Source organism: Photinus pyralis, unplaced genomic scaffold, assembly GCF_008802855.1.
Source record: "Photinus pyralis isolate 1611_PpyrPB1 unplaced genomic scaffold, Ppyr1.3 Ppyr1.4_LG10, whole genome shotgun sequence".
NCBI classification, from domain to species: Eukaryota; Metazoa; Arthropoda; class Insecta; order Coleoptera; family Lampyridae; genus Photinus; species Photinus pyralis.
The window spans coordinates 2,178,708-2,243,901 of NW_022170250.1; the positions used below are offsets into that span (position 1 = coordinate 2,178,708).

General features: G+C 40.2%; 14 protein-coding genes and 1 long non-coding RNA gene across 21 annotated transcripts; 8 read left to right on the forward strand and 7 right to left on the reverse strand.

Annotated features, from left to right (window-relative positions):
* The first annotated feature begins 2,899 nt into the window (after positions 1-2,899).
* Positions 2,900-3,912, forward strand: LOC116161779 (trypsin-7-like). The gene is made up of 4 exons (XM_031475244.1): positions 2,900-2,969; positions 3,026-3,247; positions 3,299-3,701; positions 3,746-3,912. The coding sequence occupies exons 2-4, from the start codon at positions 3,033-3,035 to the stop codon at positions 3,890-3,892; spliced, it is 765 nt and encodes a 254-aa protein (XP_031331104.1). The 5' UTR covers positions 2,900-2,969; positions 3,026-3,032; the 3' UTR covers positions 3,893-3,912.
* An 883-nt stretch (positions 3,913-4,795) lies between these two features.
* Positions 4,796-6,093, reverse strand: LOC116161428 (juvenile hormone acid O-methyltransferase-like). The gene is made up of 4 exons (XM_031474764.1): positions 6,047-6,093; positions 5,349-5,618; positions 5,023-5,300; positions 4,796-4,977 (listed from the first exon to the last, which is right to left on the reverse strand). The coding sequence occupies exons 1-4, from the start codon at positions 6,091-6,093 to the stop codon at positions 4,802-4,804; spliced, it is 771 nt and encodes a 256-aa protein (XP_031330624.1). The 3' UTR covers positions 4,796-4,801.
* A 2,307-nt stretch (positions 6,094-8,400) lies between these two features.
* On the forward strand, positions 8,401-9,982 carry LOC116161715 (juvenile hormone acid O-methyltransferase-like). 2 transcript variants are annotated; one of them, XM_031475169.1, is made up of 3 exons: positions 8,401-8,790; positions 8,839-9,116; positions 9,747-9,982. In XM_031475169.1, the coding sequence occupies exons 1-3, from the start codon at positions 8,570-8,572 to the stop codon at positions 9,773-9,775; spliced, it is 528 nt and encodes a 175-aa protein (XP_031331029.1). In that variant the 5' UTR covers positions 8,401-8,569; the 3' UTR covers positions 9,776-9,982. The 2 variants fall into 2 exon arrangements, with proteins under 2 accessions (XP_031331029.1, XP_031331028.1); XM_031475168.1 differs by lacking the exon at positions 9,747-9,982 and adding an exon at positions 9,162-9,609.
* Positions 9,983-10,492: 510 nt separating this feature from the next.
* On the reverse strand, positions 10,493-12,047 carry LOC116162183 (juvenile hormone acid O-methyltransferase-like). The gene is made up of 3 exons (XM_031475730.1): positions 11,546-12,047; positions 11,219-11,496; positions 10,493-11,170 (listed from the first exon to the last, which is right to left on the reverse strand). The coding sequence occupies exons 1-3, from the start codon at positions 11,911-11,913 to the stop codon at positions 10,989-10,991; spliced, it is 828 nt and encodes a 275-aa protein (XP_031331590.1). The 5' UTR covers positions 11,914-12,047; the 3' UTR covers positions 10,493-10,988.
* Positions 12,048-12,607: 560 nt separating this feature from the next.
* On the reverse strand, positions 12,608-17,455 carry LOC116162182 (vanin-like protein 2). Its single transcript, XM_031475729.1, has 6 exons — positions 17,006-17,455; positions 16,823-16,954; positions 15,985-16,771; positions 15,684-15,939; positions 13,726-15,634; positions 12,608-13,679 (listed from the first exon to the last, which is right to left on the reverse strand). The coding sequence occupies exons 1-5, from the start codon at positions 17,114-17,116 to the stop codon at positions 15,346-15,348; spliced, it is 1,575 nt and encodes a 524-aa protein (XP_031331589.1). The 5' UTR covers positions 17,117-17,455; the 3' UTR covers positions 12,608-13,679; positions 13,726-15,345.
* A 3,678-nt stretch (positions 17,456-21,133) lies between these two features.
* On the forward strand, positions 21,134-23,476 carry LOC116162304. Of its 3 annotated transcripts, none has more exons than XR_004143531.1 (4): positions 21,134-21,267; positions 21,326-22,903; positions 22,958-23,149; positions 23,445-23,476. It is a non-coding gene; the product is annotated as an uncharacterized LOC116162304 (long non-coding RNA). The 3 variants fall into 3 exon arrangements; XR_004143530.1 differs by lacking the exon at positions 23,445-23,476 and having other exon boundaries at positions 21,326-22,578; positions 22,638-22,903; positions 22,958-23,098; XR_004143532.1 differs by lacking the exon at positions 23,445-23,476 and having other exon boundaries at positions 21,140-21,267; positions 21,356-22,903; positions 22,958-23,098.
* On the reverse strand, positions 21,884-25,083 carry LOC116162303 (juvenile hormone acid O-methyltransferase-like). Of its 2 annotated transcripts, XM_031475899.1 has the most exons (4): positions 24,815-25,083; positions 24,205-24,755; positions 23,879-24,156; positions 23,630-23,833 (listed from the first exon to the last, which is right to left on the reverse strand). In XM_031475899.1, exons 2-4 carry the CDS (start codon positions 24,567-24,569, stop codon positions 23,658-23,660), a joined length of 819 nt encoding a protein of 272 aa, XP_031331759.1. In that variant the 5' UTR covers positions 24,570-24,755; positions 24,815-25,083; the 3' UTR covers positions 23,630-23,657. The 2 variants fall into 2 exon arrangements, with proteins under 2 accessions (XP_031331761.1, XP_031331759.1); XM_031475901.1 differs by lacking the exon at positions 23,630-23,833 and adding an exon at positions 21,884-21,977 and having other exon boundaries at positions 24,205-25,083.
* A 156-nt stretch (positions 25,084-25,239) lies between these two features.
* On the forward strand, positions 25,240-27,687 carry LOC116161045 (juvenile hormone acid O-methyltransferase-like). The gene is made up of 3 exons (XM_031474236.1): positions 25,240-26,634; positions 26,684-26,961; positions 27,010-27,687. The coding sequence occupies exons 1-3, from the start codon at positions 26,267-26,269 to the stop codon at positions 27,189-27,191; spliced, it is 828 nt and encodes a 275-aa protein (XP_031330096.1). The 5' UTR covers positions 25,240-26,266; the 3' UTR covers positions 27,192-27,687.
* Positions 27,688-28,022: 335 nt separating this feature from the next.
* LOC116161044 (juvenile hormone acid O-methyltransferase-like) lies at positions 28,023-30,035 on the forward strand. Its single transcript, XM_031474235.1, has 3 exons — positions 28,023-29,442; positions 29,492-29,769; positions 29,820-30,035. Exons 1-3 carry the CDS (start codon positions 29,075-29,077, stop codon positions 29,999-30,001), a joined length of 828 nt encoding a protein of 275 aa, XP_031330095.1. The 5' UTR covers positions 28,023-29,074; the 3' UTR covers positions 30,002-30,035.
* Positions 30,036-31,037: 1,002 nt separating this feature from the next.
* LOC116161043 (juvenile hormone acid O-methyltransferase-like) lies at positions 31,038-32,343 on the forward strand. Its single transcript, XM_031474234.1, has 3 exons — positions 31,038-31,713; positions 31,762-32,039; positions 32,089-32,343. Exons 1-3 carry the CDS (start codon positions 31,346-31,348, stop codon positions 32,268-32,270), a joined length of 828 nt encoding a protein of 275 aa, XP_031330094.1. The 5' UTR covers positions 31,038-31,345; the 3' UTR covers positions 32,271-32,343.
* A 2,069-nt stretch (positions 32,344-34,412) lies between these two features.
* Positions 34,413-38,594, reverse strand: LOC116161042 (arginine/serine-rich coiled-coil protein 2). The gene is made up of 5 exons (XM_031474233.1): positions 38,429-38,594; positions 38,318-38,371; positions 35,028-35,568; positions 34,737-34,976; positions 34,413-34,690 (listed from the first exon to the last, which is right to left on the reverse strand). Exons 1-5 carry the CDS (start codon positions 38,492-38,494, stop codon positions 34,497-34,499), a joined length of 1,095 nt encoding a protein of 364 aa, XP_031330093.1. The 5' UTR covers positions 38,495-38,594; the 3' UTR covers positions 34,413-34,496.
* Positions 38,595-42,663: 4,069 nt separating this feature from the next.
* LOC116162226 lies at positions 42,664-44,289 on the forward strand. Of its 3 annotated transcripts, XR_004143518.1 has the most exons (5): positions 42,679-43,072; positions 43,128-43,285; positions 43,335-43,458; positions 43,568-43,847; positions 44,016-44,157. XR_004143518.1 is itself a non-coding variant. In XM_031475778.1 (4 exons), exons 2-4 carry the CDS (start codon positions 43,134-43,136, stop codon positions 44,145-44,147), a joined length of 408 nt encoding a protein of 135 aa, XP_031331638.1. In that variant the 5' UTR covers positions 42,664-43,024; positions 43,128-43,133; the 3' UTR covers positions 44,148-44,289. The 3 variants fall into 3 exon arrangements, 2 of the variants coding, with proteins under 2 accessions (XP_031331638.1, XP_031331637.1); XM_031475778.1 differs by lacking the exon at positions 43,568-43,847 and having other exon boundaries at positions 42,664-43,024; positions 44,016-44,289; XM_031475777.1 differs by lacking the exon at positions 43,568-43,847 and having other exon boundaries at positions 42,670-43,072; positions 44,016-44,289.
* A 2,892-nt stretch (positions 44,290-47,181) lies between these two features.
* On the reverse strand, positions 47,182-52,560 carry LOC116162082 (N-lysine methyltransferase KMT5A). Its single transcript, XM_031475612.1, has 7 exons — positions 52,378-52,560; positions 52,194-52,327; positions 52,061-52,148; positions 51,915-52,011; positions 51,699-51,864; positions 47,931-48,121; positions 47,182-47,881 (listed from the first exon to the last, which is right to left on the reverse strand). Exons 1-7 carry the CDS (start codon positions 52,385-52,387, stop codon positions 47,671-47,673), a joined length of 897 nt encoding a protein of 298 aa, XP_031331472.1. The 5' UTR covers positions 52,388-52,560; the 3' UTR covers positions 47,182-47,670.
* A 1,263-nt stretch (positions 52,561-53,823) lies between these two features.
* On the forward strand, positions 53,824-54,364 carry LOC116162317. Its single transcript, XM_031475916.1, has 2 exons — positions 53,824-54,074; positions 54,125-54,364. Exons 1-2 carry the CDS (start codon positions 53,901-53,903, stop codon positions 54,266-54,268), a joined length of 318 nt encoding a protein of 105 aa, XP_031331776.1. The 5' UTR covers positions 53,824-53,900; the 3' UTR covers positions 54,269-54,364.
* LOC116162316 (zinc finger HIT domain-containing protein 2) lies at positions 54,262-55,601 on the reverse strand. Its single transcript, XM_031475915.1, has 5 exons — positions 55,490-55,601; positions 55,088-55,438; positions 54,902-55,037; positions 54,645-54,854; positions 54,262-54,571 (listed from the first exon to the last, which is right to left on the reverse strand). The coding sequence occupies exons 1-5, from the start codon at positions 55,519-55,521 to the stop codon at positions 54,284-54,286; spliced, it is 1,017 nt and encodes a 338-aa protein (XP_031331775.1). The 5' UTR covers positions 55,522-55,601; the 3' UTR covers positions 54,262-54,283.
* Between the last annotated feature and the right edge of the window lie 9,593 nt (positions 55,602-65,194).

The following is a 65,194-nucleotide window of genomic DNA, read 5'->3' on the forward strand; positions in this document are numbered from 1 at the left end:
AAGGGAGAATAAGGAGAGAAAACGCGAAGAAACTTTTCGAAACGTTTTTTAGGAGGAGCAAACAAAGATAACATCCATAGAGGATGCAAAGAGCGTAACAGAAAGAAAGGAAACAAGAGAAAGAAGATCTTAGCAGAAGAAAAGAAGCTGAAAGTAATAAAGAAAAGACGAGAAAGAGACCCAGCGCACAGAGATATAAAGTAGAGAATTCGCAAGAAGAAGAATAAAGAAACAACAGTAGACCAAAAGTGAAGGGAAAGAACAAAGGTAGAACGAAAATGAGAAATTGAAGAACTAGAAAAAGAGATGAGAAAATGTAGGTGGCGAATGCCATAGGAAAACAGAAGAAGACGGAGGGCGACAAAAAAGAAAGTGATACAAAAGACAACAATAATAAAGATAAATAGGCAACGAAAATGGGAACAGGGGACAATGTGGGAAAAGAGATGGGATTACAACTCGAGAAAGATGTTCAGGAGTAATAGGAAGATGGGGGTGGGGGGTTTACTGGGATTAAGAAGATGAGATCAAGAGAGGAAAAAAACAGGGTAAGATGGGATAAGGAAGCAGTAAGAAAATGTAAAGGACAGAAAGGGATGAACTGGGGGAGGAGAAAATCACGAGGAAGAGAAAGGGGGAAGCAACGAGAAGGGAAATAGGAGAAGAAGAAAAAACCAGCAGTTGTAGAGGATAGAGGAAGCGATGTAAAAGAAAAGGGGTTTGAGCGAAGAACAGCCATATAAAATATAGCGTAAGGTGAGAAGAAAGAGAAAAATACGACTGCAGCAGTAGAGGTCGGTGATGTCGTGGGGAGACAGAGAAAGAGGGAGGATGGCGAAGGCACGAAAAGAGGAAACCGAGTAAACACTGAGAAAAAAACTGTAGAAGGTGGCGGAAAGAAACAAAAGAGCTTCAAAGAAGAACAAAAAAAGAAGAGAAGAGAAATATGGAGCTAATATCAGGGGAAGAGGAGGACATAGGAGGAGAGCGAGTAAAAACTGAAAGAGATGGAGAATGCGAGGAGAAGACGTTGGAAAAGTAAAAGAATGATAAAAAAAGAAGAAAATAAGCAACTGAAAGTATATGTGTCATCCGAAACAGAAGGACACTCGAAAGAGATAGAGGAAGAAAACATAGGAAAACGCGAGGAAAAAGGAGCTACATGGTAAAGATGAAGAAACGCAAAAAAATGAGGTAACGCTGGATAAAAGAGTAAGGTGGATAGAGGGAGGTGGAGAGGAGGAAGAAAGGCAAACAAAGTTAAAACTCGCACAGGTAGTGAGGTAGAAGGTGAAGAGGAGTTAAAGAGAGGAGGAGAATTGATGGAAGAAAATATATAAAAGGAAGTGGGAAAGAAGGATGTCTCCCAAGTGAATCAGAGGCGATAGAAGAAAAGCGAAAGAGGCTAACGTTTGGAATCTTCTTAGGTACCGTTGCCAGAAGAACAAAATGGAAGTACATCCTGTGGCACCTGTAAAATTCGGAATCAATTCTAAAATTGTTAATTAATTAAATAAAAAGCTGTGTAAGAGGAGGAAGCGCAAACGAGCCAGAAGGTAACGGCGTGTGTAACAGATTAAGAGGGGATTAAGACCGGGGAAATAACTGGAAGGGGGTAGGGCGAGTCTGAAGAGTAGGACAAAAAAGTAGGAAATTGAGAAGAAAGAGAAAGGTGTAAGTGGGAAGCCATGGAGACCCACAGGATCTGAACGGGATAAGACAAGGTAGTGAAAAAGATAAGATAATAAAAAAGCAAGAAAAGAAGAAAAGGTAATTCGGGAAACGTGCGGAAACAACTTATTACTGTCCGAGACAGGATATAACTGAAAGAGGAATAAAAAGAGGAGAACGTGAGAACAAGAAAAACAATAGCAGACCGGAAGTGAAGAAAAAGAACAAAGGTACAACGAAAATGAAGGGATGACAAACTGAAGAAAATAAATGATAAAATGTAGGCCATGAGGAAATAGAAGAAGACGGAGGGCGAAAAAGAGAGGAGATAAGGAAATAAAAAAGAATTGAGGACAGGGGACAATATCGGAAAGGAGATGGGCTTACGACACGAAAAAGATGACCAGGAGGGATAGAAAAAGGAAACGGGGGGGGGGGGGGGGTGAAATTCCGTTACATAAAGGCGTTGAGAGGAGCAGAAGATGGTTAAGGATTTTAAATGTCGTAGAAGGAAAGGAACAAGAAAGAGAGAAGGATCACGAGACGCGGAATGATATGGAAAGAAAAAAATGGGGGGGGGGGGGAGGGGAAAGTGCGAAGACAAGTGCGATGAGGTGAAGGAGAGGGAAGATTCATCTCATAATTATTTCCCTTTCACTTTCAGTATTTTCGTGGTGCAGTGGAAAGAAAAATAGTAGGGTTATTGAGAGAACGAGAAGAGGAAATGTGAAAGAGTGATAGTGAAAGGGGTAATGTGGGAGGTAGGGTAGAAAAAACCGATGTGAATGTAAAAAAGAGGGGAGTGTGAGGATGCGGAGGAGCAGGAGAAGGAATGAAAAATAGAATAGGAAAAGAAGAGGGCGTGAAAATGAGGTAGCAGAGGGGAGGGGTACTTTACGGAAAGGAATGAGTCGGGGGAAGATGCAACAGGAGGAGGAGAAGAAAAAGAAAAAGTGAGGAAAAAGGATGGGGAGAAGAAAATTGTAAAGATGTGGTGTTTGGGTAAACGAAGAGAGGGGAAAGAAGTTGAGAAGGGAGAAACTGGCCGATGACCGAAGAATCGCATAATTCATTTCACACCGAAGTTAAGGATTAAATCACTTCCTGTTCGATTCCATGGTAGCCAACGCAAAAAATCATGTTGGATGACACATCACACTATCCCTCCAGAGTGTCTTTGTTCCAGTAAATGATACTGATTGATCAGAAACAACTTCGTTCATTTCTGTCACCTTGGCCAATATCGTTAACGGAGCGATAACCGACAATAATTGCCAAGTGCAAGATTGCGGTAATAGGTAATAAAAACCCAATGGACCACGACGTTCCGCTATTAACAAAAATGTTCAATCAGTGTGACTATGGGACTGTTAATATTTGCGTTATTCACATTTGCAACCTGTGACTATGGTCCCATCTCCGATGAGGATGAAGTAAAAAGGGTAATTGGCGGTGTGGCTACCACGATTCAGAAATTCCCATACCAGGTGTCGTTGGAGGTGAATGGAAAGCATCTCTGTGGCGCGTCCTTGGTGAAACCGCACGTTGTTGTAACCGCTGCCCATTGCACATTGGCGTACGTGCCATTGGGGTTGATTTTTATCCGTGCATATTGTGTTACTTGCAGGTATCAAGCTCAGCAACTGACGGTGAGGGCCGGAACGACACTTAAAGGAAAAGGTGGCAAAGTCGTGAACGTCTTCTGCATCATCGAGCATCCGGATTTCTCGCCGAAGACCTACGATTACGACGTCGCCGTTGGTATCTTGGAGAGCAGATTGGAGCTATCGCCCACGATTCGAACGATTGACTTACTACCAAAGGACAGCGTGATCGACGAGCACGTGCTCGCCTACGCCACAGGATGGGGTCAGATGAAGCCGAGGAGCGGAAGCTGGTCCAATCGCCTGAGAATGGTTCGGGTGCCCAAGGTGAGCAGGGAAAAGTGCCAGAGGCTCTTGCGTCGCAAGACCGTCACGCCGCGAATGGTCTGCTTTGGGTACGACGAGGGTGGAATGGACGCTTGCAGGGTAAGGAAGTTTCCAAGATAGCGTCGGTAATTATCGTCTTGCAGGGAGATTCCGGGGGACCGATAACGATCGACGACGAGCTGGTCGGCATCATTTCGTGGGGTGACGGTTGTGCGAAACCAAATAAACCGGGGGTTTACACTGATATCACCAATCCAGAAATATACGATTTTATAGAGGAATTCTTATAAGAAAAATCTGTTTAAGACTCTCTCTCTCTCTCTCATCTACCCCCGTACCAATTTTACCCCACCCCCACAACCATAAGAAAAAAAGGGGGGGGGATAGAATACCCCACAGTCAACACACACTTCCAAGTGAGGATAAAGGGATGACCAATAAGGAATTTACCATATTTGTTGACACATTTTTGCAAATTTAGCGCTAAACCTCAGATGCACACTTTATGGACACGGGAACAGAAAACGAAAAATCCTATTACACGACAAAGGGAAAATAAAACATGTAGATTCTATATGGCAATATACCTGTGTTAACAAATATGGAAAATACCCTATAGGTCACCCCATCGTCCACCTTGGGTAATAGTATACCTAGATAAGACAGATCGACCAACTAAGTGCAAAATCCACGATCATATTTTCATCCAGCGTTATATCTAAAAATGATTCGTACTTTGCCACCGGTGTGCTACAATTTCTATAAGGCAAACATGAAAGTCATAACCCTGATAGAGCTTGATTTTGAAATAGGTTTGTATCAGGAGCACAGATCCAAGGATTTTCACACCTGTACGCGTATATATGATCTGGATAAAGAGAGAGAAATAGAAAACTATTTACCAGGATAACATAATGCATGAGAAGCTATCTGTGAATAAATTAATTTTATACAAGAAGATTTTCGTATCGGAAGAACACACCGCGTGAGAGTTTTTAACATTTGTATATTGCTGCGATCCTGATCTCATCATTTTTAAAACGAAGACTTCTGCGACCCAGATCCAAAAATTTGCATCAGGAGAACATAACACGTGAGAGTGTATCCCTCAATAAATCTGAGCTCATTGTTCCCATTTCTGCGATCCTAATTTTGAAAACAGAAGCGATGTGTTAAATTGTTTATTAATAAATTTCAATTCAATTCGGCCTTGTCACATGACCAAAGACGGCATCGAAATAACAATAGAATAACTCCTTGTTGTCTTCGGCTGAACAACTCAAATTGAGCTCTCTGATTGTCTTCAACACTGATAGGCCGAATTCGTGATGAAGATCTGTAGGAATTTCCATTGGAAGATGTGAGATGAACATCCCTAGAAAGTACCGTCGATTGAGAGAGGACAATCGCCTTCAATTACCTGGACAGTACGAGAGTGGCACTTTCGTTTCCCTTGGCTCAATTGTGAGGCGCGTGACGCGAAATCCTGCTCCAGTCAGAAGATCTGCAAGATGGCCCATCGGGTTTTGCGAGAACTGATAGGGCGACATGAAGTTTTCGTAATGGGCGATGTGAGGGCGCCACTTTTCCGTTTGAGCCATGTCAGCCACGACCTTGAAGAAATTGTTGGAGGTGACGCAGGAAAAGCTGAAGTCACCTCCGGGTCTCAGCATTTCGCGAATATGTTTTAGTGCAGTCCTGAAATGGAAGATTGGTGGACAGGCTATCAGAAAATTCGAGACTCACGTATGTTCACGCACAAAGTGCAGACACGAGAAGGAAAAGATGTGGTCAAAGTAGTTGAGGTGAGCATCTACGAACTTCCTGTCGTGGACAATATCAACTTGTTCAAAGCGTAATTTTCTCCCTCCATAGTTACCACTGGCATACTCCACTACGGTCCTGTCCCTATCGATCCCGATTACTTCCCTTGTTGCTACCGGTAACACTGGTTGAAGAACATCGTGTGTTACGTTGCCTGTTCCACATCCCACATCCAGCACTTGGCAATCCTTTCTTCATTGAACGAAGGGTAGCAATTTTTCAACAGCGCTCTTCGCCTCATTTTCTGCAAGGAGGTTGTGTTTTATAAAGCATGCAGCTCTGTGCATTTTTAATGTATGAGGCAATATCTTCTCCTAATATCTGACTTCACGAAAATTATCGAGTGACCCGCGATAAAGAGTGTACAGTTCAAACGGGCGCGTGTTTGAAAAATTGTACAACTACCACAGAAACGCAAAAAAAGATGTAATAAACACTTTGCTATTTATCATGTTCTCCTGATACATTTAGAATTTTTCATCTTGATAAAATGGAACCGGCGCGTAATTGCGCGCCAAAGAGATCGCGAGATCGGTACACACTTTCCCGAATACGTTTGTCGTTTTATCGCGGAAGATAAAACCTCTTTTGGCGTACTTTCATTTTATCGCTGGACTTACTGATGTTCATGTTTCGTGTGAAGCGGTATATGTGTAAGTTTCCCCATGTCGATCTACACTTCGAAAACACACTTCCTGTAACAGTGACCACCAAACTATCTGCTCAACAATCCTTGTTTCTCTGTGATCCTGCGAGAAATTATCAGGAGCACATGATACTAAGTATAAGATAAGAAAACGTTGTTGGTGGGAAACATCTGCTAGTAAATTCTAATAGAATAATCTGATAAGAGGAATTATCAGGAGTACATATTACAGATGTGCTTTCCCTTTTCCGCAATTCTTTAAAAGAGATATGCATGAACGTTTTTCACCTGTTTACGTTGCTTCTGATTGCTTAAGCTATTGTATTAGATCGAGAGAACGTTACCCGGTTCTGTAATCCCGATAAATAGTTTTAAAAGGGCCATTTGTATTAGGGGAACAGCTTGTGTTAAATTAGATATGAGATACGTGTCTTTGTTATCATGATGCGAAAGTTGTTTGTATCAGGAGCACATAATACAAAATAATTTGTTCTAATTGTTAAATGAAAGGTAGAACAAAATAATTTCTGTCGTTTTCTTGAGTTTCTTTGATCCTTTAACAACAAATTTTAAAGGAGACACGTGTCTGGTAATACATTTAAACGTTTTTGCTATGCTACGATCCTGATAAGAGAGGTTTAAATCAGGGGGGAGATTTTCATATAATATTTTTCGAAGAGATGTAAGCGTCTTGTGATCTCTTTACAATTTTTAAATGAGTTATTGGTATCAGAGGAACATACTGTGTCTGAGGGTGATTTTGAACCTCATTTACGCTAACGCGATCTTGATGCAATCACTAAACAATTCTGCGGTCCCATTATAGTATTTTACGAGAAAATTTCTATTAGGACATGATACGAAAGAAGGCATCGCTCATTAAACTAGAACGCTGTTTGCATTTCTGCGATCCTGTATTTGAAAATTGAATTTGTATAAGGAAAACATAGTGCACGGGAAGACCTCCTAATACACTGTGTGCGTAGATCCAACACAACTCCTCCTTCGGACTTCAGTGACGCTCACACAATATTTTAAGCAAATGATTTATTGAAAAATACATTCATTTGCATTATGTTCGCTTGATACAGATAAGAGAGATTCTAAAAAAGATTATTAATGGATACCTTCCGGCTTACAAAGTTTCACAGAGTTGACTATAAGTTTGTATACATGATCAGGACTGCAGCCTCCCAAAAAAAGTCTAGCGGCATCCTTTCTTGGTACAGTTACCTTTGAAAATTGGTACATGAAAATGCAAAAAAAAATGTCGTAATAAACACTTTCCCCACTTAATTATGTTCTTCTGATACAAGTTCCTTTTTTCAAAAGCAAGATCGCAGAAAAGCAAAGCGGTTTAGGATTTGTTGAGAAACGCCTTCTTTCGTATTGTGTTCTACGGATACGAACGTCGTTTAACAAATTATTGTATCAGGAGCATAGAAATGCAATATTATTATTAGCAAATGTCTTTGAACGTATAAAGTGGCTTCAATCAAATACGAGATCCTCTGAAAAATGCTTGCTCAATATTACAGTAGCGTATTATGCGCGCCTAATACAAACAACTGTTGTATCATAATAACAAAGACACCTAATTCTCCTAATACACATTTCCCTTTTAAAACCATTTTTCGGGATTACAGAAATGGGTAAAGTTCTCTCGATCTAAGCAATCAGGAACAACGTAAACAGGTAAAAAATGTTCATGCACGAATAGGTATTTACTTCTGTAATATGTACTCCTGATAATTCCTCTTACAAGATTATTCTATTAGGATTGCGGAAAATTGCTAACAGATGCTTCACACGAATGACGTTTTCTTGTCTTATACCTACTTAGTATTATGTTCTCCCGATAAAAATTTCTCGCATGGTCACAGAGAAGCAAGGATTGTTGAACGGATAGTTTTCAACGTGTGTTTATATCAGGACCACAGCAACTTTAACGAGTGGTCACTTAGTCGTTTCAAGAAGTGTATTTTCAAATTTGTATTTAGTTCGACATAGCGGAACTTACACATATACCGCTTCATACGGAACTATGAACGTAGGCCCAGCGATAAAACGAAAGTAGGTCAAAAAAGGTTTTACCTACACCTGGTATGGGAATTTCTGAATTGTGGTAGCCACGCCGCCAATTATCCTTTTTACTTCATCCTCTTCGGAGGTCCCCTCCTCTCTCCTTTAATCAGGAGAACATAATGTATGAGGAGGTGTTTATAATCCTTTTTTGCGTGGGTGTATCCTGATCTAATCACTGTTTACGTTGAACTTTGACTTAATGCGATTAGCCACTCTTTTTATCGCGGGTCACTCGATAATTTGTAGGGAGTTAAGATGTGAGAAGTCTCTGTTTGATATTATTCAATAATGAACAGAGCTGAATGCTTTATAAATCACAACCACCCCGCAGAAAGGGAGGCCAAGAACGCTGTGGAAAAATTGCTGCCATTCGTTCAATGGAAACAGGATTGCAATAAGTGCTGGATGTGGGATGTGGAACAGGCAACGTAACGCACGATGTTCTTCAACCAGAGTTACCAGTATCAACGAGGGAAGTTATCGGGATCGACAAGGAGAGTATCCCGGTGGAGGGGGAAAATTACGTTTTGAAAACGTTGACATTGTCCACGGCAAAAATTTCGTAGATGCTCACCTCAAATACTTTGACCACATCTTTTCCTTCTCGTGTCTGCACTTTGTGCGTGAACAAGGGTGAGTCTCGAATTTTCCGATAGCCTCTCCACCAGTATTCCATTTCAGGACAGCACTTCAACATATTCGTGAGATGCTGAGACCCGGAGGTGACTTCAGCTTTTTCTGCGTCAACTCCAACAGTTTCTTCAAGGTCGTGGCTCATTTGGCTCAATCGGAATCGTGGCGCCTTCACATCGCCCACTACGAAAACTTCATGTCGCCCTATCAGTTCTCTCAAAACCCGATGGACGAACTTGAAGATCTTCTCATTAAAACCGGATTTCAGATCAGAAGTCTGACAATTGAGCCAAGGGGAGTGGAAATGCCACTCTCGTACTGCCCAGGTAATTGGAAGTGATTGTGCCTGATCAACGACACTAGCATTCCAGGGCACTTCATCGCGCACCTTCGAATGGAAATTCCGGCAGATCTTCATCACGAATTCGGGCTCTCAGTATTGGAGACAATCAGAGAGCTCAATTTGAGCCGTTTAGCCGAAGACAACGTGGAGTACTACGACGATTATTTCGATGGTATTTTTGGTCATGTGATAAGGCCAAATTAAATACTCATTTCTGATCTGTAACAATTTATTAGTAAACACATGGCTTCTGTTTATAAAATTAGGATCGCAAAAATGGAGATAAGGGGTTCAGATACGTTCTCCCATGTTATGTTCCCCTGATACACATTTCCCTTAAAGAAACCCAGAATGCAAAACGTTTGGCAGATACTTTCCTACAAATAAATGACTGCATTATACTTTTCCGTGTACAACATTTTTTTAATCTAACACTCCCTCCGTCTTAAAAATGACCAGGAGCACAGCAACACAAATAGGTTAATAATTTTTAACGTCACGCGTTGTATTTTCCTGATACGAATATTTCTTGTAAAAGTCCACGTATAAAATTTATCTATTGCCAGACACCTCTCGCGTATTATGTTATCCTGATACATGGTTCTCTTTTTAGGGTTTCTACAGTCAGAGAGACCCGCATAGAGGTTGTGAAACTCCTTGCATCCGGATCACAAGAACGCAAAAAGATATACTGATACAAACCTCTATTAAAAAGTTATCCGATTAGGATCGCAGAAATACAAGAAGATTGCATCATTTCAAGGATTGCATTTTTGCAAAATTAAATAATCTAACAGTTATTGAAGGACGTGTTTTTTTGCATTATGATCTCCTGATACAAATATCTGTCAAAAATTATTATTGTAGAAACCAATTTCGAAAAAAATTCAAAGGGCTGTAACTTTTGAACTAGTAGCCCAATCTTGGAACTGTTTGAAATTATGGATTCTACAGGGCACATTCTATAAGAAAATTTTTTTCCGGGTCGATCTGAGACAATTTTTTTTCGGAGATCAAAAAAAGGCAGTGTATAACCTTCCTTTTTACCAAAAATCGACTACACCAAAATTTCTCGGGAAAACACTTTTACTTATTAATTTGGGTGCGTAGAATCCAAAACAATTCGTACTTTTTCGATCAGACTTCTCAATCCAAAGTTATAGACTAGAAACCAATTTCGAACAAAAATTCAAAGGGCTGTAACTTTTGAACTAGTAGCCCAATCTTGGAACTGTTTGAAAGTATGGATTCTACAAGCCACATTCTATAAGAAAATTGATTTTCGAGAAAGGAGTACTTTAAAATGTTTTTGTGGTGCCCCTCAGAGCTACCCCCCCCCCCCCCCGCCACTTTCATTACTACACTAATACTTTAATGGCCCGTAACCTATGCAATTCCACCTGGCCCGTAAGTACCCAGTCCGCCTCTGATCGTTGAAATGTGGCGCAGGTTAGAAAGTCGAGCTTCAGCGCCATCTCTTGACAGCATGGGTTCTGCAAATAAGGGAATGAGGAGACAAAGAGAATGAGAGTGAGAACTAATAATAACCCCCTCCTCCACCCGAGAAGGTAGATTGAATGTTCGTCTTCCTGCAACTGTCATAAGATCATCGTGTGCCGGGGGGTTTTGGGGAAGGATGTAGAACGGGGGGAGGGGGGGGTGAATATCCCCTAGAGAAGAAAGATAGGGATACATACGAATATGAGCGCGTGATTCTGTTTAGAGTATTTTTCGCTAATAACCCCCATCCCAATCGCAGGGGTTGAAAAAAGAATTGAACGCTTGGAGCAATGATATAAGAGAAATCGTTTGGCACTCAGAATGATGTTTATTTGTGTACTTAAGCCCAAAACCCTTAAAGTAAGGGCGGTTTCACTGCTAGACACTCCAATGCAGTAAGTTTATAGTTGAAGAATTCCGTTCCATTCTCATCAACTTCGTTCATTTTCAAGCTTCGAATTGCATCTGCCGACTCCAAAACGAATTCACGCTGGATCTCGCCGGGAAGTTCGAATGGGATTCGACAAACGATAAATTCTGGAAAAAGGCGCGAGGTTATGTTACACGTTGGGCAGCTTTTCTTACCTGAAGCATCGGCGAATGGCATCTTCCAGCGTTGCGGATTCATGGTGAGATCCATCACCTGAAAGCCCACTTTCAGCAGTAGCGATCGGATTTCTTCGTCAGGGTGTGGGGTCGACTCGTAGGGGTATAAATAGTTTTCGTATTGGGAAATATGCGGGGTCCACTTTTCCATTTTGGCCATGTGCGCCATTATCGAGAAGAAGTCGTTGTGCACCGAGCATATGAAGGCGAAACTTCCACCCGGCTTCAACATGGTGTAGATGTTCCTTAGAGCAAGCCTGAAATTGGGGAATGAAGAAGCACACTAACCATCAATTTATCACTTACTCTAATTCCCTCACGAATTGAAGGCAGTAAAACGAGAAGATGTGGTGAAAGTCTTCCCGGTGATTCGCAACGAAGCCGCCATCGGAGACGATGTCCACTGCCTCGAACTTTATCCTGGGTTCGTTGGTGGCGTACTTTGCGTTTGCGTAATCGACCACCGCAAGCTGTTTGTCAATCCCGACGATAAGCGCCGCTTTGGGAAGGGCTGGCACGATCACATTGTGGGTTACGTTTCCCGGTCCGCACCCGATGTCCAAAACGGCGCAGTCCTCCCTCCACTCGACAATCTCTGCACATTTTTTTAAAACACGCTCGCCGTCCTTTTCATTTAATTTACTGAGTTCCACATAAAGTTCTGCCTTGCTCATGGTTAGTCTAGTAATCTTACAAATATCAAGCTAAGTACTTTTTGATTGCAATGAACGCCGATAACGGTATTTATACTCGGTTCCACATCAGCATAGATTTATCGCTGTGCCTTCTGGGGCACTGAATTTATTTATTGTCTCAAATGAATAGTTTATTAATTTTTGCGAAATTTAATTCTTCGCAAATTGATTAATTTGTCCACCCACTCGAAATATGATTACGTCAATGTCCATTTGGCTATTACTCCAGTAGAATAATTCGTTGAATGCAATCATTTAGTTCTCAGACGAAAGGTTATATAAGACACTCCTAATTATTTAGTTAGAGTAATTATTAAATTAGATTTCGTTTGACTTATTTTCTTAAAGGCAAAGGTCATCCTGAGCGAGCTGTTTTGGTCACGTAAACCCCATTAAGATAGTATTATCGCCAGTAATTTTTTCATGCCATTAACCGGTCAGTATGCAACCGGAAGTCAATGATAGATCGCCGAATATTGATAATAAACACGGAATAACCAGCCCTCTAAGGAGACTATCCTTTACTATACTTCCTAACCCTTATTACCTACAAAGCGCACTACCCAAACGAAAATTCGGAAAAAGTCAAGCCCGTTACAAAGGCTTGGGGGTCGTACCTCTCTGGTACTAGAAAGGAAAACTAAATCATTTCAGAAACGATAAAGAGCTACAATATTAGCCTCAAAGGTGGTTTATGACGTGTCAAACGTTGATATGTGTTGCACGTTAGAAAGTCCAGGTTCAGCGCCATCGCTTGACCGCATAGGTTTATGGAAAGACGAGTGGAGGTGGAGGAGAAGAGAATGAGAGTGATAACTTGTATAGGGTAGGATGTAGAAGCGGGTGGATCGAGGATACTTCCCAGGGAAGACAGATTGAATGTTCATCTGCCTGAAACTGTCATAAGATCATCGTTCGGTGGGGGGTTTTGGGAAATGATGTAGAACCGTGGGGTCTGGAGGGGGGGGGGTATTCCAAACCCCCTGGAGGGAGAGGATTACGACAGTGATATAGGAGTAAAGAAAAAAACACATAATTTTATGTCTACGTCAACTATAAGAAGAATAACATACCAATAAATAGAGAGAATTGAAGAATATTGGGAGGAGTTTCAAGAAAGACCCAATTGAAGAAGAGTGAGTTGAAGTATTAGATTTTAATGTTAAAATGAGTTTCTGAAAAAGGGGCCGGCCTTTTACATTACAAGGGAGCAAATAAAATATGTAAATTCTACATAGTTGTGTAAACAAATATGGCAAATATCATGTAGGTCACCCTATTGTTCACATTGGGTGGGAGTGTAGTAAATTAAATCTAGATAAAAAAACAAAATAAAAAAATTACGATTATTTTCTCCAGTTGAAACAAGTCCCACTTTCTTCGAAGGTAATTCCAATCAGGATTAATAATCATGAGCTAGTCGTGGACAGGGCTTTACGAAATTTGAACGTATTTTAAAAATCAAGAGTTCGTATATTTAGTATGTATGTAGGTAGATAATGCTTTATTTAAAACATAATCTTGGGTGCTTTTACAAGGCGAGCTGCCACGATTAAAATCTCGCTTATAAATGGCGAATATCATTAGGCGATCCTGAGGTTCTTTCAGCGTATACGTTAATCCGTTTATTATTTATCCCGTATGTCCACCCAAACGCTCCGGAACTCAACGGTTCTATATTACTTAATAAAGAGTTTGGATACTGATCTGATCTAATCGGCCATGAAACGTCGTAATTAGGAAATCTAAAATTGGATTGCCTTAATCGGTTATCGTAACGTTTAGCCATACCGCTTTTTGGTCAGCAATACCGAATTCGGGTTGCTCAACGTGTCAAACGTTAATTTTATTTGTATTCATGGCTGGACTGTGATCTTAAAAATACTAAATTAGGTATTTATCGCAATGAACGCTGATAACGGTTTTTTTTTTATTGCGATTTACCTATATTTATCAATCACATAGTTATCGCTATCTTTCTACTGAGTGAAATTGATACGAACTTACGCGAGCGTTGTTGCCCAATTTATTGTCTCGAATGAATTGTTAATTAATTTACGATATTTAATTCGCGCATTCGAATGGAGGTGAATCACTGATAATTGCCCATTTTATTTCCACGCGTAATCACTTAGGCGCTTCTGGGGGAATTGATTCGTTTGTTCAGCCATCCAAAATATACACCTTTCCGCACAAAATTTGTGATTAGTAACTGTTGCGCACGATGACTTGCCGCGGCACGTTTCTCGAGGCTCGAAAACGAATGCCTTAATTCTGTCTTCTCTGGACCTGTCCCTACTTTTTTCAACTTGACAAGACCGCTTACAAAATTGTGTTAACGAGGACATATTTAAATGTGAACGTATTGGAATCGTATAGCGCAACTAACAACGCGCGCTTGTGCCATAAATTAAATCCACGAGTGATTTTAAAATTGCAACTCGGCGATGCTCGTGAAAAGTGCGTCATCCTGATTGAGCTAGTGCAAGTCACAACGCAACCGGAAATCAGCGAGTCATAAACGCAGCAACGTGTAAAAACTTGATAAGTGGTTTCATCTTCCTGCAACTGTCATTAGATGATCGTGCATTGAAGGGTTTTGGGGATAAATGTGGAACCGGGGGGTCTGCGAGTATGGAAGGGAAGAAATATTAAATGTTCATCTTACTGCAACTGTCACCAAGGGCAGATACGACAACCTTGACGTTTACGTATGGAGGAAGGATAATTCACGCCAAAAAATCAGCTATCCCGTCACGAGACCGGAAAAAAGGGAAATCGTTATTTCTTCTAGAGCACACTAAAGGCAAATGTTTTATTTATATTTAGTTTCAGCCGAGTCCTTCGGAGAGAATTTTTCTTTTACTGCTAATCAAATATTAATAAAAGTTTAGGGATCCGGACATAATTTTTAAACAGAGACATTATAGTGTATGTGGTTTCTTTGTATTAACTTAGGAAAAGCAAGATTTCGTTTCATGTAGATTGAACTAAGGAGAGTTTCTAAGTTGAAGGGTTTGATTTAAAGGTTAAACGAGTTTATGAAAAAGGGGGCATCCTTTCGCATGACAAATAAATTGTGTAAATTCTAAATAGCAATATCCTTGTGTTAACAAATACGGAAAATACCATGTAGGTCACCCCATCGTTTAGATTGGTTGGTACTGTAGACTCTAGATAAGACAAACAAAATCCTAAAACCACGATTATTTTATCGAATTAGGGCAGGTGTTCGAAAAGTAACTTTTCCGATAATCAGGAAAGAGACCACTTTCAGGATTAATAATAACGAGCTAGCCATCGCCAGGGCAGAAATGGTACGTTTAGGCATACATAGCTCAGAATTGCAACTACCCGTTACAAGGTTCAAATAACCAGCTCTATTTAGTATATAGGTAGATAATGCTTTATTTATAACGTAATTTTTGGTGCCTTAAAAGGCGAGCTGTCACGATTAAAATCTCGCCCATAAATGGCGAATGTCATTAGGCGATCCTGCGGTTCTTTCAACGTATATGTGCGACTAATCCGTTTATCCTTTATCTCGTGCGTCCACCCGAACGCTTCCGAACTCAACGGCTCTATGTTGCTCAATAGCGAGTTCGGATACTGATATTTGTTTTCGTCGGCATCAAATTCGGCATTAATGACAATTTTTTTAAAGCTAATCGGCCATGAAACGTTATCGTAACTAGGAAATCTGAAAATGAACTGCGTTAATCAGTTACCGGCACGTTTAGGCGTTGTACCGTTTTCCACAAGAACTTAGGGAGGAGTTTGTACAAGCGATTACTCCACAAATCTCTACGCCTCCATTGTACATTCCGGAAAACGATCGTACGCCGGTAAATGCAACCATGTGGTATTGGTAGCGATCGCCTGTAACGTTCGATTTTGATTCTAATCCGATTTGGAAGTGGCAACAGAATTCAACACCCCCATCTTGACCACACACCACCTCCTGTATTTCTCTCTGACCAGGGGTTACAAGTTTGGAAGAATAAGCTAAAAGTGAATGATAAAAAAAGTATTTCTTGCACTGGTCCTCACCTGTCAAATTATCGGATAACAAGTAAAAGCCGTCCAGTTGCTTCGCTTTTTGGTCAATAATACCTGAATCGATAAACCTATGAGCGACAGAGGGAATTTTGGCAACGAAGCCCTTCGATTCATCCTTTCCAACGATGGTGACGATTAACGGACCGTCAGCGCCTTGGTAGACTCCTGTCCCACCGCTTCCAACCCGAGCATTGTTAGCACCCGATGCTAACAGTGTCGCATTGGTAGCATAGGCCCATTGGTTTTGAGCTTGCAATGCCGTCAAGAAGGGCAACTCTGAGAACCACATCGTCGGGTAAATCACCGATTTCACTCCATGTTTATTCGCAAGATCCAAAGCCGGCTGCTTAAACAAAAGGTCGAAACAGATAAACATCGCGAAGGTTTCGTTGAAATCCGTACGAAAAATTGAAATATCGGCCGTTACTGGCCTAGTCATGAAAAATTCGCCGAACAGATTGTACTTTCGATACTTCGAAACGATTGAACCGTTCCGGTTTAGCACCACGTTGGTGTTGTAAAAGTACCACCCGTCCTCATGGCACTTTGTAGTGGCGTTTTTAGAGCATGGTGCCCTTTCGTAGAGATTTACGACAATGTAAGTGTGGTATTTCACCGCAGCGCACGCTAAAGGTGTCAGATAAGTGCGGTTGTTCGTGGTACAAAGCGATTGACCATTCAGATCGATTTCGATCGAGTAAGGTAAAACGTCATCGTGCTTTATAATGGGAGCGTTGGAAGCCAAAGTTAATTCGGGATACACTATAATGTCGAGTTCCTGCAAATCACGTGGTCATTTATCTCGTATGAAATCATGCAACAATCATACCGAATCACGACTGACTTGCTCCAAAATTGATAGATAGCCAGCAACGTTTCGGGATAGCCTTTCTTCTGCGAGTAAACTTTTATCTTGTTCGGGGAAGAATTCCACCACGGCAGCAGTGTACTCCGATGAAACCTAGGACTCGAATATTAGTCCCTACACTACAAAGTGCTCTGATTGGCTTACCATGGCAAGGCTGTAGTTGAAGAAAATTAATAATAGAATCTTCATCCTGCTCTTTAGGAGTAACATATCAACAAGACCCGTAACTATTGTTTGAATTTCACGATTAAGCATCAAGGCATTAAGTACTCGGTTGCTAATCAATCTGACCTACCTTAATCTTATCTCGAGATTGGTCGTTTTAGCAAGTAATTCCTCTTATTTCGTAAAATAAGTACACACAATGATTTTTTTACAAATTTCATGGCCTTTGCGTGTAGTCGTTAAAAAAACTTCAAGTTCAAGCCTTAAGAATACTCAAGACTGTTGCCCTCAACTATTTCATGTTCAATTCGATTTCTAGGAAGTCTCAAATTGCCGAACGAGGGTCCATATACCTATTGCTGGGGTACGATTACGATAACAAGTAACTGTGCACAATATGCATCTTTGTAAATCCCAGTTTCCTGTTGATTTTTTTATAATTTGCCCCAGAAAGACCCAGCGATAGCTCTGTACTGATAGATGCAGAACGGAATATACCTAAATATCATCAGCGTATAATAAAAAAATACTTACTTAAGGAAAATGCCACATTACTTGCGAGGAAATACTGAAGAGTCAAGTAAATTTCGGGCAGAAGGTGCTCATAAATTTCTAGCAAGGGCTAGATGGGCAACAACAATTACTATTAATGTAAAAAGGCGTCAATAAAGTATCTAGGTAGCCAATCCTAAATAGTCAGTTTTTAGATATTCAATTTGTGCGAGTTGCGAAATCTACTTTTTTCATGATGTAAGGCACTCAATAAGTCAAGTACCTCGGATCTAAATCCGCACGTTGCCTGATAAATTGTGACTCAATGCTATTTAGGATTGGCTACCTAGATACTTTATTGACGCCTTTTTACATTAATAGTAATTGGCATTTTTTCCTTTGTTTCTGTTATCCTCTTCATTTTTCTATCCCCCCCCCTCGCCCTTTTCTGCTTTTCCTTGTTGTTTTTATATTTCCATATCTCATGGTCAATATTTTCCTCTTTCTATCCACATGGGCTGTATTTCTTTTTAGTGCATTTTTGAAAAAAATACGCTATTATATTCGTTATGGCTGGTCGGCCGGCTGTCCGCGTGAGATCTCGGGAACTACAATAGCTAGAGACTTCAAATTTTCACTAAAAGCTTTCTGCTATAGTGTAGATGTGCAGGCACTAGTCTATTTTGAGTTAGATTACTTGTGAGATCGATAATTGAAGAAAATAATTTCGATATGGGTTTCGGAGGTGCTATAATTTTACCGTTAGATAGCGCTACCAGTATAAAAACTTATTATTTACTTTGTGATTTGTTTTACAAAATTAAAGACGTACCCTCAATTGAAATTAAATAAAATTAATTATTTAACGCAGCCAAAATTACTCGTGAGATCGATAATTTTAAACTTCGCTAATTAAATACCTACTGACCTGCATTACCAAAAATGCGCTTTAATCATGCATATGCTGATTCACAACTTGTTTATTCTTCTCTCTACTTCTCCCTTCCCTTACATATTTCGGCATCCCTTACGTTAATACCTCCTTTTGTACCTTCTGTTTTCTCGTGAATTCTTCTTTTGGTGCAGTTGTATACCTTGGTCTGTTGTTGTAAGTTCTTCTTCCATTCTTTCCTTTTGTTTCTCTCTTCCTTTCAACCTCCTTTGTTTCTTGATGCTACCATTCTTTGTTTATTTATCTTCGTTGACAAACACTCTTTCTCCCCTTTCCTGGAATCTTACATCCCTGACCCCCCGACTCATCTACATTTTTATTTCCACCTCTAATATGTAATTTGGTGTTCTTTGTTCCCAGCAGCTACCCATTTCATTCGCACTTATTATGTTTTTCGCTTCTTCTCTGTCTATTATTGTCTAAAAGTCTTCTGTTTCAATTTTTATGATTTCTTCACATCCTTTCTTTTTCTTCATTTTTTCCCTTACATTTTCTGTTTTCTCAAATCTGCCTCTTTCTTTCTATTTCCACCATTTTTCTGTATCTGTTTCTCTCTTTTACACTCTCGCTTCTCCTTCATTTACCTGTTTTCATGTTATTGCCTTTTTAATATTCTCCTTTTTTTCCACTCCTCTGTGCTCTCTCCTACTTCTTCTTTTTGCTCCGCTAGTTCCTTTCTAACGGGCGATCAAAAACGAGTTGCTGTCGAGCCGCCTTTGCAAGTTCAAGTTAAGTACGATTTCCCATGAAAACAAAAATTCCAAAGGTGACTCGACAGCAACTCATTTTTGATCGCATAGTATAGGTCTCCATATTTGTATCTTTTTATCGTCCTTTTTAGACGGCTGGTCATTCGATTCTATCTTTGTTCGTACCTTGCCCTTGGAGCGAAAAATCGGAACGGTTGCCTCAGATAATACGTCAGAAAAACGGTCCCCAGGGATCTTGCGGCTTCTGGTGAATAATTTAAAAACAGAATTACGGCAACGGCAACAATTTTTTAAGTGGAACGGAAGCATAGATTAATTAGCAGTATCTACCGCGATACAAAATGCAGGAAAGCATAACACAACCCCCCTTATAATTAGCGGGAGGAAGAAAGCAAACTCTGGCCTTTGAATTCAACGGAATGGTGATTTAAAGTGTAGACATATTTTCGTTATTGTTCGCTATAAAGCGGTATACGTATAAATGTTAACCAAAATATGAATTTAAAAAAAACCTTTTCCTTTCTGCCTTGTTCATGGCTTCGCTGGGATTGTGAACTTAATGAGGAAAGTAACTACTTACTTTTCCCACAATTTACGTGATTACTCCCTAAGTTCTTGTGGAAAACGGTGCACCATCCTATGGTTAAACGTGACGGTGACTTACGCAATTCATTACAAGATTTCCTAATTACGATAACCTTTCATGGCCGATTACCTTTAAGGAAATTGTAATTAATGCCGAGTTTGATGTTGACGATAACATCAGTATCCAAACTCTCTATTGAGAAAACAGAGCCGTTGAGTACGGAAGCGTTTGAAGATTATGTTATAAATAAAGCATTATCTACCTGCATACGAAATACGGCTAGTTATTTGAACCTTCTAACTGCTAGTTACAATTATGAGCTACAGATGTCTGAACGTCCTATAAAATGTACATTTTTAAATTTCGCTGACGGCTAGCTCATGATTATTAATCCTGAAAGTGGGCTCTTTCCTGTTTACTGGAAATGTTACTTTTCTACGTCAACTGAATGTAATAATCGTAGTTTTAGTATTTTGTTAGTCTTATCTAGATTTAATTTGCTACAGTACCACCCGATCTGGGCGATGGGGTGACCTAGATTGTATTTTCCGTATTTGTTGACATAGGAATATTGCTGTATAGAATTTACACATTTTATTTGTTCTTTTGTCATGTGATGAGATGACGCCTTTTTCACAAACTCATTTTAACCTTAAAGTCCAATCCTTCGACTCAGTTAGAAGTCTCTCCTAAGGACTCGGTGGAAACTGAATATAAATCAAACGTTTGGCTTAATTTAATCGGCTCTTTTGGAGGTTAATTACTTCCATCTGCATGTTTACACTTTGCAATGTACTTTATTAATGGCATCGAGGCAATTCGGAGGGGTACGCCGAATCCGGTATCTAGGTTTACTATTACCCAACGTGGTCCTATAGGGCATTTTCCGTATTTGTTAACACAGGTATCTACACGTTTTATTTGCCCTTTGTGGTGTAAAAAGAGTTTTCGTTTTCTGTTCCCGTACGCATAAAATGTGCATCAGAGATTTAGCGGTAAATTGGCAATCATGTGTCGACAAATATGGTAATTGTCGTATTGGTCATCCTATGATCCGTGTTGGAGAGTCGTGTAGTAAATTAAACTTAGATAGGCGGACTTATTGTAATATTCTACCACTACAATTACGCGTTTATTATATTCTCCTAATGCAAATTTCTCTTTGATAAAGTTTATTGGCACTTGGCATTTAGTGATGTGTGAGATGTTCTGAAAATGAAACGAAAATCATACGTTCGTTAGTTGATATCTCAAATATTTGTAAGTCTATAATCTTATCTAAAAAGCGTTAATCATAGTCTCTTGACATGACCAAATATATTGTAGAAATCGTAATTGCACATCTCCTCCCCGTTGTCGTCTAAGTAGCTCAAGTTTATCTCTCTAATTACGTCTAAGGCACTTCGTCCGAATTCCTCTTGGAGATCGGACGGTATACTCGTCTGAACGTGCGATATGATGTGTCCTAGATGAAACGATAAGATCTGATCGAGATCTGTGGGTGAGTTACCTGCGAAGTAGGCGAGCGGAAATCTCATCTCTCTAGCTTCCATTTTAAGGTACGACACCTCAAATCCAACTTTTTGCAGAATTTCTCTGAGAACTTCTTCGGGATCCGTTACGTATTGATAGGGCGACATGTACTTGTCGTAGTCGCCGATGTACGGGCGCCATTTTTCCTTCTCGGCCAAGCGGGATATTATGACGAAGAGTCGGTTACGTACAACCGAAGTAAAACTGAAGTCTCCTCCAGGTTTCAGCATCTTCCACACTTTTCCCAGTGCAACTCTATGAAGGTGATTATGAGATGACCTGAGTCGTGTGGACTTACTCTTGTTCCTTTATGAAGTGAAGGCATGAGAAGGAAAATGCGTGGTCGAAGTACCCCTCGTGGGTTTCAGTGAAGTTTGTGTCACTAACCATGTTCACCTGTCGGAAGATCAGCTTGGGAATTCCTCCGTACGTCTTGTTAGCATGCTCGATTGCTGATTGCAGTTTGTCAATCCCCACCACCAGTTCAGCAGATTTCGGTAGAATTGGAAGAAGAACGTCGTGGGTGACATTGCCGGGTCCGCACCCGACGTCCAGAGCTCTACAGTTATTCTTCCACTGAACTAGTTCCGCAAATCTTCCTATGATGTATCTTGCTTCCCTCTGCGCGGGCGAGCTATGGTTTATGTAACGCACGACGTTATTCATGCTCGAGCTAATCTGGAACGAGAAAAGGTCTAAAACTTACGCTGAAATTTGTTCTAAATTTTAAGGACGGGTCGTCATAGGTTTATCTTGACAGATTAATCGACTTGTCTACTGCAGATAAATTTTGGCAAGTTCATTATCTCAAGGTAATCAATTAATACTATTTTACACATACGTGGATTTTAATACAATATATTTTGTGGGAAAATTTACAAGGGCAAAATAATAAATTTGAAGCGTTTTTTATTTGTGCGATTCTGGTTTGGCGAGAGAATCTTATATCAGGAGGGTATAATAAGCGGAAGGATTTTATTGACAAATTTACAAGCGTACAATTATTAAAAAAGGTAGGTACTCGCATTAGGAGAGCATAAATGGTTTTTTTTTGCATTCCTGCGGTCCTGATACAATACGACTTCGAGGGAATTTCTAACATTTCATTTCGAAAAAGGGGAGGTTAGAGCATAATGCTTAAGCAGGTACATATTTAATCTTTGATCTTGAGATCATCATTTCAGCTAGTATCAAGAGAACATGATTCGAGAGGACTGGCACCTTGACACGATAATTATTCATCGGCTAAAACGTAAAACGAGGAAACGTGCGGGGATGAGTACTAATAAACTGCACCTCGTTTTTTGTTTCTGCGATCCTGATACAATCACTTTTTAGGTGAAATTCGTGTCAGTGAGACACAATCGAGAAATCATGCATAGCATAGCAGGAAACCATAATTCGTGAGATGCATTTTAAACATTTTCGCGTTCCTAGGATCTTATTTGCATCAGGAGAATGTATAATGTAAGTGTGCACTCTCCGATGCTTGTAATAATGAGGAAAATGTATCTATATAACGCATTATATGACCCTGATGCATAATTTTTGAGGAGAAATTTATATCGGGAACGCGAGGAAACGTGTATCTCACTCTCTTCCTGGTCTGTATCCAAGTGGGAAGGTAACGGATTTTTCACATTCTTCCTTTTTTGCAGTTCTTAATTCAAGACGGTGTCTGTATCAGGCAAACATACCTGTGTTGCTGCGATCCTGATACAAATGAAGATTACGAAAACTTAGTTCTGCTGTATCAAGAGAAAATAATACTATGGAACCTGTCCCAATAAATATAAACCCAATTCCTAAAATTCTGCTTTAAGAAGAGAGGCATGTGTCAGGAGAACATAGTAAGCCAAACTGCATGTATTAACAAATTTATCATCTGCTTGTCTTGTACAATAATCGTATCGTGAAGACATAATAGTTGAAAAAGTGTCCACCAATACATTTCTGACTTTGTTGTGTTGCTGCGATCCTGATACGATCATGCTTTAAAAGGAAGCTTGTAATAAATTAGGGAAACTATACGTAGAAAAGTGTTTGTACATAAAACATAATGCGTCAGAACCTTTTTCTGTATGTTTAGTTTAACTATTCTGTGTTGCTGCGGTCCTGATATAAACATTTTTTAACCATTTTTAGAAGGAATGATCTTTTAAGAGGAGTTGTGCGCATTACAGAAAGTACAGATCTCTCTCAAACCTTAAACGTTATCTCATTTTTACGATTCTTTAGATATTCGCACAGGATCAGGAGAACATAACACGAGAGAACCCCTCTGAACGTCTCCATTTCTGTTTGAATAGAAAAGCGATGTATTTATTAATAAATTTGTCACAGTCCAAAAGTGAGTATTTAATTTGGCCGTATCACATGACCAAAAATGCCATCGAAATAAGCATTGAAGTACTCCACGTTGTCTTGGGCTAAACGACTCAAATTAAGCTCTCTGATTGTCTCCAATACTGCGAGTCCGAATTCGCGATGGAGATCTGCCGGAATTTCGATTGGAATGTGCGAGATGAAGTGCGCTGGAAAACTATCGTCGTTTAACAGGGACAATCACCTTCAATTACCTGGACAGTACGAGAGTGGCAGTTCCGCTTCCCTTGGCTCAATTGCCAGACTCGTGACCCGAAATCCGGCTCTAATCAGAAAATCTACCAGTTCGCCCATCGGGTTTTGCGAGAACTGATAGGGCGAGATGAAGTTTTCGTAGTGGGCGATGTGAGGGCGCCACGTTTCCGATTGGGCCATATGAGCCACGACCTTGAAGAAATTGTTGGAGGTGACGCAGGAAAAGCTGAAGTCACCTCCGGGTCTCAGCATTTCACGAATATGTTTTAGTGCTGTCCTGAAATGGAATACAGGTAGAGAGGCCATCGGAAAATTCGAGACTCACCCTTGTTCACGCACAAAGTGCAGACACGAGAAGGAAAAGATGTGGTCAAAGTAGTTGAGGTGAGCATCTACGAACTTCCTGTCGTGGACAATATCAACTTGTTCAAAGCGTAACTTTCTCCCTCCATAGTTAAGATTGGCATACTCCACCACGGTTCTGTCCCTATCGATCCCGATAACTTCCCTTGTTGCTACTGGTAACTCTGGTTGAAGAACATCGTGCGTTACGTTGCCTGTTCCACATCCCACATCCAGCACTTTGCAATCCTTTTTCCATTGAACGAAGGGCAGCAATTTTCTCACAGCGCTTTTCGCCTCCCTTTCTGCGGGGTGGTTGTGATTTATAAAGCATTCAGCTCTATTCATTATCAAACAATGAACTCACATTTTACTTCCGGCAAATTATTGAGTGACCCGCGATAAAAAGAATGGCTAATCGCATTTAGTCAAAGTTCAACGTAAACCCAATGTAAACAGTGATTATATCAGGATACACCGACACAAAAATGGTTAGAAATGTATTATAAACACTTCCTGGTCCATTTTCTTCTCCTGATAAAAAGAGGAGCATAATTGGCGGCGTGGCTACCACGATTCAGAAATTCCCATACCAGGTCTCGTTGGGGGTGAACGGAAACCATGTATGTGGCGCGTCCTCGGCGAATGCAATCCCTGTCTTGTGATCACGTGCCAATGTTAGATATAATCCTTATCTAAAACTTCATTTAGAATTTTGCCCGTTAGAAAAACCGAAATGGAACTTTTTTTCTGAACGCAACAACCTCGACGAGCGCGTGGCCTGTAGAATCCATAATTTCAAACAGTTCCAAGATTGGGCTACTAGTTCAAAAGTTACAGCCCTTTGAATTTTTTTTCGAAATTGGTTTCTAGTCTATAACTTTTGAATGAGAAGTCTGATCGAAAAAGTACGAATTGATTTGGATTCTACGCACCCAAATTAATAAGAAAAAGTGTTTTCCCGAGAAATTTTGGTACAGTCGATTTTTGGTAAAAAAGGAAGGTTATACACTGCCTTTTTTTGAGCCCCGAAAAAAAATTGTCTCACATCGACCCGGAAAAAAATTTGCTTATAGAATGTGACCTGTAGAATTGTAGCCTTTTGTCGTTACTTAGGTAATTTAGTTACCTTCCTAGTGCCAGAGAGGTGCATTGGTACGACTCTTAGAAGCCTCCCATGACCCATATAACGGGAGCCCTTATTGGACTTGACCTTTTTCGAATTTTTGTCAGAGTTGTGCGTTTTGCAGGTCATACGTATACAGGGTAGTTATCCCAAAAGTTTATTTCCATAGTTTTAAAAGTCTATGGTTTCCGAATGAATTTGGCGATCCATAATTTCATGTCACCGACTTCCGATTGCACAGTGGCTTTGAAAAAGTTACTGGCGATAATACTTAATTCTTAAAGGCGTTGAGCAAAACAGCTCAGTCAGGATGACGCAGTTTTTTTATTGACCGTGGATTTGATTTATGGCCCTAGCGCGCGCCTCATTGGTTAGGCTTGACGAATCCGATGCGTTAACCTATTGGGTGGTCTTGTCGACTGATGAAAAGGGTAGGGACAAATCTAGAGAAGGGAGAATGAAGGTATTCGTTTTTGGGTCACGAGAGCCACAATTTCGTGGTTCAAAATACAGTAAGTAGCAAATTTTGAGTGGGTGAAAAAGTTCGCGGAGAAGGACCTCAGGGATTGCGGCAAGTCATCGTGCGCAACAGTTACTAATCAGAAATTTTGTGCGAAAATGTGCATATTTTGGGTGGGTGAACAAATGAATCAAATCGCCCAGATTGGCCTAAGGGATTACGCGTGGAAATTAAATGGGCAAATATCAGTGATTCACGTCCATTCGAATGCGCGAATTAAATATTGTAAATTAATAAACAATTCATTAGAGACAATAAATTGGGCACGAGCGCGCGAGTAAGTTCGTAACAATTTCAGTTGAAAGATAGCGATTAGTCTGTAGCTGATATATGTAAATCGCAATGAAAAAACCGTTATCACCGTTCATTGCGATAATTAACCTAATTTAGTATTCAGCCATGAGCAAGGCAGAACTTTATGTGGAACTCAGTAAAATAAATGAAAGAGACGCCGAGCGTGTTTTAAAAAAATGTGCAGAGATTGTCGAGTGGAGGGAGGACTGCGCGGTTTTGGACATCGGGTGCGGACCGGGAAACGTAACCCACGATGTGATCGTGCCAGCCCTTCCCAAAGCGGCGCTTATCGTGGGGATTGACAAACAGGGCGCAGTGGTCGATTACGCAAACGCAAAGTACGCCACCAACGAACCCAGGATAAAGTTCGAGGCAGTGGACGTCGTCTCCGATGGCGGCTTCGTTGCGAATCATCGGGAAGACTTTCACCACATCTTCTCGTTTTACTGCCTTCAATTCGTGAGGGAATTAGAGTAAGTGATAAATTGATGGTTAGTGTGCTTCTTCATTCCCCAATTTCAGGCTTGCTCTAAGGAACATCTACACCATGTTGAAGCCGGGTGGAAGTTTCGCCTTCACGTGCGCGGTGCGCACCGACTTCTTCTCGATAATATCGCACATGGCCAAAATGGAAAAGTGGACCCCGCACATTTCCCAATACGAAAACTATTTATACCCCTACGAGTCGACCCCACACCCTGACGAAGAAATCCGATCGCTACTGCTGAAAGTGGGCTTTCAGGTGATGGATCTCACCATGAATCCGCAACGCTGGAAGATGCCATTCGCCGATGCTTCAGGTACGAAAAGCTGCCCAACGTGTAACATAACCTCGCGCCTTTTTCCAGAATTTATCGTTTGTCGAATCCCATTCGAACTTCCCGGCGAGATCCAGCGTGAATTCGTTTTGGAGTCGGCAGATGCAATTCGAAGCTTGAAAATGAACGACGTTGATGGGAATGGAACGGAATTCTTCAACTATAAACTTACTGCATTGGAGTGTCTAGCAGTGAAACCGCCCTTACTTTAAGGGTTTTGGGCTTAAGTACACAAATAAACATCATTCTGAGTGCCAAACGATTTCTCTTATATCATTGCTCCAAGCGTTCAATTCTTTTTTCAACCCCTGCGATTGGGATGGGGGTTATTAGCGAAAAATACTCTAAACAGAATCACGCGCTCATATTCGTATGTATCCCTATCTTTCTTCTCTAGGGGATATTCACCCCCCCCTCCCCCCGTTCTACATCCTTCCCCAAAACCCCCCGGCACACGATGATCTTATGACAGTTGCAGGAAGACGAACATTCAATCTACCTTCTCGGGTGGAGGAGGGGGTTATTATTAGTTCTCACTCTCATTCTCTTTGTCTCCTCATTCCCTTATTTGCAGAACCCATGCTGTCAAGAGATGGCGCTGAAGCTCGACTTTCTAACCTGCGCCACATTTCAACGATCAGAGGCGGACTGGGTACTTACGGGCCAGGTGGAATTGCATAGGTTACGGGCCATTAAAGTATTAGTGTAGTAATGAAAGTGGCGGGGGGGGGGGGGGGTAGCTCTGAGGGGCACCACAAAAACATTTTAAAGTACTCCTTTCTCGAAAATCAATTTTCTTATAGAATGTGGCTTGTAGAATCCATAATTTCAAACAGTTCCAAGATTGGGCTACTAGTTCAAAAGTTACAGCCCTTTGAATTTTTTTTTCGAAATTGGTTTCTAGTCTATAACTTTTGATTGAGAAGTCTGATCGAAAAAGTACGAATTGATTTGGATTCTATGCACCCAAATTAATAAGAAAAAGTGTTTTCCCGAGAAATTTTGGTGTAGTCGATTTTTGGTAAAAAACTAAGGTTATACACTGCCTTTTTTTGAGCCCCGAAAAAAAATTGTCTCACATCGACCCGGAAAAAAATTTGCTTATAGAATGTGACCTGTAGAATTGTAGCCTTTTGTCGTTACTTAGGTAATTTAGTTACCTTCCTAGTGCCAGAGAGGTGCATTGGTACGACTCTTAGAAGCCTCCCGTGGCCCATGGAACGGGAGCCCTTATTGGAGTTGACCTTTTTCGAATTTTTGTTAGAGTTGCGCGTTTTGTAGGTCATAAGTATACAGGGTAGTTATCCCAAAAGTTTATTTCCATAGTTTTAAAAGTCTATGGTTTCCGAATGAATTTGGCGATCCATAATTTCATGTCACCGACCTCCGAGTGCACAGTGGCTTTGAAAAAATTACTGGCGACAATACTTAATTCTTAAAGGCGTTGAGCAAAACAGCTCAGTCAAGATGACGTAGTTTTTTTTTATTGACCGTGGATTTGATTTATGGCCCTAGCGCGCGCCTCATTGGTTAGGCTTGACGAATCCGATTCGTTTTGGATATGGCCGCGTTAACCTATTGGGTGGTCTTGTCGACAGATGAAAAGGGTAGGGACAAATCTAGAGACGGGAGAATGAAGGTATTCGTTTTTGGGTCACGAGAGCGACAATTTCGTGGTTCAAAATACAGTAAGTAGCAAATTTTGAGTGGGTGAAAAAGTTCGCGGAGAAGGACCTCAGGGATTGCGGCAAGTCATCGTGCGCAACAGTTTCTAATCAGAAATTATGTGCGAAAATGTGCATATTTTGGGTGGGTGAACAAATGAATCAAATCGCCCAGATGGGCCTAAGGGATTACGCGTGGAAATTAAATGGGCAAATATCAGTGATTCACATTCATTCGAATGCGCGAATTAAATATTGTAAATTAATAAACAATTCATTAGAGACAATAAATTGGGCACGAGCGCGCGCGTAAGTTCGTAACAATTTCAGTTGAAAGATAGCGATTAGTCTGTAGCTGATATATGTAAATCGCAATGAAAAAACCGTTATCACCGTTCATTGCGATAATTAACCTAATTTAGTATTCAGCCATGAGCAAGGCAGAACTTTATGTGGAACTCAGTAAAATAAATGAAAAGGACGCCGAGCGTGTTTTAAAAAAATGTGCAGAGATTGTCGAGTGGAGGGAGGACTGCGCCGTTTTGGACATCGGGTGCGGACCGGGAAACGTAACCCACAATGTGATCGTGCCAGCCCTTCCCAAAGCGGCGCTTATCGTGGGGATTGACAAACAGCTTGCGGTGGTCGATTACGCAAACGCAAAGTACGCCACCAACGAACCCAGGATAAAGTTCGAGGCAGTGGACGTCGTCTCCGATGGCGGCTTCGTTGCGAATCATCGGGAAGACTTTCACCACATCTTCTCGTTTTACTGCCTTCAATTCGTGAGGGAACTGGAGTAAGTGATAAATTGATGGTTAGTGTGCTTTTTCATCCCTCAATTTCAGGCTTGCTCTAAGGAACATCTACACCATGTTGAAGCCGGGTGGAAGTTTCGCCTTCATATGCTCGGTGCACAACGACTTCTTCTCGATAATGTCGCACATGGCCAAAATGGAAAAGTGGACCCCGCACATTTCGCAATACGAAAACTATTTGTACCCCTACGAGTCGTCCCCGCACCCTGACGAAGAAATCCGGTCGCTACTTCTGAAAGTGGGTTTTCAGGTGATGGATCTCACCATGGATCCGCAACACTGTAAGATGCCATTCGCCGATGCTTCAGGTAAGAAAAGCTACCCAACGAGTAACATATAACCTCGCGCCTTTTTCCAGAATTTGTCGTCTGTCGAGTCCCATTCGAACTTCCCGGCGAGATCCAGCGTGAATTCGTTTTGGAGTCGGCAGATGCAATTCGAAGCTTGAAATTGAACGAAGTTGATGAGAATGGAACGGAATTCTTCAACTATAAACTTACTGCATTGGAGTGTCTAGCAGTCAAACCGCCCTTACTTTGAGGGTTAAGTTCTTACACAAATAAATATCGTTCTGAGTTCCAAATGATTTCGCTTATATAAAGTTATAATGACATCATTGCTCCAAGAGTTCAATTCTTTCCTGGGGGAGGGGGTTATTATTAGTTCTCACTCTCATTCTCTTTGCCTCCTCTTCTACTTCCTGTATGTCTTCCTTTTCTTTCACTTTCTCTCCCTATACCCTTATTTGCAAACCCATGCTGTCAAGAGATGGCGCTGAAGCTCGACTTTCTAACCTGCGCCACATATCAACGATTGACACGCCACTAACCACCTTTCATGCTTATTTTGTAGCCTTTTGTGGTTACTTAGGTAATTTAGTTGCCTTTTCTAATGCCAGAGAGGTGCATTGGTACGACTCTTAGAAGCTTCCCATGGCCCATGTAACGGGAGCGCATCATTGGGCTTGATCTTTTTCGAATTTTTGTTAGAGTTGCGCGTTTTATAGGTCATAAGTATACAGGGTATTATTCCAAAAGTTTATTTCCATAGTTTTAAAAGTCAATGGTTTCCGAATGAATTTGGCGATCCATAATTTCATAAGTCACCGACTTCTGGTTGCGCAGTGGCTTGAAAAAATTACTTCCCTAACGTTGACCAAAACAGCTCAGTCAGGATGCAGTTTTCTTAAGTATCGCATTTTTTTTTAATTGACTCTAGCGCGCGCCTCATTGGTTAGGCTTGACGAATCCGATTCGTTCACGTTTTGGATATGGCCGCGTTAACCTATTGGGTGGTCTTGTCGACAGATGAAAAGGGTAGGGACAAATCTAGAGAAGGGAGAATGAAGGTATTCGTTTTTGGGCCACGAGAGCGTTAATTTCGTGGTTCAAAATATACTAAGTAGAAAGTTGTATATTTTGAGTGGGTGAACAAGTTCGCGGAGAAGAACCTCGAGGATTACCTGTGGAAGTACAATGTGCAAATCCCTTTGAATTCGCGAATTAAATTTCGATCGCATAAAATACTTACGATCATTTATTTGGCGGATACATATCGATCGAAGATCGGCTACCCTGTCACGAGACCGGAATTTCAATCAAGGGCGTCCAAATTAGAGAAAGAGTCGGTATTCCAGATACGGCCAATTACGATAACATTTACCAAATGAAATAATTCATTTCTTGCGCAAGATATTATCATTGTAAACGAATTCTCGACTGACCTATGGCGTTAGCGCTATTATAATCTATTACATGCTGTTTTCTGTTGATTTTGCCATAATTTGCCCCAGAAGGCACACCGATAACTCTGTATCGCTATCGGCGTAATTTGCGATAAAAAAGTGATTACCTAATTTAGTATTTTCAAGTTCACAGTCCAGTCATGAACAAGGCACAACTATATGTGGAGCTCAGTAAAAAAAATGAAAAGGACGCCGAACGTGTTTTTAAAAAATGTGCAGGGATTGTCAAGTGGAAGGACGACTGCGCCGTTTTGGACATCGGGTGCGGCCCGGGAAACGTAACAAACAATGCGCTCGTGCCGGCCCTTCCCAAAGCGGCGCTTATCGTCGGGATTGACAAACAGGGCGCGCTGGTCGATTACGCAAACGCGAAGTACGCGACCAACGACTCCAGGTTGAAGTTCGAGAACGTGGACGTCGTCTCCGATGGCGCCTTCGTAGCGAATCACCGGGAAGTCTTCCACCACATCTTCTCGTTTTACTGCTTCCACTTCGTGAGGGAATTGGAGTAATTGATAAATTGCAGTGAGTGCGCTTCTTCATCCTTCAATTGCAGGCTCGCTCTAAGAAATATCTACACCATGTTGAAGCCGGGTGGAAGTTTCGCCTTCACGTGCTCGATGCACAACAACTTCTTCTCGATAATGTCGCACATGGCCAAAATGGAAAAGTGGACCCCGCACATTTCCCAATACGAAAACTATTTAAACCCCTACGAGTCGACCCCACACCCTGACGAAGATATCCGCGCGGTACTGCTGAAAGTAGGCTTTCAGGTGATGGACATCACCATGGATCCGCACCACTGGAAGATTCCATTCGCCGATGCTTCAGGTAAGAAAAGCTGCCCGCCGAGTAACAATAACCTCGCGGACTTTTCCAGAATTTGTCGTTTCACGAGTCCCATTTGAACTTCCCGGCGAGATCCAGCGGGAATTCGGTTCGGAGTCGGCAGATGTAATTCGAGCCTTGCGATTGAACGACGTTGATGAGAATGGAACGGAATGCTACAACCTTAAATTTACTGCATTGGAGTGTCTAGCAGTCAAACCACCCTTAGTTTGAGGGTTAAGTACACACTCTGTTCACAGTTCCAAGTGATTTGCTCTTATATAAAGTTGTAATGACATCATTGCTCCAAGAGTCTAATTCTTTTCCTCCACCCTTTCGATTAGGATGAGGGTTATTTTCCTGAATTTGCATAATTGTTGAACTTCAAATTCAAAAAATGGCTGCTAATCTCTCCCACCAACAGAATCCTTTTCTTTTACCAACCACATTTTTACCTATCAAAAGGGCGAAATTGAGTAAAATGGGGCGCGGACACGTCAGTGAGGAGTCTTAAACTTTCTAAAATTTCCCCCCCATATGAAATATGGGTTCCGGTTCCGCACTATTTAGGTAGAATCATTTTTAAGGGTTCCGCGTAGACTCTACCTACAAAAGGGAGAGAACCGAAAAATACCGGTTCTCTGGCACTAATAATAACTGTATCGGTTATCAAAACTTTTTAAATAATGGTTCCGGTTGCAAGTCAGAAGCTTATAAATGCAATCGGTTCCGGTTCCAATCCCTGATTGGAAACCTTTTACCGTCACGAAAAGACGTATTTTCCTTAATTTCCTAGGTCGGGACTTTATTTTGCCGAAAATTAATACAAATATGAAAACCTTAACGCGAGTAGTCAGAGTCAGAAAAGGAACAACCCGCCTCTGGTGGAACTCATATACTCCGGTCACGAAATAACGAATTTATAGCAATGCCGAGCCACAGCCGAAGGCGAGATCGGCATAAACCAACCGCTCGTTCGAAATTCTATACCGTGTTATACTGTTTCGGTCACAAAACACAGAGTTCATACCAATATGGAGCGAGCCGAAGGCGAGATCGGAATAAATCAACCGCTCGTTCGAAATTCTATACCGTGTTATACTGTTCCGGTCACAAAACACAGAGTTTATACCAATGCCGAGCGAGCCGAATGCGAGATCGGCATAAATCAACCGCTCGCCCAAAATTATGGAGCGTATTATACTGTTTCGGTCACAAAACACAGAGTTCATATCAATATCGAGCGAACCGAAGGCGAGATCGGCATAAACCAACCGCTCGTTCGAAATTCTATACCGTGTTATACTGTTTCGGTCACAAAACACAGAGTTTATACCAATGCCGAGCGAGCCGAATGCGAGATCGGCATAAATCAACCGCTCGCCCAAAATTATGGAGCGTATTATACTGTTTCGGTCACAAAAGTTATACCGATGCCAACCGAGCAGTGTCCCGAAGGCGAGATAATAATAATCATAATAATAATAAAACATTCATCTTACTAAATACCGCAAATATGATAATAATAATAAACATAATCGTTACTTGATTTTAATCCGTGCGATTAGTTAACCAGGCTAGACCTGAGTTCTGACTTGCCTTTAATTATACCCCAAAAAAATGTACAGGAATAAAATAACGCACTTCTACAAGGCGAAGTTCGAAGACTACCGCTGTTTATTCTTTCACTTAACCCTGGAACTATTCCGACTGTTACATACATTAAAATTAAACAAACTTATATATCCGTGTGGCGCAGTTCAGTTAAAGCTGAACTGTGGTGCTAAGGGTCCCTGGTTCGAATCCGGGTTCGGGCATGGATATTTGTAAATGTATAGATGAGTTGAGTTGGTAGACCAGCCTTGGCTGAAACCCCGCCTACTCAAAAATAAAGGCAAAATAAAAAATATATATACAAAATAAAATAAATATATAAGAAATAAAATAAAAATACTTGACGTGTATTTAGAACAAACTGGGATTGAAACAAAACGGCAATTATGCGCTGTTAAAGCATACACATATTGACGAGATTATTATGCGCCAATTATTTAAAAATTTGCGCGTTTTGTATCTTAAAGGTAAATATACCCCATGCGTTGCTGTGACCCTGATACAATTTTTTAATAAAAAATATGTTTTTATCGTCTTATTTATTATTTCTGAAACTAGGGAGGCCAAGGGAAAGAAGTACGGGAAGTGGACAAACGCCCATTGATCGCCTTTTACGATCTCCAGGGCGGGAGTGGGCCAATTCTACCCCCGGACCCACAGGGGGAAATTTATTTTATTTATCGGAACTTTCTATGTATATAGTCATTTCTGCAACAAGCCATCCTCAAGGACTGGATAGTTTGGAACAGTCAGCAGCCGAGAAAAGATTTGTATCACTAGTTTATTTATATCAATATAACATTAAAACAAAGCGTAATCTGCTAACATACACATTAGTACACAGCTCTACCGCTGAAAAGCGCCAAATCCTAACCCAACACCGCGCATCGTGTGGGTTGCGGTTCGCGCCACCTCGTACTGCGCCTCCATTGACGTGAACATCTCCTCCTGTTTTCGCAGGCTGTCGTTTGCGGGTTTAGTGGCACCGGGCTGACTGCCCCTGATTCCCATCAGACGCTTGAATTTATTCGCGACTTTACCTACGGGATTCGCCTAAAGATATGCGTTAAAGCGGCCGCCACTTACCGTCGGTGTCCTGCGCGAACGTAGTGTTCTGCCAGACCTTTTGCGTTTGGGTGGGCGGCGCGGTTACGATCGCGGGCGCCGCGGCATCTTTCTTCTGCCACAGCATCTTTCTTCTCTGTATCTGCTCGGTGAATCTGCCGGTGATGCCCGGCATGAAGAATCTGTCCTTATCTTGAGCCTTGTCGCCGGCAACCTCTACGGAGCTGCCCGCCGATTCAGCACCAGGTTTCAAGTCTATGCCTACGGTAAGAGTGGAAGAAAATTAAGACGCACAGTTGAGGTTATGCGAACCTAGCTTTTCGAGGCGATCCATTTTGTTGCCGGAACGGTCGAAACGTTTCGAGTAGCCGCCCCTGACTCGCTCCCGACTGCTCGACCGCTTTGACCTTTTCGGCGAACGACTTCTGTGCCTCTCTCGACTTGACGCTCTGTATGTGTGTCGATCTTCTTTGTAATCATCTTTGCTTCGGCGATTGTCCCGATACCTCGCCTTCTCGTCGCGACTCCTGTCCCGTTTGTGGTCGCGATCGTCCTCCCAGCTGCGCCGGTCCTCCCGATCTCTACTTCGTCGGTCTTCGCGATCTCTGCTTCGGCGATCTTCGCGATCTCTGCTTCGGCGATCTTCGCGATCTCTGCTTCGGCGATCCTCGCGATCTCTACTCCGCCGACGATCTCTGCTTGGATCTTTACCGCGCGAATCTTGATACTTCGGACTGGAGCGAGCGTGCTCGTACTTATACTTATCCTTCTCCTTTGGCACGTCGTCTTTGTATTTCGAGTGGTAATCCTTCGATTGCCGGCGCTTATCGAACTTTGCCGAATCGTTCGAGTCCTGAGGAAAAATGTCGTCTTACCTATACAGAATATACATATTACAGCTTTATAATTAAAACTTAAAGTACTGGTAGGCAGTTTGTGAAATAACGCAAATGTACAGACATTCGACCTGTGGTCATTTGTTCGCTCTACTTTCTATTTAGTTGAAGGCGCACAATTGAGTAACAATAGCGCATAAAACTTAATTAGTAATATACGAATGTAATTTCCTATGGAAACGAACACAAATGTAATTAAAGTCGCGCTACTTGTTTTACGTTTGATTAAGATCAAGGCGCTCAATTTAATTGCAACGGCGCATAATAAATTGTTATGCGCCGTTTACATAAAAATTATTAATGCGATTATTATGCGCCACAAAAATTTGTGCGTTTTGTCATTTTGTGTAACATTAATAGATGCGACCTGGTTTCAAAAATCTGCCTCAGAAAAAGTTGTCTTATCATGCGCCGCCAAAGAAAAAAATAGAGGCGATTATTATGCGCCATTAACATACAAATTTTGCGCGTGCCGTATCTTAAGGGTAATAACGTGCATTTTTTTAACTGGGACAGAAACAATACGCTAATTATGCGCCTTTAAGAGAAAATATATATAATAATATATTTATATATATTATAAATATATATATATATATAATAATATATTTATTATACGACGCTAAATGAAAAAAAAACGATTATTATGCGCCGTTTATATAATCGTTTTTTTTTCATTTAACGTCGTATAATAAATATATTATTATATAAATATATATATTTATTATACGACGCTAATGAAAAAAAAAACGATTATTATGCGCCGTTTATATAAACATTTTTGCATCTTATCTTAAAGGAAAATATAACGTTCACAAAAAAAACTGGGACAAAACAATACTCCAATTATGCGCCGTTAAAGGGAAAAGTTACTGATACGGTTATTATGCGCACTAATTATTAAACACAAATTGGTATAAAATGGGTACATTAGAATAATAAAGGAGATAATAAAGGAGAAAGGAGAGAAAAAACTGGAACGGAAGCAAAACGGCAATTATAAAGTTTTGCAAAGCACGTAATATATTATTATTATTTATTATGCGCTGTTAAAGCAAACATTTATGGATGCGATTATTATGCGCAGTATATAAAAATGTGCGCGTTTTGTGTCTTAATGGTCAGTACGACCTGGTTTAAGTTAAAAAAATCTGTCCCAAAAAAAGATATCTATTATGCGCCGCCAAAGAGAAAAAATAGAGGCGCCATTTATAAAAAAATTAGTGTATTTTGTATCTGTGGGAAAATCTGGCGCCTATTTTTTTTAAACTGAAGCAAAAAAGACGCCATTTATGCGCCGTTATTGGAAAAATGATGAGTCGCCATTTGAATAAAAAAATTGTGCGTTATAAGAGTAAATACGACCTGGTTTCAGTTTTTAAAAAAATCTGGCGTCCATTATGCGCCGCTAAAGGGAAAAAAGGAGATTATTATGCGCCTTTTATATAAAAATTAGCATTTTTGTATCTTAAAGGTAAGTATGACATGCCTTTTTTTAATCTGGGACAGAAACAATGATTATGCGCCGTTAAAAGAAAGAAATTATCGATGCGATTCTTATGCGCCGTTTACATACAAATTTGTGCGTTTTGTATCTTAATGGTAAATATAACGTTAGCTTATTTTTTACATCTAAATCAAGCACATTATGCACCGTTTGTACAAAAATGTTTGCGCCAATAATAAACACTCTGTAGAACTTACTTATGTTAAAAAAAACCGAGTCAGAAAAAATACACCAATTATGCGCCCTTAAAGGACAAACTTTTCGATGCGATTATTATGCGCAGCTTATATATAAACTTACCGTTTGTATAATAATTTGTACATCAACAGCAAACATTCTTTAATAGAAACTTAGTGGTCCACAGTAAAATTATGCGCCGTTTGGAAAAAAAACTAAGCGGCAAAAGCAAATATTATTTTTAAAAAATTTTGCGAACGAATTATTATGCGCCGTTTGTACACAAATTATGCGCCCTAACGAAACACTTTTATCTCTGATTGGGAGACGAAATAAACAAATAAAAAAAAAAGATGGCGACCTAAGTTGAAACCACGCCCACTCCAGAATTGAGTTTTGCTCTTTCATTTAATCCTTAATTAATATGAAAAACAAGCCGTAATTAACTGACCAGTCGAAAATCTGTACATGAACATACATTTTTGACATTCAAATTCTAAAGAAAAAACAATAAAAAGGGGCTCAGAGGCTCTCCTTTTTGTACAATTCGCTCGGAAGTGAATAACTAAATGTAATTAAGGTAGCTGTCGTTACCTGGCCCGACAGCGTACGTGTACTCACCGAATTGTAGCAGGAGGTTGTGTTCAGAATGAGAACATTGGTCGACACATGCGGCGTTCACGCTCGATACCACTTTATCTTTACCAATAATACAGCAAGAGATTGAGTTAATATCATACGTCAAGATAAATTATTTCAAGCTTTAAATGAAAATATATTGACGGACGTCGTAACGAACGCGCCCCTTTCTCTTTTTGTTCGTGCACTTAAGAAAACTCGCGACAACACGAGCGCGATCGTTACGACCCAATCTTTGCCACTCGTTCAAATGACAAAAACCAACGAACGAGTGGCAAGTTTACGATTATCTACTGAGAAGTTAGGTGTAGGTTTTCCGCGTGGTTTTTTTTTTAGTTATACACAACCACCTTTCAGGGTTGATTTAATGCTAAAGCTATTACCTCACTTAGATCCATCTGAACCTCCTCGTAGTTAGCGTCGGCCTGGGACGAGTGCTGTAATGGAATTATTTATGGGGGCGATTTGAATAAGTTACTTTGACGGTACTGTACCTGTTTTCTTGAGTGCGAGTGGTCGTCGTAGTCGTCGTCGCTTCCGTAGCCGATTAGCGACTCCATGTCTTCTGCGGTTGCAGTTTTTTAGATTAAAATTGAGATTTGTAAACAACAATCATAAATAGTATAAAGATGGCTGAACGTTTGACGTTAGGGATTTCACTTTCAATACTACGTGGTGTTGGCAGCACTGCGAACCAACCTATAGTCAATTTCGCAACCTTTAAATTGTACCTATAGTCCATGTCATGCGCTTGATACGTATACGTCACGCCTCTTCATTTTCTTCATGTTGCCTCTTTCAAATTCTTTTGCACCTCCTTTCAAGCCCTTTTGTACACATCCTTTATATCTTCCTCCTCCTTCCATTTCTATCTCTTCATGCTTCATATTCATTTTTTTGCGTCTTTTTGGCCCCCTTCACGTACGCTTGTTCACTTCACATGTTCCTCAAATATTCTTCACGTCTACCCACTTCAAGCCTGCTACTAAGCCTTTGTCGGGCTTCTACTTCACCTCTCACTCCTTCCAATTGCTTATAGATAAGAAGTGGATAGGAGTAGATTAGGATGAGAATGGAAAGTAAGGTGAGAAAAGGATGTTAAAGAAATTGAGAAGAAAAGCCACGAGAAAGCGAAGACATAGGTAGACAAAGGGCATGTAACGATGGGAATAGATCCATAAAGGAGGCGTGTAGAAAGTAGAGAATTAGCAAGGAGAGCAGAACCAGGTGGAGAAACGAAGAAAGTCGAAGAGCAGGAAATTGAGGATGGAGGAAGTACAGAAAGCGGAGGAAGTACTAGAGAAAGGTCTCTCAAAATCCATTGTCAGTGGTGCCGAATTACTGAAGGCACGACTAGGTTCTTGTGACTCTGCTGACTCTACAACCACTCACGCCTGAACAGTGTAGGAGGAGATAGAAAAAAAGGGAGAGCAGGGGAATAGCGGAAAGAAAAACAGAATAACAGAAACTGGCGGTAGAGGAGGATGGCTAAGGAAAAAAAGAAGAAGGAGAAAAATGGAAAAGACAAAGTACACGAGGAAGAACCTATACATTGGGAGATGGACTGTAGGTGTCCTGTGATTTGAAATAACGCAGGAGAAGCAAAACAGGAGAAGAAAGGGAGGGTGCAGAGGAGTATAAACGGGTAGGGGTGAAAGCTGAACAAAGGGATTGAGGACAATAGGAAGAAGAGATAAGGAGAGGGAGAGTGAAAGAATAGAAGATAAAAAAAGATTATCAGAAACTGGCGGTAGAGGGGGATATGCTGTAGAACAAGATGACAAAGGAAAAAAGGAGGACGAGAAAAATGAAAAAGACAAAAGAAGAAACTATACATTGGAGATGGTTGTAGCTGTCCTGTGGACTTACAGATTCAAAATGATTTCTGAAGAAGTACACAGAAGAAGCAAAGCAGAAGAAGAAAGAGAGAATAAAGAAGAGTATAAACGGAAAGGAGTGGAAGCTGAACAAAATGAATGAAGACAATAGGAAGGACATATAGGAAGAAAGAGCGCGAGGGAATTGAGGAAAGAAAACGCCTATCAGAAACTGGCAGTAGAGGAGGATATGCTATAGAGTAAGATGGAAAATAAAGAAAAGGAGAAAAAGACAGAGGAAGAAACTATACATTGGAGATGGCTGTAGGTGTCCTGTATACTAAATGCTTTTTGAAGAAGTAACACAAGAAAAGTAAAGTAGAAGAAAGGGAGGATATAGAGGAGTATAAACGGGAAGGAGGGGAAGCAGAGGAAATAAAGTAGGATGAGAATGGGAGCAAAAGCAGAAGGTGGAAAAAATCATGAGAAAAAGGTACGTTGTCAGTGGAGGAGCACGGAATACCAAAAGGAAAGGGTAAGATGAGTAAGATGAGAAAAAGTAAGAAGGGTTGTTAAGGAAGAAGAAAGGGATGTTACGGAGAACAGTAAGCAAAGGTTTTCTCTTTTCGTTCTTGAGTTAGACGGACACAACTATCGCATAAGGGGAGAAAGGTAAACTGTAGAGCAAGTAAGAATAGAGCATAGAAAAAAGTAGATCAGAAAGAAAGTGTACATTGTGCAGGGGAGGGGAGAGGAAACGGTGGAAAGAGATACATGGTAGGTTAGTAGGTAGAAAAGCAAATCACACAAAAAGGATTACGGCGTGTAGGAGGACCAAAAAGAGGTAGGGTGAAAAGGATGAGGAAAGGGCAGCTGAAGAAATCAAGAAAGGTATGAGGAAGGCGAGAGGAAATAAGAGGACAAATTGGGACGATTGGGCATTGTTCTCGGCCCCTTTACGATTTCTTCTCTTCCTCAAAAATCCATCGCGTCTCCTTCACTACTCCTTTGCATCTTCTAATCGAAAAAGTACGAATTGTTTTGGATTATATACGCACCAAAATTAATAACAAAAAGTGTTTTCCCGAGAAATTTTGGTGCAGTCGATTTTTGGTAAAAAAGGAAGGTTATACACAGTCTTTTTTTGAGCACCGAAAAAAAAATTGTCTCAGATCGACCCGGAAAAAAAATTTTCTTATGGAATGTGGCCTGTAGAATCCATAATTTCAAACAGTTCCAAGATTGGGCTACTAGTTAGTTGGAATGTGGGCCTGTAGAAATCCATAATTTCAAACAGTTCCAAGATTGGGCTACTAGTTCAAAAGTTACAGCCCTTTGAATTTTTTTTCGAATTGGTTTCTAGTCTATAACTTTTGATTGAGAAGTCTGATCGAAAAAGTACGAATTGATTTGGATTCTACGCACCCAAATTAATAAGAAAAAGTGTTTTCCCGAGAAATTTTGGTGTAGTCGATTTTTGGTAAAAAAGGAAGGTTATACACTGCCTTTTTTTGAGCCCCGAAAAAAAAATTGTCTCAGATCGACCCGAAAAAAAATTTTCTTTTAGAATGTGGCCTGTAGAATCCATAATTTCAAACAGTTCCAAGATTGGGCTACTAGTTCAAAAGTTACAGCCCTTTGAATTTTTTTTCGAAATTGGGTTCTAGTCTATAACTTTTGATTGAGAAGTCTGATCGAAAAAGTACGAATTGATTTGGATTCTACGCACCCAAATTAATGAGAAAAAGTGTTTTCCCGAGAAATTTTGGTGTAGTCGATTTTTGGTAAAAAAGGAAGGTTATACACTGCCTTTTTTTGAGCCCCGAAAAAAAAATTGTCTCAAATCGACCCGGAAAAAAAATTTTCTTATAGAATGTGGCCTGTAGAATCCATAATTTCAAACAGTTCCAAGATTGGGCTACTAGTTCAAAAGTTACAGCCCTTTGAATTTTTTTTTGAAATTGGTTTCTAGTCTATAACTTTTGATTGAGAAGTCTGATCGAAAAAGTACGAATTGTTTTGGATTCTACGCACCCAAATTAATAAGAAAAAGTGTTTTCCCGAGAAATTTTGGTGCAGTCAATTTTTGGTAAAAAAGGAAGGTTATACTATGCCATTTTTTGAACCCCGAAAAAAAAATTGTCTCAGATCGACCCGGAAAAAAACTGTTCTTATAGAATGTGGCCTGTAGAATCGATAATTTCAAACAGTTCCAAGATTGGGCTACTAGTTCAAAAGTTACAGCCCTTTGAATTTTTTCCTTTCCTTCCTTTTGCCTTCCTCGCGTCTTATTTCCGCCTTTTTCCTCAAATCCCCACTGCAATTCCTTCACGTTTCTATATGATATCTCATACGCATCTCCTTCATACTTGATTTACCTCTTCCTCCGCATCTCCTACACTGTCCTCCTCACGTTTTGTTTACATCTTCGGGCCTCTTTTTCACATTTTCTCTTTTACCATGCTTCACTTGCCTTTATTATTTCACGCCTCATTAACTCGTTCTTTGCGTTACACATCCTTAAAGACTCTCTCAAAATGTTCAATCCCCCCTCACCCCCTTCGCCACGGGGATTTACAATACTTTGTAGCTTAGCTGAATACAAAATATACAGGGTGTTCCATTAAACTGAATGAAATTTTGTTGAATATCTCGATAACTTGGTGCTTAGATGTTTTTCTGATTTAACATTTGTCAAAAAATCTAGGTTTCCGCAAACTGTGTGGGCTTTAGGTCATCCTGTTTACTGTATGGACGCCTCCTCATATTTAAAAATAGAAAGAATGCATATATTTCGAATTTTTACAACAGGACGGTACCAAGGTCTTCCTGCCAGCGTATTGTCATAAAAGAACGTAACTTCAAGGAATTTACCTTGAAATCAAATACCTGCAATACACAATAAGCGAACGGTGAAGTGAAAGAAAGTAGTATCACGTAACACTGTATTTACTTTTGTTGTTTACGTAAAGGTCGCTGGTGAATCCTAATTTGAGCGTTGTTGTGCAACGTTAAAGTCTCCCACGCGTCACACTTTCTGAATGTAGCACTAGACCGGTTGGCAAAAAGGACCCATCGAGATCCCACTTTTACAAAGAAGGCAATGGTGAAGGTGAAGGTGACGTCATCGCTTGTTAACTGTAAACCAGTTCGGCAAGTGCTTGAAATAAATCGCGTCACTCATTCAGAAAGTTAAAGACTTCTTTGTGTGTCTGTAGTGGTAGCTGCTGTTTTTTTTTTAAAGAAAGTGCCAATTTCTAATTAGCAGGTCAGGTGGGTAGAAGGGGTCTTGCAGTTCTGTGATAATCCATTACAATAAAGGTTGTATTGGGTGTGTGGGTGATTTCAATATTAACACCGCGCGTTTTGTTCGCAGCCAAACATGAAGCTCGCCCTTATTTTATTAGTTCTACTAGTCGAGGTGTTCTGCAAGAAGGATATGCTCCGAAAAAGCATAGTTTTCGACCAAAAAACGCCAGATGTTTTTTACTGTCCAATCCACAAGCCCACATCGATGGATAAGCTAATGGTGAAGTAAGCGATCCACTCGGCTAATTACCGCGACTTATCGCCTAATTTCTAGAGCGCGACCTTTGAAAAAACTGTGCGAGTTTGAGGGAAAAGAAATTCCCGAAGACTACAAGAGCGATTGTTACCAGGACGTCGACGAAAGCGACTACGCGTGCAAGGAGAAATATCGAATTATGGTAATCCATTTATTTTACATTTGCGTAATGGAAAGCTTAAAGTGAAATTGCACTTGTAAATATCACCATCGAAAGTGGAAAAAGTGATGATATTTTTTTTGTTTTTCAGACGCGCATTAAAAAGCTTCAGCTGGCGGATATTAATAAGGACGCTGGATACTAAAGCTATAATCAATAATGGCCCATTATCATCCCTCACACTTTGTATCATACTCATTTGCTATTTTAATTCATGGGGGTAGCAGTTGGTGGCGGCAGTCGTTACTTTATTTATTAACGTATTTCTAAGACACTTCTATGTTTATCTCGATCTATCCTAACCATTCATAATTTTTGATCCACCCTGTGCATTGTTATCGCTTTAAAATACAGTGAAGAGCAACGATTAGGTAGGTAGCGCTTGTCTCTAGATCTTGTCGCAAAGTCCGTCATGATTGGTCCGAAATAGCGCGGGAAATTTTAAATTTGCCGCGCTTTTTTTAAATCAAACAAGGCGGACGCGCCTCTTTCGCACTCATCTGGACGTTTCCGGGTGACTTAACTTTTTATATTTCTAGATGCGTCTTTACCCACCCGGCTCAGATTCTCCCTTCGATGGTACACGCCTTAAACGATTCATTAACGTCGATCATCAGTTTGTTAAGCACGGTAGCACAAAGAGCGTACAATTGCAAGATCGTTTGGGTTGAAAGAGTAAACCTATACCGAGTACTGATCTGTTCCTAACCCCTTTATTACTGTACCTTAATTTAAGAAATCGTTAGATTTGTTAAACATATTTTCTAATTTGAATAAAAAAAAAGTCCCTTTTAGCTAAACAAGGACGCCAAATGACGTCTTGTTCTTTGTACACTACACACAGGATTCAAACCGGAAAATTAAAATTGCATATTTACTATACTTAGTAGGTAAACAATAATAAAGTTATATTTACCTGTGATAGCAGCCCTTCCTTCCACAATCAGGCTCGCAGGAATTCAAAACGTGGCCCTTAGCATTATTTCATTAAGAAATCGGGGCCCCAGAGATGCATTAAGTTTTCCTAATAATCTTCCATTTGTATCAGTATGTAGGTACCTAATTATATTTTCCCGATAAAAATTTCTCCTAAAAAATTAGGTATCAGGATCATAGAAATGCGAGACAAATTATATCTGTAAGTACCTTTCAACCATTGAATAAAAAACACTATTTTTATTCAATGCTTTTCAACGTATTCGATTTCCTGCAGCGCAAAGAACGTCTAAAATGTAAACGCAAGCACATTCCTGATACGAGCATTTCTCAGGATATATTGAAAAATACATTCTTTCGCATGTTCTCCTGATTTTTTCTTAAAAAGTGATGTATTAGAACTATAGAGATCCTTCTCACGTCCAGAATTAATACAAGCTTTCCCTTTGACACATGATTGCATCAGGACCGCAGCTACGCAAAAGTGTAAAATGAACATCTTTCTAATTCTCCTGATACGGGCGTCTCTGAAAAATTGTACAAATATCGCAGAAACGCAAGTACGTAGAAATAAACTTTCTCACTTTTATTATGTTCTCCTGATACCAGATTCATAATTTGTCAAAATCAGGATTGCAGAAATGCAAAACGCTTTAAATTGAGTGGTTCTTTCGTATTGTGTACTGAATAGCCAGGAGCATAGAAACGCAAAATTGGATATTTATTGCCAAATACCTTGCAAATATGAGCTTCTCTTAAAAATATTCAATATCACATTAGGGAAAAAGTTTGTAATGTATTACTCGTGTACAATCTTCTCTTTTGAAATCGCTTATTATGTTTTCCTGATACAAGAGTCTCTATTAAAAAATAAGATTACAGAAATGAAAAAGAATTTTAAATTTATTTAGAGACGTACCTATTCTCTTCCGGTATGCGCTCCTAATACTAACATGTCTCTCAATAAATTCTGATTTAAAAATGAGGGTTTATACGAAGAGAGAAGATAATATTTTCAACTTTTTTGCGCTTCTGTGATACTGATTTGCAAGAAAGGAGTTTGTACCAGGAGACCAGAATAAGAGAAAAGCTTAACATCCCGAGTTTCTGTAACTCATATGCAACCATGATTATAATAGACACACATAGTAGGAGAACATGATTCGTGTGGTGCTTTTCGAATGCATTTTTAACTTTATCGCGTTTCTGCGATCTTGTTTGCATCAGGAGAACGTGTAATATTAATGCATCTCTCAATAATTGCAAGAGATTTATAACAGAACAATGTAATACATGAGCAGATGTTTACTAAACTAATTTTGTACTTTCTCGAGTTTCTGTGATCCTGATACAATCATATTAATGGTAAATTTATGTCGGAGAACATATACTATACGAGCGAACCTTTGTCTCAATGAGTTTGTTGAACCTGTTTCCGATTGCTTAACCTAATAGGGATAAATATACCAAATTTGGATTAGGAGAACATAATACGAAGGAAGGGTATCTCAATTTGTTGACAACAAATGAAAAGATATTTATTAACAAATTTTCACCTTCCTTCGTTTTTGTGACCCTTTTATACAACATTCTAAAACGGGTATTAATATCATAGAGATATATGTCTGCCACTATACATTTCTTTTTTTGTTGTTGCTTCGATTATGATACAATCGTTTTTACGAAGGATTACATATGTGTCTTTGTGATACAAAAGTAGTTTGTACCAGGAGAACATAATACGAACTTTGATTTTTAAATGGAAGGCATAACCTAAAAAACACTTAGGAAAATATTTAACACCTTCTGAGTGTCTGTGATCCTCATCAATTATATAGTACAGGAGTGCATAATAGGAGAAAACGCCAATCAACTTTAAATTTGTTGTATTTCTGATATCCAAATTTAAAAAAAAGAAGCTTATGGATCAGGAGAACATAATAAGAAGGAAGATACAAATCTTACACCTTCTTGCGTTTTTGTGATATTTATACAATTTTTAAAAGCGAACCTGATGCAATCACTTATAAATGTTGTGATTCCATTATAGTCCTTTAAGGGGAAATTTGTACCAGGAGAACATGATACGAAAGAAGGTGCTTTCAATATCCTTGAACCCTATTTGCATTTCTGTACTTGAAAATGGAGTTTGTATAAGGAAAAAATAGTGCGTAAAGACAATACACTGTGTGCGTAGAGCTCACGTACATAAGATTAATTATGAAAACTTCCAGAGTAGTCAAACCTTTCAAATATATTGTAGTTTTCTAGGTTTTTTGAGTATTCTAGAGTGACCTAGCGCTAGGAAAACAATTGAAAGGCAGCTGCACAGCTCTCTTTTCAACTTAGTCGTATGATTTTGATGCTGTGACCAGGATGCAACATTGAAAAGTTGCAGAGCGTTACGTGAAGAGAGACGACTAGGATACATGTGTGATCACACCAGTCACCCTCCGAAAGAATGCCCTTGCGGGATAATTGTAAGGTTTTTTGTACAATTTAAATACAAAAAAGGGAAAATAATACACTTGGCAATACATTTTATATCATCAATTTATTGAGTCATATATGTTACAAAATTGTGCTGACGTGACCTACCCCTCCGAGAGGTACACCTCACCCTCGTTCGGCACCGACTCCAAGTGTGTCTAGGGTCCTCAAAAAATTAATTTCGATTTCTGAAACTCAAAAATAAATTAATCTTGAATTGGATTTAATTAGGAAAGCTTACTTTTACGTCAGACAATCCACTTGTCACACAAGGTCGCTAAATCTTTAATTGGAAGCAGTTACAGCACAAATGAATAAACACATAAATGTATAATCAGACTCCTCTACTGGTAGGCTGCCCCTCGTTCGGCACCGACACTGCAGTGGTTTTCATTTCTGTCCCTAAGGTTTTAGCAGAATAATACCCTTTTCAATCAATTTCATTTTTATTTATCAATTATCCAGAATTTTTTTAGCCATATTGCGAACGACGATCTCACTGTCCATGTCTCAGGAATATTTTTCGAAATGGAATAAAATTTTATAAATGAACACATGGACGATATATGGCAAAAAAAAAATTATTTTAAAACGTGGTACAGTCGGCGAAATAAATAAATGTCAAAAATTAACATAACCTACAATACTAAAACAAAATTACTACTGCTAACTATTCAATTTGGAATAGCCTATAAATAATTTATATTTGTTAAGGCAGTGAGCTAAATGTTGTACTAAAAAAACGTTGCGATTACACAAATTTAGTTACTAAAACGCTAACCAAGGATGATTCTTTAAAGATTCCCTAGATCGATCTCCGTAATCGTAACTTATCTCCTCGCCAACGGCGATATCGTCCTTTGCGAGAAGTATTAGGTGGGGATAACCGTCGACCGATACCGTCCGGGTGATCAGATTGCCGTTCCTCGAGTGGTTGACCAATCGACCCAGGCGTCCAGATTCGGCGGTAGCGTCAATGCTAAAAAAAACAAGTCACCAGGATAACAGGGAAAAAAGGAGCGACTTACCAGTATTGCTGATTTAAATACTTAAAATAATACATATAACACCCTGTCGTTTCGTCTTCGGCGTACTTGGCTTCTCGAATTTTTGCCGCAGTGACATCTAGCAGTTCGCCGCTGTACTCGACCACGAAATCGCCCCGACTGAAGGGTTTGGCGGCAACCACGCCGCGGCCCTTCCCTTCAAAGTAAGTCACCTGAAACAAAACAGGGGGTTTGGTTATTTCAATTAAAAAAGCAAGGACCAATTTTGCAGGAGAAAGTTTTAGTTGGGTATGCTGTGGTTGGGCCCCCTTAAGACGACAAAATTTGATGGCCGTCCGGCCCACCACCCAGGTATAGGCTACCTATTGCACAAAATTCCAGAACTCTAAGACAATTCCCCTAAAAGTAGTTCAAATGCTCGTATCGCCCCGGGTTAAGGTTTCCATATAAACCAATGCTCCGTCAGCAGCAAGGCGACTAAACAGCGCTGGTAAGTCGCCTAGTGTGAAGGGGCACTTAAAGCTGACCTTTCCGAAACCCGTTTTACCACATTTCTCACTTTTTTCGAATTTTTCAGACCTCTTTCGATACTTTCCGCTTTAAAATAAACGCAAAATTAATGAAAACGACGTTAACAGCGCCTTCGGCAACCTTCGTGCGTGACGTCATTAAACGAAAAATGTTGAAGCGGTCACGTGACTTACGCAGAGCCTCGGGAGAAATTTTATTAGGGCGCCGTCCTCCACGTAACCGTCGCGTTCTAAACGGAAAAAGAAAGAAAAAACTCGACCGCAGGTGCGTACGCAGATTCCGTGCCGAAATCACGTCGCCCTGCCGCGTTATTCCAAAACGCGCGTTTTCCCCCCCCCCCCCCCCCCCCCGGGGTTGATAGGTCGACCCCGATAATCACCGGAGGAATTTTTTCGGCCCAGTGGAAAGTTGCGGCAACTATCCCTACCCCCCCCCCTCGCCGGCGCCTCGACGCCCTAAGTCCGACCGTCTGGAAGCGGCGAACTTTTCAACGCCCGCGCGCACATCCATGGCAACGCTTCCAGCGAATTATCCCAGAGGATTGATCTAAGAACATCTCAAAATTGTCATTAATCTTTAATGAAATTATTAAGCACTTTAAATACGCTTAAGGGATGTTTGACCCCTACGAATGGTATTGGAACTTATTAAAATAGCTCCCTAAGTATCATAGATAAAAATCAAGGCTCAACTGTAAGAAGTGAGTACAATTTTTATGTACCTGTAGCACCTGGTACCTGAGAATTGGCCGTCGGGCCGAGCTAGGGAGTTGGCATACCTTCCCTGTACAGGATGGTTTAAATTACACACTTTGTTACACAAACTCCCTTTATTTTAAGATAGAAAAGAATGCACTTAGGTGTCAGGAGCTCAATTTTAAAGAGAAAAAAATCACTGGCACAAACAGAATTCAGCTATGTTTAATCGTTTGGTCAGTAGGGGGCGTTTCTCGAATGTAGTCATTTCTTATTAAAAACAATTGATTTTGGCAAAATCTTTCTTAGGGCACTTTTTTATGTAAAATCTTTCACGATTCGCAGTTTTTATACAGGGTGTTTCGTTTTTCTTAGATGACCCTAAACTACATCTTTTCATATGGACCACCCTCTATATTTTGGAGTTTTTGGAAAGAGTATACAATTCCCTAAATTTTGATGGATCACTTGTATTTATAATAAATATTATTTACAATATTGCTTTTCATACATTAAAATATTTTTACAGCGAACATCTAGGTTTCCATGGCGAATTGTTTAAAATAGCAATTTCTTCATCATTTGGAAATTTTTATTAGTTTCAAATAACACACAAAAAAGAAAGGACGTGAAAATCCATGTGAATAAAACAAATAAATAATGCAGATAACCAAGTTTTAAACAAATCTTTTGTTCGCCATGGAGACCTACTTGTCTGCAATAAAAACATTTTAATGTCTAAAATAGAATATAATTCAAGTGCTACCATCTTTTGTTCACCATGGAGACCTTGTCTGTAATAAAAACATTTTAATGTCTAAAATAGAAATATAATACAAGTGATGCATAAAAATTTAGGGAACTTTACACTTTTTTTTCAAAAACTCCAAAATATATGAAAAAATGTAGTTTAGGGTCATACAAGTAAAACCAAACACCCTGTATAAAAACTGCATATCGCGATAGATTCTACATAAAAAAGTGCTCTAAGAAAGATTTTGCAACAATCAATTATCTTGAAAGGTATGAAGCATTAAAGAAGTAGACTAAATTCGAGAAACGCCCCCTAGCGGCCGAAGATTAGAGATAGCTCAATTCTGTTTGCGCCAGTGATTTTCCATTTAAAAATGAACTTCAGACACCTAGGTCAATTTTTTAAAATAATGGGCGTTTCATTAAGAAAGTGCCCAATTTGGACCACCCTGTACACACTAATACTACTCTATTGTACAAATTTTGTCGATCAGAAAAGAAGTAATTTAATTCTGTTCGGTTGAAAATCGAATTTTCTCAACTGGACAGATGGATCAAACTGTCAAACTTTTGTTTATAACAAAAGAACGTTTTCTATTTCCAAAGCACTCTTTGCAAAAAATGAAAATTGTATTTTTAGGAAAAATGATTATACTAACCCCCATATGTGATACATCGTTGTAAAGAGAGCCGAAGATGTAAACTCAAAATGTCAAAATCTAAAATGGCGTCCATAAAAAAAATAAAGTTGCCACATGTTTCTCTGTCATCTTGAAAATTATTTAAAACCGGATTCTCCATAAAAGTGTCTGTTTATCATGAAAAAATTAAAAATTAAAATCAGAAATCTTCGTTTTTTTGCGATATTTTCAAAACTATGGAAGATATTTCTAATTACTTTTCAGATTATTATTCAGCACAAAAATTCACAGCTTTCTCCTCATTCAATCAACTTTTCATCTCTTAAGATAAGCGAGATAGTGGCACTCCAAAAATGGACACCCTGTATGTAACACCAACGAAAAAGTTATAGTTTCAAAGAAAAATCGAATCGTAATAAAAAATTCTAAAATTTTGATAAACATCTTTTCTCTCGTCTTTTCTTCTATCTAATATATAACAGTTTATTTACATGGTGTAATGGTGGTAATTTTCATTAATAATGTCCAATACCTATCTGCATTGGTTTTTGAAATATCTTTATTAATTAATTAATACGAAACTACATAATTACTTATGCATGTTAAAAAATTGAGCTGTTGTCTTTGGCTTCATGAATTATTTATAATTATGAACATTAAAATATTTGAAAAACCATACGTCATTTTGGTCCACTAATTTGAGTGTCGCACCCTGTATAATTCACCATAATTTACAATATGCAGAATATTTTTGCTTATTATCGTAGCACAGCACAATTTCGTCAAATCCTCCCTTAAGAATAGCACTAAGCGCAAGAGGGTAAACTTTCAGTAAGGGACAGTAAATGTAATTAAAAAAAAATTAGTTTGGTATTTGTAATTAACACTGGGAAGCCAGCAATAGATTTTGCATATTTCTTGTGAACAAATATGCATATGAATGGATCAATTCCATGTAGGAGTGTTTGAACACCCACTAAATCACATACAATTGAACCATTCGTATGTATATTGTATCATTATTGCTAACTTCACATGGGTTTCAGAGTTTGAAGTTTGCCAATTTAGCAGTTCAAACATGGCCTTCTATGGTGATTGAATACTACCAAAATGGCCGATTACCAGCAAGTCACTTTTATTACTAATCTACTCTCTGGTTTTGGAGCTACCTTTAATCCTTCCTCGATACCATCCCTCAAAAGCTGCTCCAAATTCTTCCGCTTCTCCTCGAGAACCGTCCGTTTAGTCTTACGTTCCGATCTCCGTATTGGAAAATACTCGGTCAACTTGTGATTATCGATCGATTCTACCGCCAACTTCCCGTTCAAGTTGCTCCTAAAAGCGAGAGAGACGGTTACCGCGACGCTACCGACAAACGAGCTCACCTGATCAGGTTTCCCTTGACGAACTTTTTATCCTCGTCCGAATTGAGTTGGATACGGTGAGGGGTCGATGCTCTGCTTGTCGAGTTGAGGATCGACTCTAAAACTGGGAAGGTCAGGGAAATATCGACGTCGCTTAAGGGGGTTACCTTCGACGACCATCAAGAGGGCCTCCTTCGCGTCGTAGCCCGACGAAATTTTGCAGTCGTCTTTGAAATCATCGTCGGAATCTACTATCTAAAATGAGACGGTCAAAGAAACGCCATCGTTAGCACCGAACACCTTATTAAAATACGAGGTTATGCAATTATCGAGGTCCTTTACGACGCCCCCGTTTTTGACTTTTCTTCGGGTCGGATAGCAATTCCGTACGCCCGTGGTGCACGTATTCGCTACTAAAGCCTTCACGCGGCGCCCTGCAATTGCGATTTAGTGCAATTATATTGGCCATTTGCATTGCAATTACCTTTGACCATTGTGATTCGTTTCGCCGACAGCAGGTCATCAATTACTCGGCGACCTTCCCGATTTTGCTATAATTACCGTCAAATTATTACTACAAATTACACAAATACACATCCATGTCTGCAAGCAAACAAAACATCACACACATACACAAGCGGAAAACCGACATTTGGATTTGGGGGAGGAGTTATCGGGTTTCGCGCGCCGTTATTGGTGCATTTTTACGAAAATTACTTGATATCTTTCATATCGACAATTTAAAAATTTCTTCGAGTGGTCGTCTTTTTTAAAAGTTCTTTTAATCATAACTGACCTTTGCATGTTTCGAATGCTTCAAGTTTATTGTATTGGAGATGTTGCATCTGACGACGCCCATATAATTCGAGATTTCGTGCAGATGGTTGCGTTTCATTTGTTCCTTTAGGGTTAGGCAGCACGACATACAATTGTTGCAAATCTTTGTAACTAGGGAATGCAATACGGGATCACGGGATCCCACAGCATTTTTGCAGGATTAATCCCGCACATAAATGGAGCGGGATCCCCCGGGATTTGCGGGACTGAGGAATTTGTCGACCAAGGGGACGACTCTGTTTGCTTTAATGAAACGCATAATGGAGAAATTATTTTTAAAATAATTGTTAAACTTTTTCCGTTAAAAATGTACTTTGATTTTTGAGGCACTTTATAAGTTCACCTTTTTGTGCTTTACAGGTGATTTTTTTGAGATCTAAGTTAGACTGAAGGTACTTTTTGTTCAATATTGTTATCAGGATTGTTATCATTAGCGATTTAGTTTAATACAGAAGTTAACCGCACAAAATTGCTTATTTGCCAATTTATTTAAAATTTTGCGGGATCCCGCAAATACCGGGATCCCGCGGGATTAACATCTAATGATCCCGCAAATGCCGGGATTGAGATTTTGCTGCGAGATTGCATTCCCTATTTGTAACATTGTGTATACAGGATGTTTCATTTCCGTTTCCTTTCAAGACTATTAAACATTTCTTAACCATTATGAAGACTAATTATGTACATTTGAACATGAAGCAAAAACCGACGTAAGCGTCCCTGGTGAATGCACCGGTACGTAAATTTAAACACGTGATCTATCTATGTACAATTGATTATTATATTTCACAGGAAATAACACTAATAACAAGAAACAATTTCTTCCGCACATATGGCGCACCTCTTTCCGTTCTTACAGTTACCCTTGTAGTGGCCCTGCTCACCGCAGTTCAGACACTAGATACTGAAAATTATGTAACTGCTCAACATTGTAGCGAAGGGGCTCTAAAGCTCCAGAAAGGATAAAAGAGGTTCGTTGTACAGTATTAATAACACCTTATAAGCGCTAGAAATCAACGGTTTCCAGAGTATACACAAAGCCTGGAAAGTGGCGTGGTGTAAACGCACCTTTAACACAGAACAGTTGGCAACACCGTACCGAGTACTGTAAATAATTCATAACCTAACTTTAAATGTTCAGATTGTTATTCGGCCTTTAATTACAATAAAATGCGTCTTTTTCATTACCTTCTCGGCCGAAAGTCGCTACCGAACAGTTTTCCCTTTCGTGGAAAAAATCGAAAAGCAAAACCGGTAACGAAAGATGACTACTGGAAGTTGAAAACCGACTTCGAAATCGAAGAGAAGAACATGTTCTATTTACGACACGCGTACCTTACCCCCGTAAGTAACTTCCGGTGGGCGAAGCACGCGAATTAAATTTGTTCATTTAGGAACAGTCGGCGGGACACGCGAAAGCCTTAAATTTACCGCAAAAACGATTAATGGGTCTTTTGTGTAGGAAAAGGAACTTTTACGATAACGTCAGCATCGAGTCACGTCTGGCGCATTTACGCTGTAATGAAGTATGGGATTAGAAGAAAATAACGTAGTTATGGTGCAGTCGTTTTATCAAAATACATAGTGTACGATAAGAGATATTCGAGCTTCTTTAAATATAGTTTTAGATCTCTCTTTGGTAGTTTATATTTCGGGCAGTTTTGCAAGAAAGTATTGCCAGTGCCTTGCTTCTCCTTCATCAGCGCCGCTATCAACCTGTACAGATCGGAAAGGGCGCTTAATGTGAAACAGTTTTTGTCCGTGGCACGACCCTTCAGTATAACGTTGACATCACTCTTCATGGTTTCCATGTTTTCGTGATCGACAGTAATCCAGTCATTCTAAAAGCAAATTAATTAATCAGGTCAACTAACACAAATGCAACACCTCAAGTCTAAAGTGTTAGAAACGAACCTTTAAGCACTCCTCTTGAACGGAATCGACCGCCTCCTCAAAACCACTGTAGTTTTTATTCTCCTTCAAGCACAGCGACAGATAAACCACGCAACCCACCGCTTCCCCTAAAAACTCGTAATAATCACCGTTGAAATATCTGGCAGTAAAGACATATGCGCATACGATGTTTACCAAATTATACCGAACGGTTTCTGCGGGTGGTTTGCTCTAAAAAACCTCTAAAGTGAGCTAGCTTTCAAAATCGAAGCGGTTACCGTTAGCGAACTGAACTTTGCGATGTTCTCAAGTAAGGGGGGAGCGGACTGCTTCTGCAATTCGCCGACTTCCTGAATTTTCGCGGGGCACCACCAAGGAGTCCACCTCGGAACCAACTTGCTTACATCGCCCGACCTAAAACAGAGCACTTTTAGAAGGTACAGTCGAAATGTCGCACGAACAACTTTAAAAACGCCTCGAACTCCTGACGTTCGTCGCCGGTCAAACGTTTCCACACTTCCTTCGTGTCGTCGAGGTCGACGTTCTTCAGCCGCGTCGCCAGGGATTCGCACTCCTCGTCGTCGTCCGAATCCAACGGGTCTTCCTCGTCGTAGTCGCGCAGCCTCTGAAACATCTCGTTCAATTTTTGACGCGCTTCCTCATCGTCGTAGGGGCCAGTCGGTAGATTCTCGAGCACGCAGCTTTTGTAAAAGGACTCGGCGCATTCGATGTGGGCGGTTGACTGAAAGCAGGTGATCGAACAGTAATCCGCCTGACACTGTGGGCAAGTGTACTTTTTGGTCGTGCTCTTGCAACTGTAATCAAATGGGTTAAATTTGGGCCAGTTTAAGAGGGGACTCAGTTACAAAGTGCACAAATCGTCGCTAATTCTGTCCATTTATCGACTTTTAATTTCAAAAGTGTTTAATAACATAACCTCTCACTTGATGACATAACCTACAAACTTCAAACATGTTATTAGTGTACAGGGTATTGCAAATTATATATAAATTTTTAATGACCTAGACAACATTTAAACAAGTTCACTTAAATTAGGAAACACTTTCTATTAAATGCTTTTAATCGCCAATTAAAGTCTTTTAAACCAAAACCCATAATTCTGAAAAGATTTTTGATAGATATTTAAGATTGGCATATTGCATACTTTTGTAACTTTTGAAAACCTTTGGAGGCTTAGAGGTTTTAGAGACTTGATAAAACTCTTAAAAACTGTAGCTTTAAAAAAGTGGTAATCACGTTTGTTAAAAACTTTTGAAGCCCCGTAAAGCATGAAGACGCACCCAAAAGTTTCCTCTTGCAGACTCTTAGGGTTTTGAATACCGTTGAAAATAAAAATCTTTCTCAGAGCACTTTTTTATGTAGAATTCACACAGTTTTTATACAGGGGGTTTGGTTTTTCTAAACTACATTTTTTCGTATGGACGATCCTCGACCTAGATGGGTCGGGAACGGCACGGAAAGGGCCTGGAAAGCTTTAAAGATGCTTTGTAAACCTTTGGCAGGACACAACAACGATAATCCTTTATAAGTTCATTTCTGCGAGTTTCATAAAACTTTCGAGAGTCTTTCAGGTCGTTCCCTGAACTAGTACCGGTGCAGGGCCTCTAATATTGAAAGACTTCCAGAGCAAGCCAAACCACATGGATAGAAGGTATGTTAATTACAAGAACCCTTCTCTCGTATTGCTTACGTCCGGCAGCGGACACGAGACGAGCAAGCAACGTAATACAGCCAATCAAACTGTATGAGGTACTTCCTCCAAGGAATAGTTAAACGACTCATACAGACCAACATCAAATTAAAGGACCCACCCCCCTTCTCGTATATGCTTAGACACAAGAGATGAGGGAGTAACGTATACAGCGAAGTACTCTCTCCAAGGAATAGTTAAATCGAATCGTACAGAGCAAAATCTCAATCCCGGTATTTGAGGGATTGCTAGATGTTAATCCCGCGGGATCCCGGTATTTGCAGGATCCCACAAAACTTTAAATAAATTGGCAACTAAGCAATTCTGTGCGGTTAACTTCTGCATTAAAATAAGTCGCTAATTATCACAATATTGAACAAAAAAGTACCTTCGGCCTAACTTCGAACTCAAAAAAACCTCACCTGTAAAGCACAAAAAGGTGAAATTCTAAAGTGCCTCAAAAATCATACTAAATTTTTAACGAAAAAAGTTTAACAATTATATAAATAATAACTTCTCCGTTATGCGTTTCATTAACAAAGTAAACAGAGTCGTCCACTTGGTCGACAAATTCCTCAGTCCCGCAAATCCCGCGGGATCCCGCTCCATTTATGTGCGGGATTAATCCCGCAAAAATGCTGCGGGATCCCGGTATTGCATTCCCTATACAGAACCTATCTCCTCTTTCCCAATATTTACACTCATATTTATAGATATGGAAACAGTTACAAGACTGTAGAAAACATAAATCTCGTAGGTTTTTTACGTCTCTTAGACGCTAGCTAGAGACCTCTTCTAGAGAGGTTTCTAGGGCTTCCTAGGTCGTTTACGGGACAAAGTGAGTGTAGAAACATCTGGAAAATTATCATAAAGTTGTGGAAAGCACTGCTTAGTTTTCGGTTGCCCTAGCAGTTTTTCTGGAGCTTTCGAGAGACTTCTGCGGTCTTTCCAAAACTAGACGAAAAGTAAAAAAAAATGTCTAGAAAGCAGTAGAACCCCTGAAAGCTCTCGTCACGAAAAAGTTCTTATTTAAAACTTTGTAATGTTGCATGATACCACAACGCGGTTCATAATCTGTGTGTAGGTCCTTACCAGGAGAAGATGGCTCTAGAACACTCTGAAAAGGGGCATAAATAAAAAATGTGACAATTAAAATCAATTGACTACGAAGGTTTCATTGTCAATCAAGAAGTGGATTTCATCAACTCGCGTGATATTCTTAATCTGTCCATTGCTGCTTTTCGTAATTATTTGGTGGCCCCCAAATAGACAAAGGGAAGCGTTGAAAAAAGATGATATCCTTCGTTACCTTATTAGCTATTTAACTGTATGTTGCCATGTCAAATATCTTTCGTTACCAACCGCTAATTTAAAGCATTGAATAAAAAATTTTATTCAATGTTTAAACATAGTCATTTATTCCCAAGACAGTCTAATTTGTCAATTTATACGTATCTATTTAAATTAAACGACTGCAAATGTTACATAATTAAGCTAATTAGCTTTGACCATCTTTGGTGCAATAGGTAATTATGAAATGTGGCAAACCAAACGTTTATAATTAGTTTCCATACTCTACTTTTAGCCAATTTTTTATTTCGACTAATTAACTTTTTATCCAGACCGGTCAATTTTTTGTCACGACCGGTCATCTTTTTACTTTTACCCTTGACAGGTCCAGAGAAAAAACGAGATCAAAAGTCAACAGATCGAATTGTAAAAGAGGTCGCCCTTCATCGCAAACTTCAGAAGCTATTTGGCGATTAACTTTTCTATTCCTGTGCTCCTGTTACCAGGCACTTTCTGGAGGTATTTGTCATCATGCTGCTGTTATGTAATATGTACATTTAATTTGCTGAAGACGCAGATCCATTGGCATGAGATCAATACACAATACTTCAGGTATTTTTGGCAATTAACCTCTCAATTGCTGTGCTCCTGATGTTTTGGAGGCCCTCATTCTGCAGTCATCCGATGGCATGATTTTGACGAACATGAAAGTCTACTTCTATCACACGAATCAAATACCCAGACGCTATTTTGCAACCTATTCACCACTCCTGATGCTATTGATTTCTATTCCAAGAGCATATAAAACCCCTGAGGAAGTGTGCGTCCTCACTCTTTTGTCATCTGATGAATTTATTTTAAAGAAAGAGCGGATCGATTGGTTTTTCAGGTAAAAAAGAAATATTCGACACCAACTTTTCCATTACTGTATTTATTCCTGATACTATCCCTTCTGTTCCGAGCGCATTTGAAACACTTGAGGACGTGTTGGTCCTCGCACTTTTATCGTGCGATGCATCATTTAGCTGTGTTCCTTGACTACTGCATTCACTTTTTAGGAAGTACCTATCAGGCGACCAACAAGCTCCATTATAAAATTAAAACCCGAATTTTGTTTGATTCGAATTCTACTTTTTTTCAAATTCTGTTCATTTCTCCGCACCTATCATAACATTTTCAAGCGCTCGGGGGTATTGCTGGGGTGAATTCCATACCCCTCTCCCTATATTCTTCCTATGATCAAAGTAGCTTAAGTTTACTCACTTCTGCCAGCTCTCCAGGCTGTAATCTTTCAGAAATATCCATTTCTAGTTCGACCTAATACAATTCGATCTTCTATATGAATTTTAGAGGCAAGTGTAACGGGAGCCCCTTAACGGATTTTATTTGGTCGAATTTTACTTAAACTTTTGCCAATTTGTATATGTGCGTATGGTCCTGGAATACGGTCCCGTCGTTCAAAATGCTTGCGAACGCTTGGGGCGCCGGACATTCGTGGGATAGGACGAATTAAGCTAGAATAAAGTGTCAACTAACAACTAACATCAGTACCGTGCGAATTGCTGATTTAACGGTATTCTCCACGCGAAGTCGAGTTATTGATATCTAGGGTTCTGATTGGACGAGCAACCTAGCCTTTATTGGTAGAAAAGGTTGTACATCCCAGAATGGGTGCCAATAAAAAAAGTAAAGTAGTGGGAATTTGGTCGTTCCTGCCGAGCCGTTCGGCATTTTGTAGACAGCCGATTCGAGTGCTTAAAAAAGCGAAGTCGACCACCTGTAAGTTAGCGCAGGGCGAATCTTGATTTGTGAGACGAATTCAGTTTAAAAATTCGTGACGAGTCACGTGATTTCCAATTCAACGAAGAAATTGTGTGTGGCTACGAGGAACCCGAACAGAGTACGTGTAAAGTTCAAGGCGTGAACCATTGTTTTTTGACCTTAAAGAAAGTTTGGTTTGAAAACTATTACGATAAATGCGAGCAATAGCGTAATTTTTTTAACGCGTGAAAGTAAATTATCGTAACAGTCTAATGGGGACCGTTACAATACTGTGGCAAAATAGTCTCTCACAACAGCTAACTTCGCAGTGGTGAATTTCAGCTTGGAAACGTCTGTTTTACTTATTAAAATTTCTGTATAATTTTTTCATTCATACGGCAGTATGTGTGAATTGTCGGCGACCATATAATTATGCGCCAAGTATCCGCCGAGGATCTATTTAGCAATTCACGTCTTTACTACCGTGTTCCTGATACGGTACTTCTACGTTTGCCGGGAAACCTCGCTTTGAGGTATAAAAAGAGTTATGGCTCGATTAACACGCGGTTTTTAAGTGATACAACCGTTCAGTTCTATAATTGCCTTAATTTGCTTTGCGTCACAAGCTTTTATTCTTAGGAAAAGTTTACAAATTCGCTTTGCCAAGTCGTTAAAACTATAAAATCGCGACTAATAGAAACAAAGGTATCTAACTACAATGCAATCCCAAAGTAAACAGTGGCGTATTCGTGATTTGGAAGCATCAAAGCCGAAGGTGTAAACATTCAAGAAATAGACTCATAACAGTGATCAGTTTTATTCTCACAATTGGTTATTTTGGCCGCCAGTTCCAATGAAAACACAATAAAATCGTTAGGGAAATGTGTGGATGCCGTTTGGATCCCACCACAAACCCCCCAGTCGCTATACTTCTCTCCCTCGACTCAGATTTTATAAAACCAAAGGCAAAATGTGGAAATTAACCTAAACTAACGAGCTGCACGTGAGGTCTTCTTTAGTCAATTACAAAAAATGAAAGCTGAACGTGGCAATCCGCCATTAATTCAAGCCACGTGCGAGTGCCCACTACGAATCCAGCTTTGTAATCGACGCTAATCAAAGTTGACTGATAAAATGGGTCATACCATTGAATTGAGATAAAACCACGCTAATTCGAGGCTGTCTGGCAAGAAGGAGAATATTTTACATTTTGTTTTTGTGTTTTACTTTCACACAATTTCAACTAATGTCTTCGCTATTTATCTAATTAATCGAAATGAAAAGTGCAGATCAGAAAAAAACGGTTACAAGCGAAATTAAAACGAGAAGTTTCTCCGAATCTGGATTCATCAGTTTCTTCGGATTCTCCGGTTTCTTCTCATTTTTCGGTTTCTTCAGATCCATTGGATTCTTCGGTTACTTCTGATCTTTTGAATTTTGTAGATTCTTCCGTTTCTATGCATTCTCGACTTTCTTGGGATTACACCAATTTTTTGGATCCATCGGATTTTTCCTTGGGATTTACGAATTCTTCGGTTCCTTCAAGCCCTTCGGTTTCTTCGATCCATTTGATTCTTTGGCGGCTTCAGATCGTTCGGACACTACGAATTCTTCGGTTTCTCCGGATTCTTCGATTTCTATGGGTTCTTCACTTTCTTCGGATTATACGGATTCTTAGGATCCATCGGGTTTTTCCTTTGGATTTTAAGCAACCTTCCATTATTCAAATTCTTCGGTTTCTTCGAGGTCTCTTTGGATCCTACGACATTATCAAATGCGATAACTCAATCGTCCAATTATTTGTCGTGCGAGAATTGAAATATTTATATATGCATAAATTACAGTAACAACATTTCAATAAAGGGCGCGGCGGCGTCCCAAGGATGTACAGTTCCGCGATCTTATTGCCGTAAGAATGTGCAGCGACTACTTCGAGGAAGACGCAATGGATTCTTATCGTCCACATAAAATACAAGGTGATCCATAGTTCAGGGTTTGTTTCGTTCATGCGGGAGCAGGAAGTGCGAACGCACCTGGCTCCTCCATTACAATTGCAAATCGAATTCTCGTTTCGCTATCCTTCTTCTTTGCAGAAACGGCGCGCTTTGGAAAACCTCCAAGTGCGTCAGTTGCCCATTTGATTCTTCGCACCTAAACCGACACACCGTGTGGGCACCACTTTGATTGACACGGCTGACAAAGCCAAACGCGATGAGCGAGCCCGTATTTAATTTTAGTCAGCGGCCGGGATGATCGCATTTACATAAGAGGGGTCAACAATCGACCGAAGTCCCCGTAAAAGGGGCATAACAGTTCTCGTTTTTGACATTGGAATTTGTACTCGTCGCGAACGAGATTTCCCACACGCGAAGAACCACCTACTCGAGTTATGTCATTGCCGTCAGTAATTAATCGAAACACAATCGATTTGCGCTTATTTATTATGTGGCGATCTTTAACCTGCCTTCTTATTAAGTAAGCGTGAATGTTTCGACAATCAACGATTGTTTAACCTTCGACTAGATAAAGAAATTCTATAATTAGCGACCTTAGCAACTAAATTAAGCATTTTTGCTTGAAGGAGTAGCTCTCTGAAGTAATTGCGTGCAAAAAAGAGATCCGGAACGCTTTTTACATCGGCTTACAGTTGTCTAACAATGACTTTCGTAATCTTCTAGGAACTAGACGGCCGAAATACTGAGAAAAATGTAAAAAAGGTTTTCATAAAAGAGACGAGGCGAGGCGGCGCAGCGGTGTCTTCGCGATACGGTACTAGAATGAAGAGGAGCTACTTCGCCACCATAGTCGAAGTCGTATCTTCACACTTTTGTTCATTTGGTAACCAGGAATTTGAAGCATTTGACACTGCCTTCGTCCGTCAACTCCTCAGTATGGAATACCCCCCAGCAAGAAAAAGTCGATGAGCATTTCCGAAAAATTATGCGCGTCGGGGACGCAAAACCACCCAGTAAAGGATTTTAAAACTCTTTACCTATAAACCTCTACTCGTAGTGTTCTGAAAGCGAAAAAAAAATGTCGTATACTGGGGGATGAGTATGCCAGGCCCCCAGGAAACACTTTCTTTTACAAACCGTTTAGCTTTCAGCACTCGCATGAGTCTTTTACGACCTTAGACTTAACTAGTGCCGAGTAAACCGAAGGCGAGTTCAGCACAAACCTAGGCAGAGTAAAGTTTTGAAAGGATAAGTTAGTCCTCTGCCTAGGTTTGTGCCGAGCTCATCTTCGGCTCGTTCGGCATTAAAACAGGTTTGTTATTAACCTTCCACGCAAAAATAATAGATTTAAAACCAGACAGAGTAAATTCCTGATGAGGTAAGTCAGACCTGTACTCTGCCTAGGTTGTGCCGAACTTGCCTTCGGCTCTTTCGGCACTCTTGTATACCTTCGACTCGTGGGGCATTAAAAAAGGCCTGTTATTAACCTTCCACTCAGAAGTATAAGATTTAAAACAAGACAGTAAAATTCTGATGGGGTAAGTCAGACCTGTACCCTGCCTAGGTTTGTGCCGAACTCGCCTTCGGCTCGTTCGGCACTGTTGTATACCTTCGACTCGTTGGGCATTAAAAAGGCCTGTTATTATCCTTCCACGCAAAAGTAATAGATTTAAAACCAGACAGTAAATTTCTGATGGGATAAGTCAGGCCTGTACCCTGCCTAGGTTTGTGCCGAACTCGCCTCCGGCTCCCTCGGCACGGTTGTGTACCTTCGACTCGTTCTGTATTAAAATAGGGCTGTTATTAACCTTTCACGCAAAAGTAATAGATTTAAAACCAGACAGAGTAAATATCTGATGGGGTAAGTCAGACCTGTACCCTGCCTAGGTTTGTGCCGAACTCGCCTTCGGCTCGTTCGGCACTGTTGTATACCTTCGACTCGTTGGGCATTAAAAAAGGCCTGTTATTATCCTTCCACGCAAAAGTAATAGATTTAAAACCAGACAGTAAATTTCTGATGGGATAAGTCAGGCCTGTACCCTGCCTAGGTTTGTGCCGAACTCGCCTCCGGCTCCCTCGGCACGGTTGTGTACCTTCGACTCGTTCTGTATTAAAATAGGGCTGTTATTAACCTTTCACGCAAAAGTAATAGATTTAAAACCAGACAGAGTAAATATCTGATGGGGTAAGTCAGACCTGTACCCTGCCTCGGTTTGTGCAAAACTAGCACTCGGCTCGTTCGGCACTTTTGTATACCTTCGACTCGTTGGGCATTAAAAAAGGCCTGTGATTAACCTTCCACGCAAAAGTAATAGATTTAAAACCAGACAGAGTAAATTTCTGATGGGGTAAGTCAGACCTGTACCCTGCCTAGGTTTGTGCCGAACTCGCCTTCGGCTCCTTCGGCACTGTTGTATACCTTCGACTCGTTGGGCATTAAAAAAGGCCTGTTATTAACCTTCCACGCAAAAGTAATAGATTTAAAACCAGACAGAGTAAATTTCTGATGGGGTAAGTCAGACCTGTACCTTGCCTAGGTTTGTGCCGAACTCGCCTTCGGCTCGTTCGGCACTGTTGTATACCTTCGACTCGTTGGGCATTAAAAAAGGCCTGTTATTAACCTTCCATGCAAAAGTAATAGACTTAAAACCAGACAGAGTAAATTTCTGATGGGGTAAGTCAGACCTGTACGTTGCCTAGGTTTGTGCCGAACTCGCCTTCGACTCGTTCGGCACTGTTGTATACCTTCGACTCGTTGGGCATTAAAAAAGGCCTGTTATTAACCTTCCACGCAAAAGTAATAGATTTAAAACCAGACAGAGTAAATTTCTGATGGGGTAAGTCAGACCTGTACCCTCCCTAGGTTTGTGCCGAACTCGCCTTCGACTCGTTCGGCACTGTTGTATACCTTCGACTCGTTGGGCATTAAAAAAGGTCTGTTATTAACCTCCCACGCAAAAGTAATAGATTTAAAACCAGACAGAGTAAATTTCTGATGGGGTAAGTCAGACCTGTACCCTGCCTAGGTTTGTGCCGAACTCGCGTTCGACTCGTTCGGCACTATTGTATACCTTCGACTCGTTGGGCATTAAAAAAAGGCCTGTTATTAACCTTCCACGCAAAAGTAATAGACTTAAAACCAGACAGAGTAAATTTCTGATGGGGTAAGTCAGACCTGTACCCTGCCTAGGTTTGTGCCGAACTCGCCTTCGGCTCTTTCGGCACTGTTGTATACCTTCGACTCGTTGGGCATTAAAAAAGGCCTGTTATTAACCTTCCACGCAAAAGTAATAGATTTAAAACCAGACAGAGTAAATTTCTGATGGGGTAAGTCACACCTGTACCTTGCCTAGGTTTGTATACTGTTGTATACCTTCGACTCGTTGGGCATTAAAAAAGGCCTGTTATTAACCTTCCACGCAAAAGTAATAGATTTAAAACCAGACAGAGTAAATTTCTGATGGGGTAAGTCAGACCTGTACCCTCCCTAGGTTTGTGCCGAACTCGCCTTCGACTCGTTCGGCACTGTTGTATACCTTCGACTCGTTGGGCATTAAAAAAGGTCTGTTATTAACCTCCCACGCAAAAGTAATAGATTTAAAACCAGACAGAGTAAATTTCTGATGGGGTAAGTCAGACCTGTACCCTGCCTAGGTTTGTGCCGAACTCGCCTTCGGCTCCTTCGGCACTGTTGTATACCTTCGACTCGTTGGGCATTAAAAAAGGCCTGTTATTAACCTTCCACGCAAAAGTAATAGATTTAAAACCAGACAGAGTAAATTTCTGATGGGGTAAGTCAGACCTGTACCCTTAAAAAATGTGCTATTGTTTGCGTTTTGTCCGCCCGGACCCAT

Coding starts and splice junctions, on each gene's coding strand:
- LOC116161779 (XM_031475244.1), top strand. CDS start 3,033: ATGGGACTGTTAATATTTGCGTTATTCACATTTGCAACCTGTGACTAT. Junction 3,248..3,298: donor GCTGCCCATTGCACATTGGC/GTACGTGCCATT, acceptor TGTTACTTGCAG/GTATCAAGCTCAGCAACTGA. Junction 3,702..3,745: donor GTGGAATGGACGCTTGCAGG/GTAAGGAAGTTT, acceptor ATCGTCTTGCAG/GGAGATTCCGGGGGACCGAT.
- LOC116161428 (XM_031474764.1), bottom strand. CDS start 6,093: ATGGGGAAACTTACACATATACCGCTTCACACGAAACATGAACATCA. Junction 5,619..6,046: donor CACACGAAACATGAACATCA/GTAAGTCCAGCG, acceptor CGTTCAATGAAG/AAAGGATTGCCAAGTGCTGG. Junction 5,301..5,348: donor CACTTTGTGCGTGAACATAC/GTGAGTCTCGAA, acceptor CTTCCATTTCAG/GACTGCACTAAAACATATTC.
- LOC116161715 (XM_031475168.1), top strand. CDS start 8,570: ATGTGGAACAGGCAACGTAACGCACGATGTTCTTCAACCAGAGTTACC. Junction 8,791..8,838: donor CACTTTGTGCGTGAACAAGG/GTGAGTCTCGAA, acceptor ATTCCATTTCAG/GACAGCACTTCAACATATTC. Junction 9,117..9,161: donor GCCACTCTCGTACTGCCCAG/GTAATTGGAAGT, acceptor CTAGCATTCCAG/GGCACTTCATCGCGCACCTT.
- LOC116162183 (XM_031475730.1), bottom strand. CDS start 11,913: ATGAGCAAGGCAGAACTTTATGTGGAACTCAGTAAATTAAATGAAAAG. Junction 11,497..11,545: donor CAATTCGTGAGGGAATTAGA/GTAAGTGATAAA, acceptor CCCCAATTTCAG/GCTTGCTCTAAGGAACATCT. Junction 11,171..11,218: donor GCCATTCGCCGATGCTTCAG/GTAAGAAAAGCT, acceptor GCCTTTTTCCAG/AATTTATCGTTTGTCGAATC.
- LOC116162182 (XM_031475729.1), bottom strand. CDS start 17,116: ATGCTTAATCGTGAAATTCAAACAATAGTTACGGGTCTTGTTGATATG. Junction 16,955..17,005: donor TCAACTACAGCCTTGCCATG/GTAAGCCAATCA, acceptor TTCGAGTCCTAG/GTTTCATCGGAGTACACTGC. Junction 15,635..15,683: donor CTAAGTTCTTGTGGAAAACG/GTACAACGCCTA, acceptor GTTCATTTTCAG/ATTTCCTAGTTACGATAACG.
- LOC116162303 (XM_031475899.1), bottom strand. CDS start 24,569: ATGAATAGAGCTGAATGCTTTATAAATCACAACCACCCCGCAGAAAGG. Junction 24,157..24,204: donor CACTTTGTGCGTGAACAAGG/GTGAGTCTCGAA, acceptor ATTCCATTTCAG/GACAGCACTAAAACATATTC. Junction 23,834..23,878: donor GCCACTCTCGTACTGTCCAG/GTAATTGAAGGT, acceptor ATAGTTTTCCAG/CGCACTTCATCTCGCACATT.
- LOC116161045 (XM_031474236.1), top strand. CDS start 26,267: ATGAGCAAGGCAGAACTTTATGTGGAACTCAGTAAAATAAATGAAAGA. Junction 26,635..26,683: donor CAATTCGTGAGGGAATTAGA/GTAAGTGATAAA, acceptor CCCCAATTTCAG/GCTTGCTCTAAGGAACATCT. Junction 26,962..27,009: donor GCCATTCGCCGATGCTTCAG/GTACGAAAAGCT, acceptor GCCTTTTTCCAG/AATTTATCGTTTGTCGAATC.
- LOC116161044 (XM_031474235.1), top strand. CDS start 29,075: ATGAGCAAGGCAGAACTTTATGTGGAACTCAGTAAAATAAATGAAAAG. Junction 29,443..29,491: donor CAATTCGTGAGGGAACTGGA/GTAAGTGATAAA, acceptor CCTCAATTTCAG/GCTTGCTCTAAGGAACATCT. Junction 29,770..29,819: donor GCCATTCGCCGATGCTTCAG/GTAAGAAAAGCT, acceptor GCCTTTTTCCAG/AATTTGTCGTCTGTCGAGTC.
- LOC116161043 (XM_031474234.1), top strand. CDS start 31,346: ATGAACAAGGCACAACTATATGTGGAGCTCAGTAAAAAAAATGAAAAG. Junction 31,714..31,761: donor CACTTCGTGAGGGAATTGGA/GTAATTGATAAA, acceptor CTTCAATTGCAG/GCTCGCTCTAAGAAATATCT. Junction 32,040..32,088: donor TCCATTCGCCGATGCTTCAG/GTAAGAAAAGCT, acceptor GGACTTTTCCAG/AATTTGTCGTTTCACGAGTC.
- LOC116161042 (XM_031474233.1), bottom strand. CDS start 38,494: ATGGAGTCGCTAATCGGCTACGGAAGCGACGACGACTACGACGACCAC. Junction 35,569..38,317: donor TTCAGATGGATCTAAGTGAG/GTAATAGCTTTA, acceptor ATTTTTCCTCAG/GACTCGAACGATTCGGCAAA. Junction 34,977..35,027: donor GGATCGCCTCGAAAAGCTAG/GTTCGCATAACC, acceptor CTCTTACCGTAG/GCATAGACTTGAAACCTGGT.
- LOC116162226 (XM_031475778.1), top strand. CDS start 43,134: ATGAAGCTCGCCCTTATTTTATTAGTTCTACTAGTCGAGGTGTTCTGC. Junction 43,286..43,334: donor ATGGATAAGCTAATGGTGAA/GTAAGCGATCCA, acceptor CCTAATTTCTAG/AGCGCGACCTTTGAAAAAAC. Junction 43,459..44,015: donor AGGAGAAATATCGAATTATG/GTAATCCATTTA, acceptor TTATATTTCTAG/ATGCGTCTTTACCCACCCGG.
- LOC116162082 (XM_031475612.1), bottom strand. Junction 52,149..52,193: donor TAACCTCGTATTTTAATAAG/GTGTTCGGTGCT, acceptor GTCTCATTTTAG/ATAGTAGATTCCGACGATGA. Junction 47,882..47,930: donor TATTTAAATCAGCAATACTG/GTAAGTCGCTCC, acceptor TGTTTTTTTTAG/CATTGACGCTACCGCCGAAT.
- LOC116162317 (XM_031475916.1), top strand. CDS start 53,901: ATGCGTCTTTTTCATTACCTTCTCGGCCGAAAGTCGCTACCGAACAGT. Junction 54,075..54,124: donor GACACGCGTACCTTACCCCC/GTAAGTAACTTC, acceptor TTGTTCATTTAG/GAACAGTCGGCGGGACACGC.
- LOC116162316 (XM_031475915.1), bottom strand. CDS start 55,521: ATGGACAGAATTAGCGACGATTTGTGCACTTT. Junction 55,038..55,087: donor GAGTTCGAGGCGTTTTTAAA/GTTGTTCGTGCG, acceptor GCTCTGTTTTAG/GTCGGGCGATGTAAGCAAGT. Junction 54,855..54,901: donor CAAAGTTCAGTTCGCTAACG/GTAACCGCTTCG, acceptor GAGGTTTTTTAG/AGCAAACCACCCGCAGAAAC.